Below are 62,995 nucleotides of genomic sequence, written 5' to 3' on the forward strand. Positions count from 1 at the left end.
TATTTTTTTTTTATTTCACTCAATAAAAGCAGAGATTTTTAGGCTTATGCAGAGCAAATTGCTGAGAATGTACAACCAAATAAACAACTAAATAAATGTCAGTTGTATCAAAAGCATGGAATATCAGTTCATTTAACACAAATCAATTTAAATCAATAAAAAGGAAGACACACATGTTACTGTTTTTAGAATATTCAAATACACATCTAACCCTTTAATTTTAATTCAGGTGTAAATGCAATATCCAAGTCCCCGCAGTTTGCTTTAATGTCCTTTATTATTTTAATGTTTATTCTGGTAAACTGTTTTGATGGTTGAGAATAGTTTGTACCATCTCTTAAAAAAACGAGATGTTTCCTTTTCATTTTATTGTTCTCCAATTCGTCATAAACTTCTCAGCACACTATATATAAAAAAGATGGCTGTATGTGATTTACTTTTTTAGAACCTTCTATGCAGTAGCAAGTAAGCAGAAAGAAAAACAACTTTTATATTGAATTGATTTGTATTGCAGTTATATTTAGGTTTTCTTGAAATACTTGATTTTATGGGGACCATCACACTATGCTTGTGAAATACTAACTGAGATTGCCACAATTAAACACAAAATATCATCACTCAGAGCTGCAGCCTGTTCAAAACATCATATGCAGTAGATCAGCGAGATTATGAAACACAGTAAGAGCCTTTTATGACTGGTTGGCCTGTCATTATGCAAATTCAACATTCTAGTTTAAGTACTTCCTCTCATCCTGTCAGAGGAACAGAAGATTTCATTGGGTCATCTTTCATACCATGTTCTCTTTAGCTTTACTGTTGCTGCTGTGTGCTGGGTCATGTAAGTTTTATTGAGACACATTACAATAACACCACACTCCTATCAATTTTACTGTTTATTTAATTTATGTTGTCGTCAACAGGTGTGAAGTGTGAACAGCTGACACAACCAACCTCTTTGACTGTGCAGTCAGGTCAGACTCTGAGCATCAGCTGTCAGGTTTCTTATGGTCTGAGCAGCTATGAAACACACTGGATCCGACAACCTGCAGGAAAAGCTCTGGAATGGATGGGTGTTATTTGGACTAGTGGAGGAAATGCTGATGCCAGCAATGTCCGAGGACGTATAGATATCACCAGAGACACCAATAAGAAGATTGTGTATCTGAGTCTGTCTGCCATCAAACCAGAGGAGTCTGCTGTGTATTACTGTGCCAGAGACACACTGTGGTTAATGTGAGCAGAGAGGCTGTACAAAAACCCATCACTGAACAGAAGATAGGGTTGAAATTAACAAACAATATTTCATGTGGTGGTTGGTGATTTCCTGTTCTCCCTACAGTTTTTCACTTTAGATGTGTATTTGAGAATTTGTAGCAGTTTTATGACACAGGTTATGTTTATGTCTTTATATTTATTGCTTTGTACAATACAACTAAAATAGCAGACAACAAAAAAGGATATAGGAAATATATGCACATACGGCTATACCAGGGGTCAACAACCCGCGGCTGTAGAGCTGCAAGTGACTCTTTAGCCTCCTTATCATGGCTACCTCTGGCTTTGAAAGAAAAACAAAACATGAAAATGAAAAATGGTTCTTTCTTAATTATATTTGTATTTATCTTTTTTTTAGTTATTTTGTTGCAAAGTTATCTTGGAGTTTGGAGAATATCCGCTATAAAAACAAAGTTTCTGCATTTTCTAGCCATCGTCAGAGTACTGCCCCAGATCTGCTTTTGGTCTGTCAGACCTTGACCAGTAACTCTGACATTTCATTCACATCTTCTCTCTCTTCCTGCTGTTACTTCCTTCTAACTTGCCACCATGATTACATCTCAAGTCATCATTTACGTTCTGCACAGTAATATTACAAATATTAACAAACCTCTGTAACTCTTATCTTCTTGTAAAAATGTGTCATAATTTAAGTTTACTGGTGAAACTGTTTGATTTCCTTGATGTTTTGTAAAAAAAAAAGTGTTTGTACGGAAGCGAATATATTATTCAATTTGACATCGAAGTTTAAAACATGCATCACTGAATGTATTTTTCATTGAAGACCTGAATGCAAAGCTTCTACATGATAAAAGCACAGATCACTTTGACATGAGCAATAAAAAGTGCTGATTGTTTAGGCTTTGAACGTTAAGCATGTTTAAAATGAGTAATTTGACAAATAAATGTGTTTTAAATAAATGTGTTTTTGTTTTAATAAAGAAAATACTGTTACTGGTTTATTTGAAAATCTAGTCACAGTAAATGCTGACGGCAACATTAATGTAGTTTTTGATATGACTTCTAAATGATAAATCAGAGTGACCTTTTATTCAGAGGTTGGTATTATTTCATCCCTCACATGATCAAAAATAGATTTAAATAGATTTTCTATATGATTTATGAGTTTCTATATTTTTATCCCTTGTATGAAGAAATGAATTGTCAAACTGTTGAAACGCTGTTTTGAAAAAAAAAACAAAATAAACAAACAAGGCTCTCAATTTAAAGGATTAAAAGACTTGCCCTAAACTTGCTGAGCTACTGAGGAAATTATTCAAATGGCTTCCTGACATCACAGTGTCTTGAAAGCCATTTTAAAACTCAAGTTTTAAAATGAGCTCTACTGTTCAAAGTCTTTTAGTTTTGTCTGTATGCAAAGTGAACTTCCTGTGAGTCGACTGTAAAAGCTGATCTGCTGCTGTTCAATGCAGTTAAAGGAACTATTCATGTTGGTACCTTCACATAGCAACATGTTTGCTCCAATTCTCCTACTGCTGCTGGCTGCTGGATCCTGTGAGTCTGATTGAAGTAGAAGCATTGTTACTATGGCACTCTCATTTATTTCAGTTTTTTAACTGGTTTAATATTTAATATTTTCCCTCTACAGATGTGATCTGTGAGCAGCTGACACAGCCAGGCTCTTTAACTGTGCAACCAGGTCAGACTCTGACCGTCAGCTGTCGGGTCTCTTATTCAGTTAGCAGCTACTACACAGCTTGGATCAGACAGCCTGCAGGGAAAGGACTGGAGTGGATTGGGAGCAAATATACAGGAGATTCATAGTACAAAAATTCACTGGAGAACAAGTTCAGTATTGATTTAGACACTTCCAGTAAAACAGTGACACTGAATGGACAGAATATGCAGCCTGGAGACTCTGCTGTGTATTACTGTGCAAGAGACCCACAGGTGTAAAAACAAGCAACACAGCTGTACAAAAAGCTATCAGGGCCTGAATACTTGTAATTACAACTTATCCACCAGAGGGAGCCCTCTTTGAACAACAGTGACACCAATCTGGTTGCAAGTTCTATGACAAGCGAGAGAAAATGACATTTAGATGAACTTTTTACTGCTACAAAACAAATAAATGAAAAAAGAAAGAACAAAAATCTGAAATCCGTACTTTCAGCAAGGAATGTTATGGTTAGCCGTTTGCCTCTTTATAGTACTGACTTAGTGAGGGGATCCAGTGAAAGGCCACTAGACCATCACAGGCCACCACAAAGATTTCATCTTTAAGGAATAGATCAGAGAACCACATGTGAAAGTAAATTTCAAAGATAATCTCTTGATTTCAATGAATTATGGAGTTTTGTAGAAATATGTATGAAGACAAAACTTTAATATAAAAGTATATTTCATAGTTTCAGCAGCTAGATTATAATAGAGGAATGGAGAGCAATATCAAGAACTTAACCATTAAAGAACTTCTGCTATAACACAGGGAACATAATCATTTGTGTTTTCTTATGACACCGTTGTAAACCAAACTGGTAATATATTCACAAAATCTTCACATCCCCATAAGTTGGCAAAACATGCAATGAATTTGAATTTTGGTGTTACTTTTTTTCAGATGTTCCCCACTTAAACCTGTAGGGGGACGTCTATGCAAACTCTTTCTGCTTTATAAATACACCAAGCACACTGTCGATAACTAGCATTTTATCTGAAGGAGAAACACTGAGACCACTTTACAAATATAACTTGGAAAAATCACTTCTTAATACCAAAGACATGTTAATTTCCTGGAGCTTAGTTTTTGTTTTTACCATTCATGGTAAGTTTTAATGCTTCAATGAAAAAGCTGTCATATTGGGTCCTAGTGAACGCACCCACATGCAAGAACACAACCAGTTGAGCGAATCACAATAATAAAGTTTATTAAATAAAGAGAAGTGGTGGGGAGATCTGGATACGGGGTTGGAACTGCAAGGTCATCAACTGTTAAATGAGAGGACAGATGTGAATAGCAGTCGGTGGCAGAAGGATCATGCAGAGATAGTCGGTGAATCTTACTTGGATAAGGGGTGAAATGGGTTTGATTGTTGCCTGATTGTTGCCTGATTGTTGCCTGAGGTTGCGACGGAAGACTGAGGTCCAGAGCTCGCTAATCCGGCGAGCGGTGCACGTTGGAGGACGGACAGGTAAGAGCGGCTGTAGCGGACGGCTGGCAAACGGAGAGCTCGATTCATCCAGGGGCGAGGGTACTGGCTTCCAACAGGTACTACCTGAGGCGTCAGAGGGGGTAACGGTTCCTCGGAAGGCTGACCGGAGCGGAGATCACTCGGAGACTTGTATCCACAGGCTACACGCTGGGAGACGGCAGAAAACCTGACGAGAGGGAAACACATCGGGAGATCACTCAGGTGAATAACTCAGAGGGCCTAGCTCAGGGAAAGTTTACCATTCTAGGTTAACACTCAGGCACCGGAGTGTTTGCCAGCCGCAGCATAAATACTCCACTTCAGCCCTCTTCAAATTAGCCACAGGTGCGTCAACAGGGTCTGCCACCGCATGTTCCAGGGGCTCAGCCCATCGAGGACCTCTGGTGGATGGTGAGGAAACAGCAGGCAACAAAACAAAACCCAACCCCAAGATTACAAAAAAAAACAAAACAAAACACTGATCCCAACAGTACTCCCCCCTCAACGGTTGCCACCCGGCAACCGCGAAGAGGAAGCCCGGGACGAAACAAAATCTCTTATCAGAGTGGAATCCAAAATAAAGGAGCGGGGGACCCAGGAACGCTCCTCCGGACCGTAGCCCTCCCAGTCGACGAGGTACTGGTAGCCCCGACCTCGCCGACGGGAGGCCACGATCCGACGGACGGAGTAGGCTGGATGACCATCAATAATCCGGGTGGGAGGAGGGGGTTCGGTCGGAGGGCACAACTCACTGGTCAGGACAGGTTTAAGCTGTGAAACGTGGAAGGTTGAGTGTATACGAAGGGATGAGGGAAGACGGAGACGCACTGCTGCTGGATTGATTATGGACAGGATTTCAAAAGGTCCAATGAACTTAGGTGCCAATTTCTTAGCCATGGCCTTGAGAGGGATATCACGGGTGGAGAGCCATACCTTTTGCCCAACAGTATATGCCGGTGCAGCAGAGCGCCTACGATCAGCTATGCGTTTGTTTTGGGCCGCTGTGTTATGGAGGGCTGCGATGGTTTCTCTCCAAATCTTCTGGGAGCGACGGATCTGGTGTTGCACAGAGGTCACCGAGATGTCCTTCTCATCAGAGGAGAGGAGTGGTGGTTGATATCCTAGAGAGACTTCAAAAGGGGAAAAACCTGTCGCAGCAGACACGTGAGAGTTATGGGCGTATTCAACCAAAGGCAAAAATTGGACCCAGTCAACAGGATTGGAAGAAGTGAAACATCTGAGAGTTGCTTCCAGCTCCTGGTTCATACGTTCAGTTTGTCCGTTAGTTTGGGGGTGATGGCCTGATGTGAGGGTTACCTTGGCTTCTAAAGCTGCACAAAACTCTCTCCAAACTTGAGAGATAAACTGAGGACCTCGATCAGACAGGATCTCCTGGGGAATGCCATGAAGGCGAAAGACATGTTTGATGAGGAGATGGGCGGTCTGAGAAGAAGTGGGTAACTTGCGGAGAGGAACTAGATGGCAGGCTTTCGAAAAACGGTCTATTACAGTAAGAATAGTAGTCATACCCTTGGAATTGGGTAGGCCTGTAACAAAATCCATGGCAATATGGGACCATGGGCGCTGGGGTGTAGGCAGTGGTTGGAGGAGTCCTGCCGGGGGCTGATGAGAAGACTTATTACGGGAGCAAACAGGACAGGCAAGTACAAACTCTTTGACATCTTTGTGTATAGATGGCCACCAAAACCTTCGATTTACGAGTGCAATAGTACGACTGATACCTGGATGGGCTGAGAATTTGGATGCATGGATCCACTGGAGAAACCGGGGCTTAATTGCTGCAGGAACAAACAATTTACCTGGTGGGCATGACTCGGGGGGAGGTTCAGACTGTTGAAACTGACGGATCAGGTCTTCAATCTCCCAAGTAACTCCTCCAACCGTGCAACTGGGAGGGAGGAGGGGAGCCGGACCGTCTTCAGCGTCGTCGGGGGTGTGTAACCTGGACAGCGCATCAGGCTTGATGTTCTTTGATCCTGGTCGGTAAGAAATGGACAGATTAAAGCGGGAAAAGAACAATGACCATCTGGACTGTCGGGGGTTGGATCTCTTGGCAGCTTGAAGGTATGACAGATTCTTGTGATCCGTCCAAACTAAGACGGGGTGCTCCGCCCCCTCTAACCAGTGTCGCCATTCCTCAAGAGCCAACTTGATGGCTAACAACTCTCTGTCTCCGACATCATAGTTACGTTCAGGAGGGGTCAACCTGCGTGAGAAGAAGGCACAAGGGTGAGTCTTTCCATCCGTTTCTGACACCTGAGACAGCACTGCTCCAACTCCCGAGTCTGAGGCATCAACCTCTACTATGAACTGTCTCTTGAGGTCAGGCTGAACCAAAACAGGGGCTTTGGAGAACAGCGTCTTAAACTGCATGAAGGCAGACTCAGCTTGGGGAGTCCAAGTAAAGACTGACTTAGTGGAGGTGAGTGCCGTTAGTGGCGCAGCCGTCTGGCTGTAGTTGCGGATGAATCTACGGTAGAAATTAGCGAATCCAAGAAAGCGCTGAAGTTGCTTGCGGGTGTCTGGTCTGGGCCACTCGATAACAGCCTTGATCTTGTCCTCTGAAGGCCTTACCTGTCCGCCCTCAAGCACATAACCCAGGAATGTAACTGACGGACGGTGGAACTCGCACTTCTCTGCTTTTACAAATAGCCTGTTTTCTAGGAGACGCTGAAGAACTAGGCGAACATGTTTCTTATGTTCTTCTAGGGACTTGGAATAAATTAGAATGTCATCAAGATAGACGAAGACAAAATCATTAATGAAATCTCTCAGAACATCATTGACTAAAGCCTGGAAAAAGGCTGGCGCGTTTGACAAGCCAAATGGCATCACTAAATATTCATAGTGGCCTATGGGTGTTTTGAAAGCCGTCTTCCATTCGTCGCCTTCACGTATACGTAGCAGGTGGTAAGCATTTCGGAGATCTAACTTGGAAAAAATGACGGCGCCCTGAACGGGTTCAAAAGCTGAAGACAACAGGGGAAGGGGATACTTGTTTTTAATGGTTATCTGGTTTAGGCCTCTGTAGTCAATGCATGGCCTAAGCGAACCATCTTTCTTGCCTACAAAAAAGAAACCTGCAGCTAGTGGTGAGGAAGATGTCCGAATGATTCCTGCTGCTACAGAGTCGTTGATATATCTTTCCATTGCCTCACGTTCAGGCTTGGAGATGTTATAAAGTCGACTGTTAGGAAGTGGGGCCCCAGGCAACAAATCTATGGCGCAGTCATAAGGACGATGCGGAGGTAGTGTGAGTGCTTTACTTTTGCTAAAGACGGGAGCTAAATCACGGTAGTCATCAGGGACTGCGGAGAGGTCTGGGGAGTCCATCACTTGAGGCTCTGATGCCACAGGACTGGGGGGAACGGCAGCATGGAGGCAGGCTGAATGGCAGTGACTTGCCCAAGCCTCAATGTGGGATTCTGACCAGTTAATGTGTGGGTTGTGTTGGGTTAACCAGTTGAACCCGAGGACTACTGAGGAGCTTGCTGCTGGGAAAACATAAAATGAGATGTGTTCAGTGTGATTACCAGAGATGATTAAACGGACTGGTTTGGTTCTGTGAGTGATTCTGGGCAGAGCCTCTCCGTTGAGAGCTGAAACCCTGAGGGGAACGGCCAGTGGGTCAACTTCAATCCCCATCTGCTTAACAAGGTCAGAATCGATAAGATTCTGCTCGCATCCTGAGTCTATGAACACAGACAAAGGGAGAGATTGGTTATTATAAAACAATGTAGCTGGAATGAGTAGGCGAGATTTCTTTTCTTGATGTTGGTCCGGCAGACTCCTCACCCTTACTGTCGGACCTGCGGGTTTAACCGGAGGGGGCATTTTGCAATGAAATGGGTGGGATCGCCACAATACAAACAGAGACGTGAGGTCATTCTTTTACGCCTTTCTTCGGGTGTCAATCGTGTGTGTCCCACCTGCATAGGCTCCGGATCTGCTGGGGCTGAGGGTCCAGGCTCAACTTGTGGGGCGGAAGGTGTCGCAGAGGTAAAGGTCTTCACTGAGTAGTTCCTTCGAAGTCTCTCGGGTTCTGGCTCGAATTCTGTTGTCCAATTTTATTGTGAGGTTAATAAACTCCTCCAATGACTCTGGCTCATCTAGAGTTGATAATTCATCCTTGACTTGCTCACTCAAAGCATGAAAATATGCACTCTTTAAGGCAGCTGCATTCCAGTTTGTTGCTGCCGCTTTAATCCTAAAGTCAATAGCAAACTCAGAGACACTTCTTGACCCTTGCTTTAGGTTCCATAACTCACGCGAAACTGACGTCTTGTCAATTGATTGACAAAAAACCTGTTTTAATTCAGTCAGAAACTCAGGAAAGGAACAGCCAAAATCAGTGGGGGAAGGAAACCTTGCCTCGGCCCACTCCAGGGCTCTACCGGAAAGCAGTGAGAGGACATAGGCTATCTTAGCATTATCATGCGGAAAACTTTGCGGGGAATGGTTGAAAATTATTGAGCATTGGAGCAGGAAACCACGACACTTGTGAACCTCACCTGAAAATTTCTCTGGTGTAGGTGGATGTATCTCGGAAAATGTGGGCCGGGCTGGCGGAATGGGAGCGGCTGGCGGAGGTGGAGGACTCGGTTCCTGTGAAACAGGGTTCTGCAGAAAGTTTGAAATTTCAGAAAGTTGGCGGTTAGTCTCAGCCTGTCGGGTTCCCAATTCTCGAAGGGCAGCGTCGTGAGACTGAATGAGGGCATGTTGCTCGGACAACGCCCTCCTGATTGCGTCTGCTGGGGTAACTTGTTGGTCCTGAGTGTTCTGTCATATTGGGTCCTAGTGAACGCACCCACATGCAAGAACACAACCAGTTGAGCGAATCACAATAATAAAGTTTATTAAATAAAGAGAAGTGGTGGGGAGATCTGGATACGGGGTTGGAACTGCAAGGTCATCAACTGTTAAATGAGAGGACAGATGTGAATAGCAGTCGGTGGCAGAAGGATCATGCAGAGATAGTCGGTGAATCTTACTTGGATAAGGGGTGAAATGGGTTTGATTGTTGCCTGATTGTTGCCTGATTGTTGCCTGAGGTTGCGACGGAAGACTGAGGTCCAGAGCTCGCTAATCCGGCGAGCGGTGCACGTTGGAGGACGGACAGGTAAGAGCGGCTGTAGCGGACGGCTGGCAAACGGAGAGCTCGATTCATCCAGGGGCGAGGGTACTGGCTTCCAACAGGTACTACCTGAGGCGTCAGAGGGGGTAACGGTTCCTCGGAAGGCTGACCGGAGCGGAGATCACTCGGAGACTTGTATCCACAGGCTACACGCTGGGAGACGGCAGAAAACCTGACGAGAGGGAAACACATCGGGAGATCACTCAGGTGAATAACTCAGAGGGCCTAGCTCAGGGAAAGTTTACCATTCTAGGTTAACACTCAGGCACCGGAGTGTTTGCCAGCCGCAGCATAAATACTCCACTTCAGCCCTCTTCAAATTAGCCACAGGTGCGTCAACAGGGTCTGCCACCGCATGTTCCAGGGGCTCAGCCCATCGAGGACCTCTGGTGGATGGTGAGGAAACAGCAGGCAACAAAACAAAACCCAACCCCAAGATTACAAAAAAAAACAAAACAAAACACTGATCCCAACAAAAGCGTTAGCTGTTAAACAAACAGGGTGCAAAAGTAATGTTTCTGTTTCCCACAGGTGTTTGGAGTGAGATCAAATTGCAGCAGCCTCAATCCTCTGAGGTGAAAAGACCAGGAGACACTGTGAAGATTTCATGTGTCACATCTGGTTACACAATGACGGATAATGGCATGAACTGGATAAGACAGAAACCTGGGAAAGGTTTAGAATGGATTGGGTGGATAAACACATTTACAGTTGTTGCTACCTATGCCAGCTCCTTTCAGAGCCGTTTCAGCTTCACTCAGGATGTTTCCAGCAGCACTCAGTTCCTGCAGATCACCAGTCTCACTGCAGAGGACTCTGCTGTTTACTTCTGTGCAAGACAGCACAGTGACTGAAGACAGTGGAGCAGCTGTACAAAAAGTCCAAGAGGAATGCGATTCCTTTATAATGCATATGATCTGTTTTATCAAACAGTACAGATGCTAACACATTTATGACTTTTTCATTTTCTACATTTCACTCATTCATTGCTTCACCCATGACCCCCACAACCCAATCAAATTTCAAAGCTGTAGTCATTTTTTTCTCCACCTTTACTCACATAATCTTTTCCACCATGAATAGGAAGACAAGAGTTGAGAAAAAAGGAGGACAAAAAATCTAAAATATTTGTTGTAAATGTTACGTTTATTAATGCAGAGAAGCATCATAATTAGTTTTGGATGTTTTTATTTGGGAGTTTTACCGTGTAAACCATCATTTGTGACTCATGCATATGTAGTAAGGGTAATAAACTTATTTTTTTAAATTTAATTCATTATCAGAGATTAACATGCTGAAGAGTGAAAAACTACAATGAATAAAAAAGCACAGAAAATCATGGACAACTATGTGAAGATTTTTTTAAATTAAAAATAATATAAAGTTTGCAGTTGTGTTATGTTGAAGATCAACGGCTAATGTGTCACATTTAAACTGATTCCAACTTATTGTTTTCATCTTGCCTTTACAAATAGAGAGATAATGAATTTGTAACAAATTCAAAATCTGACACATTTTATGTTGTTTACTTCTGCAGGAAACACAGCATAAAACAAGAAACATTCTGAAAGTTGTCCAGTATTTATAAAATGACTCATAAAGTATAATAAAAGTTGATTCATTTTAGATATTTCATCTTTAAATGCAAATCTGTGTTTAATATTTCTCTTTCAGACTTTTCAAAACCTTGTTGCAAATCAAAACAAATTAAAATAATTTCTCTGTAGGAACTCTATGCAAATTCTGTGGTTTTGCTTGTGATACGGATGTAAAGAGTTCAGCTGGAAACCCTGTAAAAGGGGATCAGATCTCATTGTTTCAGCTGCACCAACCATGTTCTCTGTCACTCTGATGCTGCTGCTGTTAGCAGCTGGATCAGGTAAGAATTTCTAGATTTGTGAGAATCACCAGATCATGGTTTGAAACTCACAAAATGTTGTTTTTCCAGGAGTTCGGTCTGAGACTCTGAGACAGTCAGCCTCCGTGTCTGTGCTGCCTGGTGAACGACTGCAGATCACCTGTCAGGTCTCTTATTCTGTTAGCGCATATGTAACAGCCTGGATCAGACAGCCTGCAGGAAAAGGACTGGAGTGGATTAGCAGTGACACAACTATTAAAGATTCATTAACCAACAAGTTCACCGTCAATTTAGATGAATTAAATGACATAGTGACTCTGAATGGAGAGAATATGCAGCCGGACGACTCTGCTGTGTATTACTGTGCCAGAGATCCACAGTGACACAGATCAGCAGCAGACCTGAACAAAAACCCCTCTGTGACTGAACACCTGTTTCCGGAAGCTGAGACCTCTGATGTTCAGGAAAAAATACTGTAATTAAGAAGACTGTAATAAAATATGTGCATCTATATCTATATCTCTGTATCTGAGTAATATATGGCTATCGAACAGTTTTGTCATGCAATAATGAAATCATCTATTTGGAGTGTCTTTATTTAGTTTTATCTCTCAAACAACCTTAGATTTTGGAATTGTGGACAAATGTTGCAGTTTAGAAAATATAGGAGCTTTTTTATTGTGTCCTCTCCAGCATGTTTGTAACCAATATGTTGGTACATGTGCAGAAAATGTGTGAAATTTTAAAAGCTGATTTTACAAATGAATCTTAATTATTTGTAAGATGGAGAGAAGGGTTATGCTTTATGATTTCCTTGTGACGTCAAAGGTTTTGGTTTCATGGGATTTGGCAAAGAAAGTCTAAAAAATGTGCATTTAGGAAACATTATTTACCTCTCACTCACTGCAGTCAAGCTAAGTTTTTATAACATTTTTAGTCAACAATAAAGCAATTAAAAAAATAAACAAATGTGCATGTGGTTCATCATCTAGATTGATTGAATCTGTGATAGGGATCCTACACATGCAAACCTGCCATGGGCGTAGGTTTGGGTAGGGACGGTAGGGACATGTCCCGACCAATATTCACGGGATATGAAAAAGTCCCGACCAATTTTTGCCATATTGGCTCAAAGAACGTGGATCTACGATCTTTGATTAGCAGCAACAGGCGGTGCGCGGAACGGAAGCTTCTTAGTTTGACATTTATTATGAGCCTCCGAGACCGTGTCGGAACGGTGCTGTCGGGGGGATGGGGGGAGGGGGAGTCAGTTGAATCGTCTGACGTTCTTTGATTAGCTGCAAAAGGCGGCGGCTAGCTGGGCACACGCGTCTCCTTCTGAGTCTCGAGACCATGTCGCCACCAAAAAAGAAAAGGACAGACATTAGAAGTTATTTCGCTACGTCGGCTGTAAGTACAGTGAGTGGACCCATAAGTTAGATATCTATCACGCAACGCATTTGTTGTAAAGTCCGGTGTTTAGTAAGGTCAGCACTGAATGTGAGGTAGAATAGGTCTGTTAATTATGTAATATTTTTTCACATAGGATGCTCAGACAGCAGAGCAAGGGGCAGAGCAGAACGATGGAGAGGTGGCTGGAGCTTCAGGGCTCCAGGTGAGGTGTTAGTTCTCAGATATGAAATATACTGTGAAATTATCTCAGTAAATATGGCATTTGAAGTGTTAGTCTTAAATTAAGTTAAGCTAGTGTGAATACAAACCAGGTTACGCTTTGTTTGCTCTATAGGAGGCAGTCAGTGTGAGTGCCAGTGACCAGGGAGTATCCAGAGGATATTTCTTTTGATCTTACTTGTAACGTTTGCTGAATTTTGTAAAGGAAAAAGTAAAGTGTTCTTGAACTGATCTGCTGAGTATGACTGTATCTGGTTGTATACACAAGATGTATGATATGGTTATGGTTGGGGGGAGGGGTTATTAAGCCAATGTGGTTTCCCCCCCCCCTTCTCAAAAATGTTCGGTGCTCTTCGGCATTTCACTGTGCTGCGGGGGGGGGGGGGGGGGTGTCAAGGTCCCCACCAAAACTTAGACCAAACCTACGCCCTTGAAACCTGCCCTCCCTCCAACCTCCTATAAAAAGGCTTCATTTCAGAGCTGAGTTTAGAGGATGTTTGTTAAATCAGCCAACATGTTTCGTGCTGCTCTGTTCCTGTTGCTAGCATCTGCAGGTGAGTTTATTCAATCTTTGAGATCTCTGTCAGCCATAAGTCTCAATAAGCAAGATTTCCTCATTTTTTCTGACTTGGTCAATTCTTCTTTCAGCAGATGTGAAGTGTGAACAGCTGACACAACCAGCCGCTTTGACTGTGCAGCCAGGTCAACCTCTGACCATCAGCTGTCAGGTTTCTTATTCTTTGAGCACCAGCACACACTGGATCAGACAACCTTCAGGAAAAGGCCTGGAGTGGATTGGTTACATGTGCTCTGGATGCACAGGAGCTCGCAAAGATTCTTTAAAGAGCAAGTTCACTATTACAGTACAAGAGTCCAGTAAAACAGTGACTCTGAATGGACAGAATCTGCAGCCTGAAGACTCTGCTGTGTATTACTGTGCCAGAGACTCACAGTGACACAAATAAGCAGGAGAGCTGTACAAAAACCTCTGAGGACCTGAGCACATACATTATAAAACCACCAGAGGAGGCGCTGTAAAACCACTAATGACTCCACTGCAAATTCTTTGTAAAAGTTCATGATCATTTTAATTTCACTTTTTTTATTTTGTTTTCCAATCCATCATAAAAACAATGACTGATGTTTGTGATTTACTGTTTCAAAACCTTCTGTGAAATAGCAGCTCAGCAGAAAATAAAAACTACTTTTGTGTCAAAGTGGTTTTTATGGTTTGTAATAGTCCAGTTATTGGGGGCCCTCACTCCTTGCTAGTGAAATACCAACTAAATTCTCCACAACTAAACACAAAATAGCATCACCCAGAGAGCAGCATGCTGTTCAAAACATCAAATGAAGTAGATCAGCAAGGTTATAAAGTAATGCAAGAGCCATTTGTGACTGGTTAATCTGTCATTATGCAAATTCAACATTCTAGTTTAAGTACTTCCTCTCATCCTGTCAGTCACAGAGGAACAGAAGATTTCATTGGGTCATCTTTCATACCAACATGTTCTCTTTAGCTTTACTGCTGCTGCTGTGTGCTGGGTCATGTAAGTTTTATTGAGACACTCACATTACAATTACACCACAGGCAGTTTATTTAATTAATATTCAAATTATTGATATTACAGTTTATTTAATTTGATTTTATCATCAACAGGTGTGAAGTGTGAACAGCTGACACAACCAGCCTCATTGACTGTGGAGCCAGGTCAGACTCTGAGTATCAGCTGTCAGGTCTCTTATTCTCTAACCAGCTATAGCACACACTGGATCCGACAACCTGCAGGAAAAGGCCTGGAGTGGATGGGTGCTATTTGGACTGGTGGAAGCAATGCTTATGCCAGCAATGTCCAAGGACGTATAGCAATCACTAGAGACACCAGTAAGAAGATTGTGAATCTGAGTCTGTCTACCATGAAACCAGAGGAGTCTGCTGTGTATTACTGTGCCAGGGAGACACTGTGGTTAATATGAGCAGAGAGGCTGTACAAAAACTCCTCACAGAGCAGAAGTTAGAGTTGAAATTAACAAACAATAACTCATGTGGTGGTTGGTGATTTCCTGTTCACCCAACAGTTTTTCACCTCCTGTACATGTGTATTTGAGAATTTGCAGCAGTTTTATATAGCGAGTTATGTTTATGTCCTTCATCTATGTTTATTACTTTCAAAAATACAACTAAAACAGCAGATGACAAATTTCAACAACAAAAACATGTGCATGTAAGACATATATTCACATATGACTACACAGAGAAAATGTCTGCATTTTATAGCCATCGTCAGAGTACTGCCCCAGATCTGCCTTTGGTCTGTCAGAACTTGACCAGTAACTCTGACATTTCATTCACATCTTCTCTCTCTTCCTGCTGTTACTTCCTTCTAACTTGTCACCATGATTACATCTCAAGTCATCATTTACGTTCTGCACAGTAATATTACAAATATTAAAAGACCGCTATAACCTTAATCTTCTTCCTTGTTAAAATGTGTCATAATTTCAACCAACTGGTGAAACTTTTTGATATTCTTGAAATTTTGTGGAGAAGTGAATATGTTTTTCCATTTCTATTTTTCATTGAAGACCTGAATTCAAAGCTTCTTTATGTTAAGATTTTTTTGTAATAAAACACAAATCCCTTTGACGTGAACAATAAAAAGTACTGATTGCTTAGGCTCTGAAAGTTAAGCATGTTTGAAATGAGTGATTTGACAAATAAATGTGCTTATGTTTCAATAAAGAAAATACAGTTACTGTCCAAATGATAACATTTGACTTATTTAAAAATATGGTCACAGTAAATGCTGACGGCAACACAAATTTAGTTTTTGATACAATGATAAATGATAAATCTAATAAATGACAAATGATAATTCTAAATGATAAATCAGTGTGACCTTTTATTCAGAGCTTGGTATTATTTCATCCCTCACATGATCAAAAATAGATTTAAATAGATTTTCTATATGATTTATGAGTTTCTATATTTGTATCCCTTGCGTGAAGAAATTAATTGTCAAACTGTAGAAACGCTGTTTTTAAAAGCCCTAAATAAGCAAACAAGTCTCTGAATTTAAATTAATAAAAGACTTGTCCTAAATGTGCTGAGCTACTAAGGAAATTATCCAAATGGCTTCCTGACATCACAGTGTCTTGAAAGCCAACCTAAACTCATCAAGTTTTAAAATGAGCTCTACTGTTCAAAGTCTTTTAGTTTTGTCTGTATGCAAAGTGAACTTCCTGTGAGTCGACTGTAGAGGCTGATCTTCTGCTGTTCAATGCAGTTAAAGGAACTACCTTCATGTTGATACCTTCACATAGCAACATGTTCGCTCTAACTCTCCTGCTGCTGCTGGCTGCTGGATCCTGTGAGTCTGATCGAAGTAGAAGCAGTGTTACTACGGCACTCTCATTTATTTCATTTTGTTTAACTGGTTTAATATTTAATATTTTCCCTCCACAGATGTGATGTGTGAGCAGCTGACACAGCCAGGCTCTTTAACTGTGCAGCCAGGTCAGACTCTGACCATCAGCTGCCAGGTGTCTTATTCATTTAGCAGCTACTGGACAGCTTGGATCAGACAACCTGCAGGGAAAGGACTGGAGTGGATTGGGAGCAAATATACAGGAGATTCATATTACAAAAATTCACTGGAGAACAAGTTCAGTATTGATTTAGACACTTCCAGTAACACAGTGACTCTGAATGGACAGAATATGCAGCCTGGAGACTCTGCTGTGTATTACTGTGCCAGAGACCCACAGTTATAAAAACAAGGAACAGAGCTGTACAAAAACCTATTAGGGCCTGAACACTTGTAATTACAACCTATCCACCAGAGGGAGCCCTCTTTGAACAACAGTCACACCGATCTGGTTGCAAGTTCTATGACAAGCGAGAGAAAAAGACATGTAGATTATCTTTTTACTGCTACAAAACAAACAAACATAAAAGAAAGAACAAAGAAATATCAGAAATCCATACTTTCAGCAAGGAATGTCATGGTTAGCCTTTAGCCTCTTTATAGTACTGACTTTGTGAGGGGATCCAGTGAAAGGCCACTAGACCATCATAGGCCACCACAAAGATTTCATCTTTAAGGAATAGATCATATTTGTGAAAGCAAATTTCAAAGATAATCCCTTGATTTCAATAAATTAGGGAGTTTTGTAGAAATATGTATGAAGACAAAACTTTAATATAAAAGTATATTTCACATAGTTTCAGCAGCTAGATTATAATAGAGGAATGGAGAGCAATATCAAGAACTTAACCATTAAAGAACTTCTGCTATAACACAGGGAACATAATCATTTGTGTTTTCTTATGACATCGTTGTAAACCAAACTGGTAATATATTCACAAAATCTTCACATCCCCATAAGTTGGCAAAACATGCAATGAATTTGAATTTTGGTGTTACTTTTTTCAGATGTTCCCCACTTAAACCTGTAGGGGGACGTCTATACAAACTCTTTCTGCTTTATAAATACACCAAGCGCACTGTCGATAACTAGCATTTTATCTGAAGGAGAAACACTGAGACCACTTTACAAATATAACTTGGAAAAATCACATCTTAATACGAAAGACATGTTAATTTCCTGGAGCTTAGTTTTTGTTTTTACCATTCATGGTAAGTTTTAATGCTTCAATGAAAAAGCGTTAGCTGTTAAACAAACAGGGTGCAAAAGTAATGTTTCTGTTTCCCACAGGTGTTTGGAGTGAGATCAAATTGCAGCAGCCTCAGTCCTCTGAGGTGAAAAGACCAGGAGACACTGTGAAGATTTCATGTGTCACATCTGGTTATAAAATGACGGTTTACAGCATGCACTGGATAAGACAGAAACCTGGGAAAGATTTAGAATGGATTGGGTGGATAAACACAAACACAGCTGTTGCTACCTATGCCAGCTCCTTTCAGAGCCGTTTCAGCTTCACTCAGGATGTTTCCAGCAGCACTCAGTTCCTGCAGATCACCAGTCTCACTGCAGAGGACTCTGCTGTTTACTTCTGTGCAAGACAGCACAGTGACTGAAGACAGTGGAGCAGCAGTACAAAAAGTCCTAGAGCAATATGATTATTATGTGTCTGGTCTGTTTAATCAAACAGTACAGATGCTAACACATTTATGACTTTTTCATTTTCTACATTTCACTCATTCGTTCCTGCATCCATAAATCCCACAACCCAAAGCTGTAGTCATTTTTTATCCACCTCTACTCATATAATCTTTTCCACCATGAATGGGAAGACAAGAGTTGAGAAAAAAGGAGGACAAAAAGTGTAAAAATACTTGCTGTAAATGTTTTGTTTATTAACGGAGAGATGCAGCATACTTAGTTTTGGGGTTTTTATTTGGCAGTTTTACCATCTACACCATCATTTGCGACTCATGCATATGTAGTAAGGGTGATAAACATCTTTTTCAAATCATGATCATAGATTAAAGTGCTGGAAAGAGCACAACTATTATGCATAAAAAAGCACAGAATAACATGGACGACTATGTGAAATTTTTAAAAATTAAAAATAATATAAAGTTTGAACAAAGTTATGTTCTAGATCGACATCTAATGCGTCATACTGACTCGTACTTACTGTTTTTATCTTGCCTTTCAAAATATAGAGATTACAAATAAATTGTAATAAATTTAAAAGCTGACACGTTTTATGTTGTTTCATTTACGTCTGCAGGAAAATCAGCATAAAGCAAGAAACATCCTGAAAGTTGTCCACTATTTATAAAATGATCAATAAAGTATATTATAAAATAAAATTTTATTCATTTTAGATATTTGCATCGTTAATGCAAATCTGTGTTTAATATTTCTCTTTCAGACTTTTCAAAACCTTGTTGCAAATCAAAACAAATTAAAATTATGTCTCTGTAGGAACTCTATGCAAATTCTGTGGTTTTGCTTGTGATACGGATGTAAAGAGTTCAGCTGGAAACCCTGTAAAAGGGGATCAGATCTCATTGTTTCAGCTGCACCAACCATGTTCTCTGTCACTCTGATGCTGCTGCTGTTAGCAGCTGGATCAGGTAAGAATTTCTAGATTCGTGAGAATCACCAGATCATGGTTTGAAACTCACAAAATGTTGTTTTTCCAGGAGTTCGGTCTGAGACTCTGAGACAGTCAGCCTCTGTGTCTGTGCTGCCTGGTGAACGACTGCAGATCACCTGTCAGGTCTCTTATTCTGTTAGAACATATGGAACAGCCTGGATCAGACAGCCTGCAGGAAAAGGACTGGAGTGGATTGGTTACATGTGCTCTGGATGCACAGGAGCTCGCAAAGATTCTTTAAAGAGCAAGTTCACTATTACAGTACAAGAGTCCAGTAAAACAGTGACTCTGAATGGACAGAATATGCAGCCTGAAGACTCTGCTGTGTATTACTGTGCCAGAGAGTCACAGTGATACAAATAAGCAGCAGAGCTGTACAAAAACTTCTAAGGACCTGAGCACATACATTATAAAACCACCAGAGGAGGCGCTGTAAAACCATTAATGACTTCATTGGACATTCTTTTTCAAAGTCCATGATAATTATTATGGAAAAGTTTTAATTTCTCTTGTTTTATTTGGTTTTCCAATCCATCATAAAATTCTTACCACACTATATAATCAAAGACTGTTGTTTGCGATTTACTGTTTCAAAACCTTCTGTGAAATAACGGGTCAGCATAAAAAAAATAATTTTGTGTCAAATTGGTTTGTATGATTTGTAATAGTCCAGTTTACGGTGATCCTCACTCTTTGCTAATGAATTACCAACTAAAATCTCCACCACTAAACACAAAATAGCATCACTCAGAGAGCTGCATCCTGTTCAAAACGTCATATAAAGTAGATCAGCAAGATTATAAAGTAATGCAAGAGCCATTTATGACTGGTTAACCTGTCATTATGCAACGAACTGCCACAAAATATAAATCAAGATTTTTACTTGTGTGTTGAAAAGGTATATAAAAGTATACCACCAGTGGTGGCATAGCTATCGGATTACCTCCGTACATAACAGTTGTGGTGAAATGGAAGTCATGCGAATAAACATTCATAAATCCTGATTTAAGTTGAATCTTTATTGCATCAAGTATATTCCCAGTAATAATATTGTCATATCAGTTGCTCTGAAACCATTTTAATTACTGAAGAGAAAAATAATTTTTATATTTTGTAGTTGTTGCAAAAACAAAGATTTAGGGATCCTTTAGTCCTCAGATATCTGTAACCGTAAAATGAAATAGTTGAGTGAAAAATGTTTATGTAGATGAAAACTTAACTGAGTCAGTTTCCTCTGCTTCACTGCGACTCCTTGAACAGAATTTAACCAACTCTCAAGTGTTTTCTAAATAATTTGTACTAAAAATGTAGTTTGTGTGGAAGGAGCTGACTTCAGTAAAGTTTTCTCCCTCCAAACACACACACACACACACACACACCGCTCTGTCCTCAGGAACATTAGAATCTCACATTCTTGGAGAATTTAAATCCATTGGTCTAAAGCAAAAACAAAGTCTCTGCAGCTGCTTCAGAAACACAGAGAAGCTCAAAACCTTTCTTGTTTTATTACATATTTAAAGCTGCAGATGGTCAAGATTACGGAAATTCAAAAAGCTGTTTTCATCTAATTAAATTGATACTCAAACAATGTCATGTTTGATGAAAAACTTAATGTAAGAGAAGCTTTATTGTTTAAAAAACTGCAACATAAAGAATAATTTAGTTGTATGAGCTCAAAAAACAAATAGTATGGGGAATCAAATAATTATTATTTGTGATTAAGATTATGAAGCATAATGAAAAAGCACAGCCATATAATGACACATTATGTTGTTGTTGTTTTTTTTCCCCAACCAAAAATTATATTAAAAATAAAATAAGCGCAAAATAAGAGAGACCAGAAACATAAATATAAATTGGGATAATCTGAACTTCTAAAACCAAACAAAAAATAAAAAATAAAATAAAATAAAAATAAATAAATAAATAAAAAGTCAGAAATAGCCAAAGGCCAAGAAACATGATTTATTTTTGAACAATTTCTTGTGTTTATGTTACACATTATAAAATGAAGGTGCTATTTTGCTGCACATCCTGTTGATTCAGTTAATGTGAAACTAAACTTATCGTGACATAATATCAACAACAGCTTGATTCTTGCGAACAAAAAGACCAACTGAAGCCATTAAACTTAGAAAATATTAAAGTTGAGTGTAAAATAATGTTTATTATTTATATTAGAACTGTTAGCTGCAGAAACATATTGAGACAGATTAAAGCTGTTTCTGTCGTTTAGATGTTTATTAAAAGATGAGAGGAAGCAGCAGGTCTGGTTTGGTTTCTCCAGTTCCTGGAAGCTCTGAAGGATTGCTCTCCGTCCCTCAGCAACTCTCTACTTCCTCTCCGACCACTCTGAGGTCTACTTCTTGTCACCTCACCCCGTGTGAAGCAGTGAGCAGCTGTGGTGACGGCAGAGTTTCAGCAGCTGGTTGTCAAACCTTGCTGCTTGTTCATCATGAAGGTCGTGCTGCTGATCACGCTGCTCACAGGTAATCGTCCTGTTCTGATCTAGTTTGTGTTGCTGCAGTTCTGTGTGTTTCTACATGCAGGATTTCCAGGGTTTTTGTTCTTTTTTTTGTTCTGTCTGTGAAATGAACCAGAAATGGAGACGTTTAGCTGATTGTTAATGTTCTGTTTTCAGTGTCAGGAGGTGATGGCAGGAGAGTTGTTGGTCAGACGGGTCAGAATGTGACTCTGCCCTGTAAATATGACATAAAGACTAACGGAGCGGTGTATGTTTGCTGGGGTCGAGGAGAGTTACCGAACAGAAAGTGCAATAATCAGCTCCTCTCTACAGACGGACATAAAGTTGAGACCAGAGCTTCCAGCAGGTATCAGCTACTGGGACGACTGGATGAAGGAGACGTTTCTCTGACCATCCTCAACCTCACAGAGGAAGATGCTGGACGATACGGCTGCAGAGCAGAGATACCTGGATTGTTCAATGATGAAAAGCATCATGTTGACTTGACAGTTGAAAGAAGTGAGAAATTACTCAGATGATCATGAAAATTAGTCTAAAGGCAACATGGGGCAGCTGTTGATCGAAGCTGAAGAAAAGTTAATGAAAACCTTTTTTTGCTTTTTTTTAAACAGGGTGCAAAAGTAATGTTACAGGTGTTTGGAGTGAGATCAAATTGCAGCAGCCTCAATCCTCTGAGGTGAAAAGACCAGGAGACACTGTGAAGATTTCATGTGTCACATCTGGTTACACAATGACGGATAATGACATGAACTGGATAAGACAGAAACCTGGGAAAGATTTAGAATGGATTGGGTGGATAAACACATGTTCAGCTGTTGCTACCTATGCCAGCTCCTTTCAGAGCCGTTTCAGCTTCACTCAGGATGTTTCCAGCAGCACTCAGTTCCTGCAGATCACCAGTCTCACTGCAGAGGACTCTGCTGTTTACTTCTGTGCAAGAGAGCACAGTGACTGAAGACAGTGGAGCAGCTGTACAAAAAAAATCCTAGAGCAATATGATTATAATGTGTCTGGTCTGTTTTATCAAACAGTACAGATGCTAACACTTTTATGATTCTTTTCACTTTCTACATTTCACTCATTCATTACTACATCTATAACCATTGTCTCAAAGCTGTAGTCTGTAAACATTTCTTCTCCACCTCTACGCATTGTCATGATGTGCAGATAATGGAGGTGAGGAAGACGCCAGGAAGCCCAGGCTGTCATTGTAAAAGTTGATTTACTCAGGAACAGACAGTCGCTGAAACAATGAAGTACAACAGGTGGACTTAAATACACAGGGATGGTATAATCAGGGAATGAAACACACCTGGGAAGCAAACAGGGAAGACAGGACAGGGACAGGACTAAACACAGAAAACACAGAAGACAACACTCATTTAATCTTTTCCACCATGAATGGGAAGACAAGACTTGAGAGAACAAGAAGAGAAAAAGATAAAAATATAAAAATACTTGCTGTAAATTTGATGATTATTAATGCAAAGATGCAGCATAATTAGGTTTATTTTTGGCAGTTTTACTGTGTATATCATCATTTGTGACTCATGGATATGTAGCAAGGGTTTAGGAATAAACTCAATGTTTTTAATTCAAATCATGATCATAGATTAAAGTGCTTGAGAGAGCAAAATTGTAATGAACAAAAAAGCATAAAAGCATGGACAGCTATGTAAAGATTTTTTTTTTATTAAAAATAATATAAAGTTTGCACTTATATCTTGTTCTAGATCAACAGCTAATGCGTCACATTTAAACTGACTCCAACTTATTGTTTTTATCTTTCCTTTACAAAGATAGAGATTACAAGAAACTAACAAATTCAAAAGCTGACATGTTTTCTGTTGTTTTGTTTAGAAAATAGCATAAAACAAGAAACATTCTGAAAGCTGTCCACTATTTATATAATGACTAATAAAGTATGTTATAAAATAAAAGTTGCTTCATTTTAGATATTTGTATCTTTAAATGCAAATGTGTGTTTAATATTTATTTTTCAGACTTTTCGAAACCTTGTTGCAAATCAAAACAAATTAAAATAATTTCTCTGTAGGAACTCTATGCAAATTCTGTGGTTTTGCTTGTGATACGGATGTAAAGAGTTCAGCTGGAAACCCTGTAAAAGGGGATCAGATCTCATTGTTTCAGCTGCACCAACCATGTTCTCTGTCACTCTGATGCTGCTGCTGTTAGCAGCTGGATCAGGTAAGAATTTCTAGATTTGTGAGAATCACCAGATCATGGTTTGAAACTCACAAAATGTTGTTTTTCCAGGAGTTCGGTCTGAGACTCTGAGACAGCCAGCCTCTGTGTCTGTGCTGCCTGGTGAACGACTGCAGATCACCTGTCAGGTCTCTTATTCTGTTAGCACATATGTAACAGCCTGGATCAGACAGCCTGCAGGAAAAGGACTGGAGTGGATTAGCAGTGACACAACTATTAAAGATTCATTAACCAGCAAGTTCACCGTCAATTTAGATGAATTAAATGACATAGTGACTCTGAATGGAGAGAATATGCAGCCGGACGACTCTGCTGTGTATTAATGTGCCAGAGATCCACAGTGACACAGATCAGCAGCAGACCTGAACAAAAACACCACTGTGACTGAACACCTGCTTCAGGAAGCTGAAATCTCTGATGTTCAAGAAAAAATACTGTAATAAAAAATGTGCATCTATATCTCTGTATCTGATGACTACTAAATAATATATGGCTATCAAACAGTTTTGTCATGCAATAACGAAATCATCTATTTGGAGTGTCTTTATTTAGTTTTAACTCTCAAACAACCTTAGATTCTGGAATTGTTTATAAATGTTGCAGTTTAGAAAATATAGGGTCTCTTTTACTGTGTCCTCTTCAGCATGTTTGTAACCAATATTTTGGTATACGTGCAGAAAATGTGTCACATTTTAAAGGTTCATTTTACAAATAAATATTAATTATTTGTAAGATGGAGAGAAGGGTCATGCTTTATGATTTCCTTGTGACGTCAAAGGTTTTTGTTTCATGGGATTTGGCAAAGAAAGTCTAAAAAATTGTGCATTTAGGAAACATTATTTACCTCTCACTCACTGCAGTCAAGCTAAATTTTAATAACATTTTCAGTCAACAATAAAGGGTAACACTTTATTTGAAGGGGGTTGAATAAGACTGTCATGACACTGTCATAAACATGACATAACACATGTCATGAACATGAATAAGCCTTCATGAATATTTATGACTGTTGTCATAAAGTGTCATTTGGTAAATTATGACACTTTTAATACAAAGTTGACATTATTCAAAATGTCTTTGTTATGACAACTTGACATTAACCAATAAATCATTACTGTTCAAACTTTACCTTTAATAACATAAAGTTACCTAATTTTTAAAGTGCAATCAGTAATACTTTTATAACAAATTTATATCAGTAATGATTTCTTGGTTAATGTCAAGTTGTCATAAAGACATTTTGAATAATGTCAACTTTGTATTAAAAGTGTCATAATTTACCGAATGACGCTTTATGACAACAGTCATAAATATTCATGAAGGCTTATTCATGTTCATGACAGGTGTTATGTCATGTTTATGACAGTGTCCTGTCAGTCTTATTCAACCCTCTTCAAATAAAGTGTTACCCAATAAAGCAATTAAACAAATAAATAAATGTGCATGTGGTCCATCATCTAGATTTATTTAAACTGTGATAAGGAGTGGATCATACACATGCAAAACTGCCCTCCCTTCAGCCTCCTATATAAAGGCCTCAGTTCAGAGCTGAGTTTAGAGGATGTTTGTTAAATCACCCATCATGTTTCGTGCTGCTTTGTTCCTGTTGCTAGCAGCTGCAGGTGAGTTTCTTCAATCTTTGAGATCTCTGTCAACCATAAGTCTCAACAAACAAGATTGTCCTCATTTTTTTTTTTTTGACTTGGTCAATTCTTCTTTCAGGAGGTGTGAAGTGTGAACAGCTGACACAACCAGCATCTGTGACTCTGCAGCCAGGTCAGCCTCTGACCATCAGCTGTCAGGTCTCTTATGATGTTACCAGCTACTGGACAGCTTGGATCAGACAGCCTGCAGGGAAAGGACTGGAGTGGATTGGAGATGCAAAAGGATCTTCTACAGGTTACAAAGATTCTCTCAGAAACAAGTTCAGCATTTCCACAGACTCCTCCAGTAACACAGTGACTCTGAAGGGACAGAATCTGCAGCCGGAAGATGCTGCTGTGTATTACTGTGCTAGACTCCACAGTGAAGCAAAACATGAACAGACCTGTACAAAAACCCATTCAGTACCTGAACACTTGAAATACTGTAAGCATCCAGAGGAGGCACCATCAGACCATAAATTATTTGCCAGCAATATATTCCATACTTATACCAGTTTTCTACGTCTGTGGTCATAGTAGCCTGGAGAGGATCCATACATGTGCAGGAAGGAATGTGAACTTCCTGAAAAAAAGTCAACCTCAACCAAAACCTTTTTGGAAGAAACCGCCAACAGTTCTTCTGTTTTATGCACTCTATTGTGGCATCAAGAGATTAGGCATAGACATTTTAAATAATCCACATGAGAAAATATTTGTCATTCATGTATAACAGGCTTAAAATCAGTAAAAGCTCAATCTGCAGATGTACATTGGGAGGACCAGATTTTCTGCATTTTTTTAGGGTCACTGGTGACCTATTTTCATTCATATCTGGACAGGATATGTAGGGCCACAGGGTGAAGGGAAAAACATGCAGTAAAAGGCCCAGGCCCAAAAATCAATCATCTTCATCTCTTCATCATGTGCTGTGCCTGCTCTACCACTGAGCCATGCGGTGCCCCTTTTTTAAGCATTGCATAAGGTAGTTCAACATGTTGGTTCAAGAAATTAGCTAAACATGTTAATATAAAACTTACATAGTTCAGAAGGAAAAAATCAAATGCTTTAAATTTATCTTTTACACATTTGTGTAGCTATTTTAAAGGCGTGTTTATTTAAAAACTGTTGTCATACAGGGTTATTTTGAATTTAGCTTTACATCCATTGACATCGATAAAGCAAACTATAGAAGAACAAATAATGTTTGGTTTTTATGGATATTAAACAATTTGAAATTAAAATTAAATTGTGTTCCTTCAATATTTTTAACTAAATCACCACATTTAAAGAAATTCTTTTAATCCTGCCAGGCTTTGGTGCTTAAATAAATGAGGACATTTTCCTAAAAACCGCAGCTGTTGCAACCGTCTCCTGTCTTTCAGTTTCCTCCTCCCCTCTCTGCTGTAAGTTTTTGTATCAGGTTTTCTCACAGTGATATTTGGGGGCACAGAGATATACACCAATACAAAAACCTCAGAGCAAAAACCTGAGTGTAATTCATAATAATGACTATAAATAAGTATAAATTACTGCTTTTCTGCCTCTGTAATATGAGGTAAGAACTCAGTGTTGCCATTTTGGTAAAATGACTGATATTTTTTTCAAATTCACATTAATTAGACTTTAATTCATAGACTATGAGTTATATTTTTGAGTCTATTTTAATTCCATCAGATAACTGATACTTAGCTTCTTTCAGAATTGTTACACAAGAAAATCTATCTAATAAGACTAGACCAATGTTAAAACACTTTTAGGTAATTATTCAGTTTTTTTTGCCATTTTTTTTGGTGCTGCAGGTTTTTGTTCAACCAGTCAATGAAGATGTAGCACTGTGATATTTAGACTACTGGGGTAATGGAACCACAGTCACGGTTCTACCAGGTAAGAGCCTTTAAAACATTATTTAAAGCTATCGTTGTTGTTCATGATAATAATATTCATGTAAAATTTTAACTTAGTCTTAACTTTTGATGCTCCTGTTAATTGACAGTCATGTTAAACGGCTTTGGTGTTATCTGAATAAATTCCATTTGTAGATTTACTATTTTAGTTTTTCAGACAAATCTTAGTAATATTATGTGTCAAACCAGATTATAAAGGACTGCACTAATGTGACAAACTGTCAGAAAAAAAATCTACCCTAACTAATCATATCGTATTTGTATTTTAATCGGATTCAAATGCAGTCTTGATATGTCAACAAAAATTAAATAATAAATGTTCATAATTTTTTGAATTATGAATGGATTATGTGACTCTTAGTGCTTTTGCAGTTAAAATTAGTTATTTATTTATTTTCAATGTCAATAAATAAACTCTTATTTAATATAGTCTCCAGTAAAATTGTTTTTGTTTTTGATTGAATGTTAAATAATCTTAAAGTTTTCATTATTATGAGTTTAAAAGCGTCCAGAGGTTGTTCCCTACTACTGGATCATTTTTCATATTTTTATTTGGGTTCTGTTATCCAGATCAACAAATGTAATCTGTTGAAAAAAATGGATTATAAAAATGTAATTTACCAGAAAATATGAGACTGAAGATTGATTTAGAATCTGAACAAAGCTGGTTCAAACTTCAGAGGAATAGGGAATATGGCAGCGATTCATCCGATATAAATGCTCTGCATTTGAAATCCAGACAGAAGAAAATACAACATGAAGGCAAAAAAAAAAAAAAAATGTGCACACAAATCTAACTTCTTCTCAACTAAATGACATTTTGACAAATGACTAAAGACACAATTTTGATTTGCAAAACAGCAGCATAGTGGCAATTTAGATGCACAAGAAGAACTAAAAATAATTTATGGTCAGGCAACTCATGATGACCAAAAGAAAAATATGGCTATAAAAATCTCTAACAATTGAGAGATTCTCTTAATTAAGGATAGATCAGAAATCTGATGGAGATAAAACCTTGACTTAAACAAAAAAGTGAAAAACAAGAGGACTATATGGAAATAAATTACTCAAATGATTGAGTCTTTTAATCCCCATAAAACATCTAAGTGATTGATTATCATTTATTGTGGATATATGCAGAATATATTTTTTGACTAACTATATAATACTCAAACAAGAAGCTAAATCGGGAACCTGATCTATCAGAGGTCTGTAAGGTCAAAGTTACATTTTGTTACATTGAGGAAGAAGCTTTAGGCAAATTAAATTTGCTTCACTGTCATATATTCTCTAATTTTATCACAATAAAATTGACATTTGATGATAAATCTGTGATGATGATGTTATTTAATTCATTGAAGAGTTTTATGCAAATATTTTTTGGTGGTGATTTTGACACATCATTACTTTTCCTTTAACACTTGTGATAAAATTAACTCTAAAAGTTTAGTCTTTATTGATTGCAAACACTGGGACACAGTGACTGATATTCTTTCTGTTCACACACTTTCGTTTAAGCAGAAAAGCTTTTTTATTATCATTTTTTCTTAACCAAACTAATATAATGGTTTGATGGAAAAGGAGCTGGCTTCATAGTTGTTTAAATGTAAAAGTCTGACACTGATTAATTTTCTACAAATCAATCCGGTAAAAACTGGAGAGGCGTCACTCGTTAATTTTTAACTCAGGACGTAGAAGATGGAGATTTCTGGATGTAAAATGGCTGCAGCCTTAACGTTTGAAATGTGACATATCTTACTTTATTTTTATACATACCCAACTGATGATGGAAACTTTCCATCGCAATAAAATACTTATTTCTCTTGGAAAGTTATACATTTAAACAACTAACTGATACTTTGGCAAAATTTCCCTTTTTTTGCAAAGTTGCTGTTGCAGAAGCATTAGATTTTTAACTTAATATTACATGTTTTAAAGGATTTGGGGGAAAAAATTATCACAGAACATTATAAGGAGCTAATTGATTGCAATATTCAACCTTTTAAAAATACTTTTTTATGACTTATTACTTTTGAATCAGCTTCTTGTTACAGTTAAAGAGTTACAGTTGTTTAAACTGTAGTTTATGCATTGACATGAAGTAGTTAGTCTTGTGCTGATGAAATGTTGTTCCAGTCATTCTTGAGGTCCTGATATGATCTGCTTTTCTTTGTTCATCTGCAGATCCAAATGCTGCCTCTGATCCTCCGTCCCTGTTCGTCCTCAGTCCCCTGCAGACTCCCGGCTACACAGTGAAGCCAGCAAACCAGTCCAGTCCAAATGTCTGTCTGGTCACAAATTTCCATTCAAAGTGGGAAAGTGTGGTTCTGAATTTGAAAAGGGGTCCAGTTGATGTGAACACGACTAATGCTGTTGTGAAGAATAACTCCTACTACTTTGCTGCATTCAGCAACGAAGCCATCTACTCCTGTGGGGTAAACGGGACCTTTGGCAACAATGAAGCTGGTACCAAATTTATAAAGTATAAAGAGTCATGATCTATTTGTTTTTAGAGACATTGAAACTTTCGGTAAATTCTTTTTATGACTTAAAATCTCTCATCAGCAATGCACCTCCCATTTTCAACTAAGCTCCAGTAGTTAATTTGCTACAAAACGTTCTTATGAGAGTGTTTACTGACTTTTTATGTGTCAGAGTTTTCATGGTGTTTGTGTGACTGATGTTCTTTCTGTCTCCAAACAGATGATGAATGTGGCAGGATTTATCCAGGTCAGTCTGATCTCTTCCTGTCTCAGTTTGGTTCCATCGCTGCTGTCAGCTGTTTGTGTTCAATCTGAACTCTGTTTCTCTGTCGTCCAGAAAAAGCCAAGCTGAACTTCTACCTGCTGCTGATGAACGGAGTCCGAGTGGTGTTCACCAAAGCTCTGGCCTTCAGCACCGTCCTCACCATCAGAGGCCTGATCTTCTGAAACTGAGGCTTCAGCTCATGAATATCAAATTGAAATCCATTTTATAAAAAAAAAAAAATATGTGTGATTAAATGGCTCTGAAATAATAAAATTGGCAAATATACACTGAAAATAACAACAACAAAAAAACACCTTTAATTTATGGTAAAATACCGGCAACTCTGGTTGCCAAATATGGATTATACCGTATTTAAAATTATGGGAACCACCGCTGCCAGTATTTTACCATAAATTAGAGATTTTTTTGTTTGGGATAGTGGAAAATAAAATGTATTAACATTTCCTTTGATTTTTTTTTTTAATTTCTAGTGTTTCTGTTAATTTTATGCAAAGTTGTTTCTTGTCTTTTATGGTTTTTCTATATTTCTGTATTTTTTGCTTTCACGAAGGATTTATATGTACAGTAGATTTAGAGTTTTTTCCTTTATGTTTAAAGAATTGGCTGTAAAAATTGAAACACACTTTAATGTATGTGAAAATGTAGTTTTACACGTAGGTTTAATAATAAACCTATAGACATGAAAATAAAGCAGAATATCTAAAAGAAACAAAACAAATATTTGTTTATTTCTGTTAACCATAAATTCAGGAATAACATGGACAACTTTGCTAAAAAAAAAAAAGAGAAAAGAATAACTTATCATTCCAGAAAAGATGGAATTTGTGATCTGTTACTTAATTATTTTTTCTTCAATTTAGTCAAATGTCCTGTATTTTTTGCGGTTAGTCTTTGTTTGACATGATAACGAAGAAATTGTTTTTGGTGTTTGTAAAAAATGAACAATATTCCTGCTTCATTCTGTTCATTTATTTGCAAGATGTACAAATAAACTTTAATGCAGCCTATTTAATAGGCTACATTACTTTATTTACTGTTACTTTATTTATCAAACATCATCTATTATTAACTTGTCATTAATTCTGTTTTTATTGTATTAATGTTTTCCTTTATCATTCAAAGCCGTTTTATCTTCCTTTTTCCACTCACATTTGAATTATTTTCTTACTGATTATGTGATAAACCACCTCCACTCTCAGCCACTTGCTCAGGTTATTTCCAGTAATCTATTGGTGAATTACTGAAATAACGAGGAGAAACAACAGTAAGAAATATACCTCATTTCTCATCTCCTTCTTAGCGCAAAAGTTTGATCGTTTAAAACCACACGTCACCAGGAAGCAGAAATACAGATGAAAATCTGAAAGAAACCAAACAGCAGCTCAGTTTCACATGGAGACGGAAAGGCTGAGGTTAACCTCAGCTCCGCTTGTTTCTTCTCTTCACACAACATGTTGAATCTTTTCACATGTTGACTTCAGTGGCAGCAGTGTTCCTTTGTAATTTGGCATTTAGACAAATATTTTTAATTTTCACGTCGGATTTTAAATCTTCTGAAATCCTCCATTCAGAGTTTTTTTTATATATATACTGCTCAAAAAAATAAAGGGAACATTTCACTTTAATTTTGTGTGTGGCTCCAAATCCAGGCCTCCATTGGTTAATAAATTTGATTTCCATTGATGATTTTTGTGTGATTTTGTTGTCAGCACATTCAACTTTGTACAGAACAAAGTATTCAGTGAGAATATTTCATTCATTCAGATTTAGGATGTGTTATTTGAGTGTTGCCTTTATTTTTTTGAGCAGTGTATATTATTATATAGGAGGTTTGTTCTTTATTCTGTCTCAGAGGTGAGTTACAAAGTTTCCGAGGAATGCTTGTTTTTTTTTGTTGTTTTTTTTTCTTCTTGGAAATCATGGACGACACAATCAAATTTAAAAACACAACAAGAGAACTTTGTAAGGAAGTTTCGATAAAAATGAATATGTGACCTGAGCAGCAGCTTTTAAAGTATATGTGTTCAGATAAAAAAAAAAAAAAAAAAAAAGATGAACAGGAATCATCTGTTTGAAGTATGATCTGACAGAAAATTAAGGTAGATCGTCCTCATGTCATGCAGATCTCAGGTAAAATCAGTTTTAAATAAGAAACTGCATTGGTTCTTCCAAAAACAATTTTAGAAATGCTGTCACCTAGTGGACAAACTTGACAAGCCACTAATGCAAGGTGAAACTTGCTACCTTGCATTAGCTGTAAAGATCAGGGGTTTTAAAGTCAGATTTATAAAATTTAAATTAATTTTCAATCCAAAGTGTTGAGTTGTCAGTTATTATTTTTGTTAAATTGTTTAACTATTTGCTGTCTTTCTTAGCAAAAATCAGAGTCTATGTTTTTACCAGTGCTCGAGAGTTATGGCTCACTTTTTAGACACTTGGATCAGGCAGTGGGTAGAATCACACATGAATGCTTAGTGACTGACAATTAGACCTTTGGTTGCCCTTTGCGTTAACCTTTTCAAAGAAACCAAAAGCTGTTAAATATGAACTTGACCCAATTTTTTGTTGATTGTAACTGTATAAGAAAAGGTACTTTCACCACTAACAGAACTATTTTGTTCAATCTAGTCTGGGAAAAAAAAGCGAGAATTCATTTTCTCAGCCAAAACTCTCTCTTTATCTCTGATTGGACAGTTAAACTTTCTTGTATCTCTTTCTATGCAAACTAAACCTCCAAGCTGTTGGCTATAAAAAAGCGAAACGAAAAAAAAAACTCCCACCAGATCATGAACATGTTGTCTGTAGCTCTGCTGCTCCTGTTGACTGCTGAGTCCTGTAAGTCTCACAGAGACAGAAACACACAGCATGTTCTCAACACCATGTTTGTTTAACACTCTGAAAAGGTAATTCTCTCTACAGGTGTGAAATGTCAGCAGCTGACCCAGCCAGCCTCTGTAACTGTGCAGCCAGGTCAACATCTGACCATCAGCTGTCAGGTCTCTTATTCTCTCAGCAGCTACTGGACAGTCTGGATCAGGCAGCCTGCTGGGAAAGGACTGGAGTGGATCGGAGGAGCAGGCGTAGGATATGCTACTTACTACAAAGAGTCACTAAAAAACAAATTCAGCATCAGTTTAGAGTCTTCCAGTAAAACAGTGACTCTGAATGGACAGAATATGCAGCCTGGAGACTCTGCTGTGTATTACTGTGCCAGAGAGACACAGTGACAAAAACCATCTGCCAACCTGAACACAAACCCCTCAAAGCCGACGCTTATAATTACTTTTGACCAGTGGAGAGACTCTAACAAAATATACATACACAAGACATCTACTTTCTTGTCTGGAAGTGACAAACTTTACATTTTCTTTTTAGGAGAGTTTTACAATAAGTTGTTTCGCTGTAAATCTTTTTTTTTTTTTTTTTTTGCCTTTAGCTCGTTAAAATTTGCTCATAATCTAAAAATAGAAATTGTCTCATAAAATGTAATTCCAATGCAGATGTCATATTTTTACAGAAATCTCTCAGAAATTTTACAGATTATCTTCGGTATTAGAGGGACATCCTTTGGTCACACATTTATTTTAAAGATAAAAGTCAAAAGTATGCCCTGCTGATATTTATGTGTCTTCCTTTGAAGTCTTTCAAAACAGTGATACATCTCTTCCATTTTGAGTTTGTCTTAATCTCATTTTGCATTTATTTATCATAATTTCTGGGTCTTTGACAGGTTCTAACATCCTTAGTGCAATCTCCCATGATAGTAAAGGAAGAAGCCCCATAATCTTCTTGATTTCAGTCAATGTAAAATGCACTGGATTGGACAACCTGCACAAAAAGGATGGCAACAACAATGTGTTGATTTGGGATTTCCTGTTTTTGAGGATCTGGTGACATGATGTTCAACAGACGTAGGATATCATTCTTCTTTTCAACTCCAATTTATCAACCTTTTATTTGTAATTCTACCTTTTTTCAGAATGAAATGAATGGATCTAAATGTGTGCTGATAAGTTATTTGTGCAAAGATAATGTAACACACACAACATGAGTCCTTCTGGAGTCTCTGCTAAAAGATACTCCAATGATACCATTCAAGTGTTCACCTCCTTTGAAGGGGAGGAGCCGATGCAAAAATCTAACTCCTTTCATTTTTCTGTATCTGTTTAAAACCTGATAAAATCGGGGACAACCACAGTGTAGACTTAGCAGAGAAATAAGTGCAACAATGATCAGACTTGAGGTTGTGACTGCTTTTGTCATCCTGGCAGTTATCTGGCCTGGTAAGAACTCAGGGCAGCTTCTTAATTGATAAATCCAACCCTATTCATGTTCAGTAGCTAATTAACTGTCTTTCTGCAGGTACTGATGGACAAACAGTGACTGAGTCTGAATCAGTGGTCAAAAGGCCTGCAGAGTCCCACAGACTGACCTGCACATATTCTGGGTTTAGTGGCACTCCTTGGTTTGCTTGGGTCAGACAGGCAGCTGGAAAAGAACTGGAGTGGGTTTCTGGTATCAGTGACAGTGGTGGCAGCACCTACTATCCTCAGTCATTGAAAGGTCGGGTCACCATCTCCAGAGACAACAGCAGAAGTCAGGTGTATCTGCAGATGAACAGCTTGTCAGCGGAGGACTCTGCTGTTTATTACTGCGCTCGATGGTCCACAGTGACACAGAAACCAGGAACTCTGTACAAAAACGATTCAGCACATGAAAGTTTTTAAGACAAACCCAACACAGAGGGAGCTACAACACCACATTTAGGTATTTGTTGAAACCAGTCTTTAATTGTTTCTTTTCTGCGTATTCAGTCGAACATGTTTAGATAATTCTGATGTTTTCTCTCTTTCTTTGCTTGGTTTTGCTACATTTCTGTTGCTATGAAAATGTCACAAACATGAATTTTGTTTAGGTCATGTTGAGACACATCTCTTAACAGACCAGAGTCAAAAAGATGTTACAACTTATAAAAGGTGAAGAATTATTACTTCTGAAAACATATTAACTCCTGCACATGCTTTTTGTTACACTTTACGACTGTGTCTTCCTTTAACATCACAAGGACATATCTTTTCTGTCCTACCAGTTTCTGTTCTTGTTCTTGGTTTTGCATAACAAGGATGCAAATGAGTGCAGTTTCAGTTTGGTTATTGCAGAGTTTCACTCAAATGTCCAACATTTTTCTTTTATCGATAAATAGCATTTATTTTTTCTGCTTTGGCTGCATTTCTTTCTTTGTCACTATTTTCTACAAATACTGATAATTACGGCTTCTATGCTGACAGTACACATTTGTATTAAAACCCTGATGTTAAAATAAAACCTCATTTAACGTTTAAGAGTAATTTGCTAACTTCAAAATTGGCAAATGAGGGTTTTTGTTGCATAATTGGTAATGGTGTATGACAGATCAAACCTAAATGAACAATCTACAAAAAATCTACAAGAAAAACTTTAATAGCGTTTCACATTAATTTATCTTGTTATAGAGTATGGAAATCAGCCATAGGTGTAGACACAAGCATAGCCTGTAGTCAGGGGAGGGTCTATGCAGTGTTTTTCTTCTAAAAGGATCCCATCAGCAGTTGTTGCATATTTTACATTGGACACAGAGCAAAAAATACAACACATTTTTCTTAAATCATACTGTCAAACTGATTTTTTCCCATAAAATGGAGAAATCAGTCATCTGCACTTTTCTTTTTGTAGTTTTTATTCACGGTGAGACCTCATATATGTATTTTTTTATTCATTCGTGCAATAATTTGTGATTTTATTAGATAATGACGAGACATTTTCTTACAGGAGTCTGGAGTCAGGTCAAACTGGAGCAGTCAGACTCTCAGGTGAAGAGACCTGGAGAGACAGTGAAGATGTCTTGTGTCATTTCTGGGTACAGCCCGACAAGCTATTATAACCACTGGATAAGACAGAGACCAGGGAGAGGACTGGAGTGGATTGGGAGGATGGACAATGGTAGAAATGCTGTCATCTATGGCAGCTCCTTCCAAAGTCGTTTCATCATGACTGAAAATGTCCCCATCAGCACCCAGTACCTGCAGATCAGCAGCCTGACAGCAGAAGATTCTGCTGTTTACTTCTGTGCTCGAGAGACACAGTGACTGAAAGCAGAGGAACAGCTGCACAAAAACATCCACAGATTAAAAACAATGTGATCACAGAGACATCTGGTTTCTGAGAACTGTCAGTGACAAATGAAAATGTAAATATATAAATACCTGGTAGATTTTTCTAATTGTCCTCACAACATTTTACTGACAATTATGTTTCACATTGATATATATATTTTTTAGGTTGTTTTTGTTGCAATCTGCTGAATTGCTTTATCTGACTAACTATGGGGAAAATTCAACAAACTGTTCTTGGGACTGACTGATAAAAACTTACCACAAGATCTACCAGTACATTAATATTTTGCTTTCCTGCATTTAATTAATAAAAGTGGCTCTGCCCGAGTTGCATTAATGCATGAAGGATATGTAGCTCAGATTTAATGTGGCTAAATAAATAGCATTAATGGATATGAAATGAGTAGACAAAAAAAAGTCAAATGGCTTCCTAAATATTTTGAAGAGAAGAGATATTTCCCATGGCAATTAAAAAAAAGAAAGAAAAAGAATAAGAAATAAATCACAAATTCTCAAGACTTTTTCACATTTAATAAATTAAAATCAACAAACAGAATTGAAATCCTGTTATTGAAACTGTAATTGGACATTTGTGAGTGATCACAACATCATCAACCTAGAGGGGCAAAAAAATAAAAACATTAATAAATCAAAAGTATCAAGACTCAATATCTCCAGAATGTGTAAAAAATGAAAAAAATGTAAGACGCTTTTACAATAAAAGGGACTGTGAGATGACTTCGGTTTCATGAGTGAATGAGTAGTATAATTAAAATTTGCTCCCAGGAGGTGTGAATTTAAAGATTTATAAAATCTAATCCTGAAAACATTACTACACTGGATGTGGGACGTGGTTCGTGTAAAAAATCCCCCCAAAAAAGACGACAGAGGATGAAATATTAACAATGAACACTTTAGAGAGGAAAGCTTTCTTTTATAATCAACACAGATTTTAAATGAAAATTGTATAGTGCAGTGGTTTACAACAAGTGAACCATGCTGTAACCAAAATGGATAAAGTCTAAAGTAGGTGTGCATTTTTTTGTTGAGTTCGAGAACAACTTCTGAAATAGGGTTCCCCAGTTTGAAATACTTTTTTAAAGCTTTGATGAAGTCTGCAAAAGACAGGACATTAAAAATAATGATGCTAAATCATGTCAGAACAACCAGCCTGTTACATGACAAGATGCAAAGTTTAAAAGGAAGTGAGGTGTCGTTATAAGTCAGAGGAGCAAAGAACATCCATCAGTTCAGATTCAGCATCAGCCATGTTCTCTCTGTCGCTCATACTGCTGCTCCTGACAACTGGATCATGTGAGGAGCTTTATACAGATTCAAACTATTAATTATTACATCTGAAACGATAACAGTATCAATGACTCACTGTGTTAATGATGAACTTTGTTCCTACAGGTGTGTACTGCATTGATCTGATCCAGCCAGATTCTAAAGTTGTCCAGCCTGGACAGTCACTGACCATCACCTGTCGGCCTTCTGGTTATTCTATGACTGATGATGACTATGCGACAGGATGGATCAGACATCGTGAAGGAAAACCAATGGAATGGATTTTTCACATGTGGGGTGGTGGAGGCTTAACCAAGAATGATGCCCTGAAGAACAAGTTCAGCTACAGCAGAGACACTTCTGCTGGAACAGTAACAATAACAGGACAGAATCTGCAACCTGAAGACGCAGCTGTTTATTACTGTGTGAGAAGACGCACTGTGGTACAAACCACAGGTAACCCTATGCAAAAACTCAGCAGCAAGCAGATACACTCACACATAAGCTTCACATGTGAACATGTCCAATGATTATGAATTTGTGCACTGCAGCTGCCAGTTTGGATGAGATTTCAGTCAAATTTATGTAGCTAACTTTGAGAGAAAAAACAAATATGTAATATTTTGTAGAAATGCCCTTAATGCACAATTATCCAACTGCTTTACAGATTTTATATAATATACTTTCCATAAGTGAATTGTGAAATATCAATATTGATGTTTTTTTATAGCAGAATGATCAATATTGATGCGGCATCTCATCTTTATCTTCATCTTCACTATCATTTTTTAATCTCTACCTAAAAGTCACATCAGCTGAAGTTCTGCACAATCTCTTCTCTTTAAGAGCTGATGCATCCAGTTCTACTTCACACCACCCTGGACATTTTAGCTAACCTGGTGTCAATAGCAGGTTAGCTGCTCAGAGCATAAGTCTGAGTTTGACTTATGCTCAAAAGCCACAGTAGAAAAAAATAAACATAAAAAAAAAATGAAAAAAGTTTGCGAAAAAGGGTAAAAGATTCCAATCCAACTTTATTTATAAAGCACTTTTAAATGACCACAGTGGACCAAAGTGTTATGTAGAAAATAAAAAATTAAAATACAAGAATAGATAAAAAAAAATTAAAGCAAAACATTGAAACATTTTGACAAACACTTTCACTCATTTTCATCTTTACCTTGCTCATTTTGTATTCACCGAGACAAAATAAAATATTGTGTCACACAGATCTTTTCAAAACTATGATTTTAAATAATGACAACATTAAAACCTGTAAGCTGTTACAAAACAATATACTTCAGTCAAAAGAAATCCTAAAGTAAATTTTAGGAATAATGTGTGGTATGTGGTGCTTCATTAGATTTCAGAGAAATGTTTTATCTTTATAAAGTTAAACTGAAAAGTGTGGAGAACTCCTAATGCAAAGATTGAAGATTGTTATGCTAAAACATAATGCTACGTTTAGACAAGAATGGGTTGTTTTGAAATCAAATGTAGACATCATTTGTTCTTGATCCAAGTTTTTTTAGTTAAAGGTCAATTCTTCTATTGGTTCCTGTTAAAACAACACTCTTTCACATGCAAACCTTTCCTCCTCCCATCTGCTATAAAATGTCACAGTATGAAGGTTTGTTAACAGGATGTTTGCTTCATCAGCCAGCATGTTTTGTGCTCCTCTGTTCCTGCTCCTTGCAGCTGCAGGTGAGTTTCATAAACTTTAACCAGTTATTAAGTTATTGAAAGAATAATCCTGAATTATTCTGACATTTATTTCACAGGCTTGAGGTGTGAACAGCTGACACAACCAGCCTCTGTTACTGTGCAACCAGGTCAAAGCCTGACCATCAGCTGTCAGGTCTCTTATTCTGTTAGAAGCTACTGGACAGCTTGGATCAGACAACCTGCAGGCAAATCACTGGAGTGGATTGGAGAAGCATATAGATCTTCTAGAAACTACAAAGGTTCACTCAAAAACAAGTTCAGCATTTCCACTGATTCTTCCAGCAACAGAGTGACTCTGAATGGACAGAATATTCAGCCTGAAGACTCTGCTGTGTATTACTGTGCCAGAGCCTCACAGTGAGACAAAGTGACAGAACTCCTGAACAAAACCCCCTCAAAGTCTGAACATACGTAGTACTTGTCAGCCACCAAAGGTGGAGCCAATAAACCACAAATTATCTGAAACATTTATTTTGTTAACAGGATTTTTTTTTTAGCAAAAACAGTGAAAAAAATAAAAATAAAACAAATAATAAAAAGCTATTACCATTGTTTGCATTGACACACTTAGTTTTCCCCTTGGAGAAATCTATGACTATATGATTCAGTCGTCTTTTCTTAGTTTTGGGTCTGTAACTATAGTAACAGTCACCTCTACGGTAAACAGTTCTGGACACAAGAATGTTAACATGATAAATGACTAAGTTTACATCATATTTACATTTTCCAGATTTGAAATAAAATATGACAAATAAACAGTGTGATGAGTAATTTGTTTTTACTATTTAAATTATTTTTCTGATGGCTAACCACTTTGTTTTTTGGAGTTCCTTTGGGTCAGTCCCTTACCTTCTTCATATTGAATATAAAATTGCAAATGTCTTATTTTCATATTGTGGATAATAGATTAAGTCCATTAGAACAAAGTTGCACCTCTATACATAGCTGATTATTGGAAAATGTAGTTTCATTTCATTTGTATTTTCATTTGTTCTTCTGCATTTTAATTTATTATTGTAAGACATGCTAAAATAAAACCAAAGATAATATCTCTGAAAACTCAGTTTTAGATTCAGCTCCTTGGTAACAAGCATTTGTGAGGAGAGATTAATCTGGAAATCTCAGAGAGAACATTGGGAATTTAAATAAGGTTTTAAACAGCTAAAAGAAAAGAGGGTATTCAAAGTCTTGATGAATCTAGATACACTTTGGCTAGTGAATAAAATATAAAAACATTAATCCTAGATAAAGTCGGCACAATCAACTAGACTCTCAACAATATGCAAATTCAGCTTGTATAAAAGGAAGTGAAGACGCTGCGTTACTGAGAGGAACGAAGAGCTTCCAGCCATTCAGCTTCAGCATCAACCATGTTCTCTCTATCTCTGATGCTGCTGCTGACAGCTGGATCCTGTGAGCACCTTTTTATAGAAAACATATAATTACATCTGATACAATGACATTTACTGTGTGTTAATGATTATGTTTGTTTCTACAGGTGTGTACTGCATTGATCTGATCCAGCAGGACTCTAAAGTTGTGCAGCCTGGACAGTCACTGACCATCACCTGTCGGCCCTCTGGTTATTCTGTGACTGATAATAACTATGCGACAGGATGGATCAGACATCGTGAAGGAAAACCAATGGAATGGATTTTTGATATGTGGGGTGGTGGGACCTTTTACAAGAATGAGGCCCTTGAGAACAAGTTCAGCTACAGCAAAGACTCTTCTGCTGGAACAATAACAATAACAGGACAGAATCTGCAGCCTGAAGACGCAGCTGTTTATTACTGTGTGAGTCGGCGCACTGTGATGCAAAGCACATGCAAGACTGTGCAAAAACTCAGCAGGCAGCAGTCAGACATGGCCTTCATAAACACCCAGCCACACTGAGTGCAGCACAGCCCTCTGCTGACTTTAACAATGCATGTTTGCTGAATTATAGAGTCCCTCCAGAAATGTTTTTTTCTATCACAATCTCTGTTTTTACATTAGAATTATTTGAAACGTAAATTGCAAAAATCTTGAATATCAGGTGTTAAAACCAATCAGTCTACCGATTAAACATTTGGAAAAACAGAGTTGCAAGGAAATCTAGATTCCTGGGGAGCTTCATAGTTTAGTAGCTCTTTGTTTCATGTGTTCCTCACCTTCTCTTCCTGTTACTGTGTGGTAACATTCAATAAAGGCCACTAGCAACAAAAAATGATGGATCCCTGGATTCAATATATCCTATATATCCTTAGCTGGCTTGAAAATCATTTAAACTGAACTGCTTAAGGCAGTGAAAAGGCACAAAGATTATTTAAATAGAGCTGTTTCTAAAAAAAACAATTATTTGAAGGCTAATCACTTCAGTAAATGCCGTTGAAGAAGGAGCAGGGAAAAGTCAAGTTAAAGTTTCCCTCGAGAAGTAGAAAGTAGACAAATATTTGAACGGCACAAACTATTTTTATCACCAGGTAAAAGTTTAACACATTTTAATGTAATTTATTTTAAAAAAATATCTCTGTACAGCAATGTGTATGACCATTGCTTTTAATATTTGCTATGGGACACTTTGATAAAGGATAAAACAAAATGCAAACAGTTAAAATCTTTGAAAATCGTATAGTTTCACCATCTGCATCTTCAGCTCCTATCTGACAGATTTAAATGGCCTTCAGAGAAAAAATATGATCATCTCGGTCAGAACTTTGGAAAATAATGTTTTTTTATCGCTGGACGAATAGAAGGTCTTCAATGTCTTGATATGTCCTGATGCAGATTGTTTTTTGAAGAAATATCAAAACACTGATCATAAACAAAGTCAGTACAAACAATCATGCCCTCAACAATATGCAAATTTAGCTTGTATAAAAGGAAGTGAAGATGCTGCGTTACTGAGAGGAACAAAGAGCTTCCAGCCATTCAGCTTCAGCATCAACCATGTTCTCTCTATCTCTGATGCTGCTGCTGACAGCTGGATCCTGTGAGCACCTTTTTATAGAAAACTTATAATTACATCTGATATAATGACAGCTTCAATGATCCACTGCCTTGACGTTTATCTTTGTTTCTACAGGTGTGTACTGCATTGATCTGATACAGCCAGACTCTGAAGTTGTGCAGCCTGGACAGTCACTGACCATCATCTGTCGGCCCTCTGGTTATTCTGTGACTGATGATGACTATGCAACAGGTTGGATCAGACATCGTGAAGGAAGGTCGATGGATTGGATCTCTCATCAGTGGGGTGGTGGTGCTTTGAGGCAAAACAATGCTTTAAAGAACAAGTTCAGCTACAGCAGAGACATTTCTGCTGGAACAGTAACAATAACAGGACAGAATCTGCAGCCTGAAGACGCAGCTGTTTATTACTGTGTGAGAAGAGACACAGTGGTACAAACCACATGGAAGCCTGAACAAAATCTTAGCAGGCATGACAGGCTCAGACATGAGCTTTAGATCAACCTGACCTGACTGACTTTAGAGCAATCCTGTCCTGACTTTAACAACGCATGTTTGATAAATTATTAACGAGCTCTGAAATTTTACTTGAAAACTTTAAATTATTCAGTTTTCAGTGAGCATAGTTTAAATTTGATAACCAATCCATGTAGAGTGAAGATGTGTGGCAGATTTTCCAACTTTTTTAAAGGTTTTAATCTGATGAGTCATGTTAGATGGAGTTTATTACATTACATATATACCCACCTGCTTCTCTATATCATAATTATATGAAGCTAAGTTAACAGGAATTTATTTTTATGAACATATTTTTTTTTTTTTACGCCAGCTCTTAACATCTTTAAGTGGGTTTCAGCAAAATTATTTATAATTCTGCAGAAAGTATTTTGTAATACTTTTGTAATACTTCAAAGCCACCAAAGGAGGAGCCATCAGACCACAGTTAATATAAACTTTTTACAGAGATAAAAAGAGTTATCTTCATTCTCTTCATGTTTTTATTTTGTATATAAACTTTGGTGTAGTTTTTGGTGAGCAAGTTCCAAAAAATGAAAAAAGCAGTGAAACATTTAAGAAGCAACTTCTCAGTAAAAGGCTATACTGTCTCCAGGATACTGTCACATTCATCTCCTCTCACCATGTAGCACATTTCTGTTAAGCAGAGTTGTTGATGGTTGATGATAAAAATAGGTTCAGACTCTTTGACCTTGTTTTCTAAATGAAATTTTAAATTAATCAAAGTCTGGAAAGAGGACCATTGACCCAGGAGAATTAGCCATAGTAGGAGACTTTGAAGATTTCTTCTGGTTCTTGGGTGACTTTATTCAATTCAATTTAAAAATCCAGTTCAGATTTGGAAATTAAATGTTGTAACTCTTAACCTCTTACACCCTCAGGGGGTATAAATAAATTTAAATCTTAACATTTTGGGCAAAACCTTTATGCGGAATAGTTTTTGAAAGATTAAAGCCTCTTTTAGCGGATAATAAAAAATAAAAAAAAATTTAAAGGCACGTGGAGCCTTTGTTTACAGAGCGAGCCGAGGTCAAGTGGCAGCTGGACCCACCGGTGGGTCCGTCGGGTTCTAACATCCAAGTACCTTCATAGACTTGTTTTGGATGACGATGATGATGTGGGCAGGAAGTAGCAGTCAGTCTTGAAACAAATCTGAAAGGCCTCTAACTAAACACTGTCATCATCATATTATTATTATGTAAACCAATAAAACAGCTAATCTGCACTGCATAAATGCATTTCTGCTCATTTTGATTATTAGATGACAGCTATAAAAGCTAGAAATGAAATCCATCTCACTTTATGTGATAAATATCTCTGAATTTCATTTCTTTAAGTTAATTACAAAAATAAATTTACTTTTTGATGACATTTTAATTTATTGGGATGCACCTGCATGGAATAACTGCGTTTTTTTTCTCAGTTACTTCTGTGAATGTTCACAGTTTGGAGAGACAATGACTATGACTGCTGATGAAATGTTTTAGGACTGAACATGTTTCTATCTGTACTTCAGATTACTACATTGCGCTCTCTCCTGTCTGTCTGCTGGGAAAATAAAAGGGGAGGAGCCACACCAACCCATTCTCTCTTAAAGCTGCACAGTCTGCTCTTTGACTCAGTTTTTGTCTGTAAACCTTCAGAGGTTTATTTGAAATAAACTCCTGACAGCCTTCAATTTATGTTCTAATTACATAATGGAGAAAATGGTCATCTGGAGTTTACTTTCAGTAATTTGGATTAATGGTGAGAATTATATGGGTTTTTGAAAATGTATGTGAGAGTTGAAGATTAACAGACTAAGATCTTTTCTCTTACAGGAGTGTTTAGTGAGATTAAACTGGACCAGTCCCAGACTGAGGGGAAGAGACCTGGAGAGACAGTGAAGATGTCTTGTGTCATGTCTGGTTTTGACATGACCAACTACTACATTCACTGGATCAGACAGAAACCAGGGAGAGCTCTGGAGTGGGTTGGGAGGATGGATGCTGGAAAAAACGCTGCCATCTATGGCAGTTCCTTCCAAAGTCGTTTCATCATGACTGAAAATGTCCCCAGCAGCACCCAGTACCTGCAGATCAGCAGCCTGACAGCAGAAGATTCTGCTGTTTACTTCTGCGCTCGAAGAGACACAGTGACTGAAAGCAGAGGAACAGCTGCACAAAAACATCCACAGACAAAAACTCTTAATGCAGGGATGTCTGGGTTGTCTAACTGTAACAAATGCTATCATTTCCCAGGGGGAGGGAGGATGAACAGATCAGAAAGTAACTGAGGCTCCCCAAAGACCATGAAGACGTGGTGTGAAACTGAAGATACAAGATGGGGATCAATTATTTCAGAAAACCAAACTGATACCAAACTGTGACAGAAGTAGACACTAGGTAGAGTAGTTAAAGGTTAAGACGCATACCAGTTTACAAAAGAGGGACATGTCATTTGGAGGACTTTTAACCTAATTTGTTTTCTTCATATATTAAGTGACTGTTCTCTGATGTGCTCGTATTTATTATATAGAATCTGGAGGTGGATTAAAATCCTGGAAATTCCCACAGATTAAGACACTGAATGAACAACTTGTTACACAATGACCTGCAGGGCCTCTGAATTCACATTCAGTAACTGAGGTCAAAAAAGGTCCATCACAGGGTTGTAAGTGTCAGACATGAAAATGACAAGAATAAAAATAAGTTTGCCGACGAACATATGTATGAACAGACAGTCTGAAGAGTGCAAGTTCAGAAGAAACACAAAATCCCGTTGTTTATCTTTAACCAGATACATTTTAAGTAAATATGTTTCTTGTTGCTGTTTGTTTTCCTTGTTTTTAATTTTCAATTACATAAAAACTTGAACTTAAACAAATCAACACTAAAAATGAGAAATACAACTTGCAAGGAGTGAAAACCTCAGTTATGTTTTTGAAAAACAAGAGTCTATTCAAATTTGCTGACTTTATTGCTAGATTTGAATTATTGATCCTTCAATCATGAAATTACAACTTTGGATTAGTTTATTGAGCTTTTCAGTCAGATAATATTTCAGGTCTGTTTGCACTATGAGAATAAACTGTTGTTTTTCTATTCTTCCTTCTGTTTCCTAATACATTTGGAAATATACTATGGATCAGCCCCTTACCGCCCAGAAATGGTTAAAAGCAAAACAGATTGTTTTGTTTCTTCATTTAACATTTTTATGTTAAGCTTTCATTAAGGATTGTTATATGATAAAGTATAAAAAACGGTCTGATATAATATTTATTTTCAAGTGATCTGACATATGAATGAAAATTTACCTAAATATTCTTACATTTCGTTGCAGACCTTTTTGTACTCCTGCAGGTTGTCTGTGCTCTATATGAGAGACAAAATATGAAACTGAATAAAAACAAAATATGTTCAACAATATGCAAAGTATGTTCATTTAAAAAGAAGGGATGGGTCTGTGTCAGTCAGTAGAGGAAGGAACTCCATCAGTTCAGCTTCAGCATCAACCATGTTCTCTGTAGCTCTGATGCTGCTGCTGACAGCTGGATCAAGTGAGAAGCTTTGGGTCGATTCAAACTAATAATTACTCTGGATTTGCTAAAAATCAGATGAATTATGACAATGGTTGTATTTCCATCTTTTCATAGGTGTCCTCAGTATTGATCTGATCCAGCCAGACTCCAAGGTTGTCCAGCCTGGACAGTCTTTAACCATCGTCTGTCGGCCGTCTGGTTATTCTGTGACAGATGGCTATGCAACAGGTTGGATCAGACAGCGTGAAGGAAAACCACTGGAATGGATTTTTCATATGTGGGGACATACTGGCAACCTTTACCAAAATGATGCCCTGAAGAACAAGTTCAGCTACAGCAGAGACACTTCTGCTGGAACAGTAACAATAACAGGACAGAATCTGCAGCCTGAAGACGCAGCTGTTTATTACTGTGTGAGATGAGACACAGTGACATAAACCACATTGAAGCCTGAACAAAAACCAACCAACCATCAGGATGATGTCACTGAAAGCCTGCTGTGCATGCATGTGAATAGAAACACTTTGATATGTCCAATTAGACTCGTTGAGTAACTAAGCACATTTATCACTTATAAAGAACGCACTGAAATTATGATCTAGTCAAAGTCCCCAAACTCCGTTCAGCCCCATTTCTTTTTTTTTATTTGAAATTGAATTTAGTGAATTGTGAGTTTTAGCCTGCATGTACATCTTATTTGCTTTGACCTCCTCTCTAACCGACAGCAATAATCAAGAGATTTATTCAGGCTTTTTTATTTCTATGTAATAATTATTTTCTGTATGTTCAGCTGATCCTAATAAATTACTCAAAATACATTTTTTAAACCAATTAATCACCAAAAATCAGATTTTTTCTCAAATAACCAAATTTTCTTGAGAAGTGATCAAAAATGATGGAAATTGAATAGTTTATTCAAAGTGCTTTATCATCTGACACTATGATGAACTTGACTTTCTATCTCATTTGCTTAATGGGTAAATGCAATAGAGGGGGAGGAGCCATGCCAACCCTTCCTCTCTTAAAACTGCACATTCAGTCAGTTAACACATATTTTTCGTCTCCATATCTTCCATCTCAAATGGAGAAAACAGTCATCTGGAGTTTGCTTTTAATAGTTTGGATTCATGGTGAGAATGATCTGTGTCTTTAAACATTAATGTGAGAGTTTAAGAATTATTGACTAAAAACTTTGATCTTGCAGGAGTCTTTAGTGAGATTAAAATGGACCAGACTCCATCTGAGGGGAAGAGACCTGGAGAGACAGTGAAGATGTCTTGTGTCATGTCTGGTTTTGACATGACAGAATACTTCATTCACTGGATCAGACAGAAACCAGGGAGAGCTCTGGAGTGGATTGGGAGGATGAACGCTGGAAGCAATCGCCCCACCTATGGCAGCTCCTTCCAAAGTCGTTTCATCATGACTGAAAATGTCCCCAGCAGCACCCAGTACCTGCAGATCAGCAGCCTGACAGCAGAAGATTCTGCTGTTTACTTCTGCGCTCGAGAGACACAGTGACTGAAAGCAGAGGAACAGCTGCACAAAAACATCCACAGACAAAAACCTTTAATGTGGTGATGTTTGCATTGTCTAACGGTAAATGCTATGTTAATAAAATTTCACATTAAATTGTATTTTCTTTAATAAAAAAATTGGCATAGACACGTTATATCCACAGATTGTACAAAAATGGAAGCAAAAATACAAAACAGGCTGAATTTAATCGAGTCCCTAAATGTGGTATTTGATATATTTTTATTTATTTTTTGCCAATTTGTCTGTTATGTTACAAACACCAGACTAATTTATTGAACTGAGTTTACTGAACAGCCATGGATTGAATTATTAAATGGTCAGAAATATGTGAAATGAGTATCAAAAAAAATAAAAAAATAAAAAAATCATATGAAAGATTGAGTTTACACCTGGAAACAAACATAAAAGCAGTACAAATGAAAGATTGTGTAGAAGAAAAAAAAACATTGTTGAACATCAATTTAAGAAAAATATGGACTTGTTGGAAAGCAAAATCTAAAAACATGGATAGAAGTGGTTTTGTACTGATTAAAACAACAAAATGGTTTATGAAGCTGTGAAATAATGAATCTACACTGTTATCAATTGGGGTGAAGCAACAAGTTAACAGTTTAGGAGAGAATAAGATGTAACTTCAGATTCTACCATTTGCATGTCTGGACAGAGAGATCCAGAGATTAAACAGAGCCTCCAGAGACCACAAAGATGTTGAGTAATAAGAAGGAGCTGAGCTCAATCATTTTCCAAAGAAATATGATACAAAACTATATCACATATATCACTATATCAGTAGTCAAAAATGATTGGATAAAGTGCTTTATAATTCAGTCCATTTACCATTTTACCATCACAAATTGGATCAGATATGAAAAGATAGACTTCCTTTAGAGCACTTTATGGCAGGTCACTCAGCAACTGAGGTCAGAAAATTACTGAGGGTTGAAAATGTCAGGAATTACAACAAAGAAATTATATACCAGCCAACAAATTGACTTAATAGTAGGAAATCTGAAGAGTCCTGTTCAAACAGATCCATAAAACTTCTCCATGACAATTCTTTGTTTTTAAACACTAGAGGGCGTTCATTTTAAAGTTAGATTTATAATATTTGGTATTTTGACAATAAAATTACAACTTTGGTTCAACTCATAATTGATGTAAAAGTAAATTTTTTGCTCTGCAGATTTTCTGTGCTCTATGATGCTGAGACAAAATAATAAACTCAGTGAAAAGAAAATGTATTGAACAATATGCAAAGTATGTTCATTTAAAAAGAAGGGATGGGTCTGTGTCAGTCAGTAGAGGAAGGAACTCCATCAGTTCAGCTTCAGCATCAACCATGTTCTCTGTAGCTCTGATGCTGCTGCTGACAGCTGGATCAAGTGAGAAGCTTTGGGTCGATTCAAACTAATAATTACTCTGGATTTGCTAAAAATAAGATGAATTGTGACAATGGTTGTATTTCCATCTTTTCATAGGTGTCCTCAGTATTGATCTGATCCAGCCAGACTCCAAGGTTGTCCAGCCTGGACAGTCTTTAACCATCGTCTGTCGGCCGTCTGGTTATTCTGTGACAGATAACAGCTATGCAACAGGTTGGATCAGACAACGCGAAGGAAAACTGCTGGAGTGGATTTTTCATATGTGGGGTAATGGGAACTTTGACAAGAATGATGCCTTGAAGGACAAGTTCAGCTACAGCAGAGACACTTCTGCTGGAACAGTAACAATAACAGGACAGAATCTGCAGCCTGAAGACGCAGCTGTTTATTACTGCGTAAGAAGAGACACAGTGACACAAACCACATGGAAGCCTGAACAAAAACCAGCCAACCATCAGGATGATGTCACTGAACACATTTATCACTTGTAAAAAACGAACTGAAATCATGATCTACTCAAAATCCCTGAACCCCGTTCAGCCCCATTTTTTTTCTTTGAAATTTAATTTAGTGAATTGTGAGTTTTAGCCTGCATGTAGATCTTATTTGCTTTGACCTTCTCTCTAACCGATAGCAATAATAAAGAGATTTATTCTGGCTTTTTTCTTTCTATGAAATAATTATTTGCAGTATTTTCAGCTGATCCTAATAAATTACTCAAAAGACATTTTTTAAAACCAGTTAATCACCAAAAATTTGCTTTATCTCATGTAGCCAAATGTTCTTGAGAAGTCACCAAACACGCTGAAAATTTGAAGTTTATTCAAAGTATTTTATCATCTGACACTATGATGAACTTCACTTTCTATCTTATTTGTTTAATGGGTAAATGCAATAGAGGGGGAGGAGCCATGCCAACCCTTCCTCTCTTAAAACTGCACATTCAGTCAGTTAACACATACTTTTCGTCTCCATGTATTTCGTCTCAAATGGAGAAAACAGTCATCTGGAGTTTTCTTTTAATAATTTGGATTCATGGTGAGATTGATCTGTTTCTTTAAACATTAATGTGAGAGTTTAAGAATTATTGACTAAAAACTTTGATCTTGCAGGAGTCTTTAGTGAGATTAAAATGGACCAGACTCTATCTGAGGGGAAGAGACCTGGAGAGACAGTGAAGATGTCTTGTGTCATGTCTGGTTTTGACATGACAGAATACTTCATTCACTGGATCAGACAGAAACCAGGGAGAGCTCTGGAGTGGATTGGGAGGATGAATGCTGGAAGCAATCGCCCCACCTATGGCAGCTCCTTCCAAAGTCGTTTCATCATGACTGAAAATGTCCCCAGCAGCACCCAGTACCTGCAGATCAGCAGCCTGACAGCAGAAGATTCTGCTGTTTACTTCTGCGCTCGAGAGACACAGTGACTGAAAGCAGAGGAACAGCTGCACAAAAACATCCACAGACAAAAACCTTTAATGTGGTGATGTTTGCATTATCTAACGGTAAATGCTATGTTAATAAAATTTCACATTAAATTGTATTTTCTTTAATAAAAAAATTGGCATAGACACATTATATCCACAGATTGTACAAAAATGGAAGCAAAAATACAAAACAGGCTGAATTTAATCGAGTCTCTAAATGTGGTATTTGATATATTTTTATTTATTTTTTGCCAATTTGTCTGTTATGTTACAAACACCAGACTAATTTATTGAACTGAGTTTACTGAACCGCCATGGATTGAATTATTAAATGGTCAGAAATATGTGAAATGAGTATCAAAAAAAAAAAATCATATGAAAGATTGAGTTTACACCTGGAAACAAAAATAAAAGCAGTACAAATGAAAGATTGTGTAGAAGAAAAAAAAAACATTGTTGAACATCAATTTAAGAAAAATATGGACTTGTTGGAAAGTAAAATCTAAAAACATGGATAGAAGTGGTTTTGTACTGATTAAAACAACAAAATGGTTTATGAAGCTGTGAAATAATGAATCTACACTGTTATCAATTGGGGTGAAGCAACAAGTTAACAGTTTAGGAGAGAATAAGATGTAACTTCAGATTCTACCATTTGCATGTCTGGACGGAGAGATCTGGAGATTAAACAGAGCCTCCAGAGACCACAAAGATGTTGAGTAATAAGAAGGAGCTGAGCTCAATCATTTTCCAAAGAAATGTGATACAAAACTATATCACATATATCACTATATCAGTAGTCAAAAATGATTGGATAAAGTGCTTTATAATTCAGTCCATTTACCATTTTACCATCACAAATTGGATCAGATATGAAAAGATAGACTTCCTTTAGAGCACTTTATGGCAGGTCACTCAGCAACTGAGGTCAGAAAATTACTGAGGGTTGAAAATGTCAGGAATTACAACAAAGAAATTATATACCAGCCAACAAATTGACTTAATAGTAGGAAATCTGAAGAGTTCTGTTCAAACAGATCCATAAAACTTCTCCATGACAATTCTTTGTTTTTAAACACTAGAGGGCGCTCATTTTAAAGTTAGATTTAAAATATTTGGTACTTTGACAATAAAATTACAACTTTGGTTCAACTCATTATTGATGTAAAAGTAAATTTTTTGCTCTGCAGATTTTCTGTGCTCTATGATGCTGAGACAAAATAATAAACTCATTGAAAAGAAAATGTATTCAACAATATGCAAAGTATGTTCATTTAAAACGAAGGGATGGGTCTGTGTCAGTCAGTAGAGGAAGGAACTCCATCAGTTCAGCTTCAGCATCAACCATGTTCTCTGTAGCTCTGTTGCTGCTGCTGACAGCTGGATCAAGTGAGAAGCTTTGGGTCGATTCAAACTAATAATTACTCTGGATTTGCTAAAAATAAGATGAATTGTGACAATGGTTGTATTTCCATCTTTTCATAGGTGTCCTCAGTATTGATCTGATCCAGCCAGACTCCAAGGTTGTCCAGCCTGGACAGTCTTTAACCATCGTCTGTCGGCCGTCTGGTTATTCTGTGACAGATAACAGCTATGCAACAGGTTGGATCAGACAGCGTGAAGGAAAACTGCTGGAGTGGATTTTTCATCAGTGGGGTGGTGGGAACTTTTACAAGAATGATGCCTTGAAGAACAAGTTCAGCTACAGCAGAGACACTTCTGCTGGAACAGTAACAATAACAGGACAGAATCTGCAGCCTGAGGATGCAGCTGTTTATTACTGTGTGAGACGAGACACAGTGACACAAACCACATGGAAGCCTGAACAAAAACCAGCCAACCATCAGGATGATGTCACTGAAAGCCTGCTGTGCATGCATGTGAATAGACACACTTTGATATGTCCAATTAGACTCGTTGAGTAACTAAGCACATTTATCACTTACAAAAAACGCATTGAAATTATGATCTACTCAAAGTCCCCGAACGCCATTCAGCTGTTTTTTTTTTATTTGAAATTGAATTTAGTGAATTGTGAGTTTTAGCCTGCATGTACATCTTATTTGTTTTGACCTCCTCTCTAACCGACAGCAATAATCAAGAGATTTATTCAGGCTTTTTTATTTCTATGAAATAATTATTTGCAGTATTTTCAGCTGGTTCTAATAAATTACTCAAAAGACATTTTTTAAAACCAATTAATCACCAAAAATTTCCTTTATCTCATGTAGCCAAATGTTCTTGAGAAGTCACCAAACATGCTGGAAAATTTGAAGTTTATTCGAAGTATTTTATCATCTGACACTATGATGAACTTGACTTTCTATCTTATTTGCTTAATGGGTAAATGCAATAGAGTGGGAGGAGCCATGCCAACCCTTCCTCTCTTAAAACTGCACATTCAGTCAGTTAACACACATTTTTCGTCTCCATATCTTTCGTCTCAAATGGAGAAAACAGTCATCTGGAGTTTGCTTTTAATAGTTTGGATTCATGGTGAGAATGACCTGTGTCTTTAAACATTAATGTGAGAGTTTAAGAATTATTGACTAAAAACTTTGATCTTGCAGGAGTCTTTAGTGAGATTAAAATGGACCAGACTCCATCTGAGGGGAAGAGACCTGGAGAGACAGTGAAGATGTCTTGTGTCATGTCTGGTTTTGACATGACAGAATACTTCATTCACTGGATCAGACAGAAACCAGGGAGAGCTCTGGAGTGGATTGGGAGGATGGATGCTGGAGAAAACGATGCCATCTATGGCAGCTCCTTCCAAAGTCGTTTCATCATGACTGAAAATGTCCCCAGCAGCACCCAGTACCTGCAGATCAGCAGCCTGACAGCAGAAGATTCTGCTGTTTACTTCTGCGCTCGAGAGACACAGTGACTGAAAGCAGAGGAACAGCTGCACAAAAACATCCACAGACAAAAACCTTTAATGTGGTGATGTTTGCATTGTCTAACAGTAAATGCTAATCATGTTAATAATATTTCACATTAAATTGTATTTTCTTTAATTAAAAATTGAGAGTCACTTTCTATCCACATATTGTACAAAAATGGAAGCAAAAAGAAAAAATAGGCTGAATTTCATTGATTCCCTAAACGAGACATTAGATTTTTTATTTTTTTATTTTTTGCCAATTTGTCTGTTATGTTACAAACAACAGACTAAACTGACTTTATTGAACCAGTTTGAATTGAATTATTAAATGGTCAGAGATACGTGGCATGAGTATAAAAAAACATATTCATATGAAGAGGTTAAGTTGGTATCTGGAAACAACAAGCAGTCCAAATAAAAGATTGTATATATAAAAAAACATTGTTGAACATGAAAAAAAGTTATTAAATCAAATCATTCACCTCCTCCACACCCCCTCCCAAAAAACAAACAAACAAACAAAAATCTATACTTGTAAAGCAAAATCGAAAGAAAATGGTGTACAGAAGAGGTTTTATACTGATCCACACAAGAAAATGGTTTATGAAGCTATGAAATAATGAATCTAAACTGTTATCAATTGGGGTGAAGCAACAAGTTAACAGTTTAATTGGATCAGATATGAAAAGATAGCTTCCTTTAGAGCACTATATGGCAAGTCACCCAGCAACTGAGGTCAGAAAACTAATGAAGGTAGTACATTTCAGGAATGACAACACAGAAATTTTATTCCAGCCATCAAATTAATTTAATAGTACACAATCTGAAGAGTCCTGTTCAAACAGATCCTTAAAACTCATCCATGACAATTTTCAGTTTGAAACACTAGAGGGGGCTCAGTGTTGCTGATTTTAAAGTTAAATATTTGATACTTTGATCATCAAATTACAACTTTGGTTCAATTCATTATTGATGTAAAAGCAAAGTTTCGCTCTTCAGATTTTCTGTGCTCTATGATGCTGAGACAAAATAATAAACTCAGCTAAAAGAAAATGTATTCAACAACATGCAAAGTATGTTCATTTAAAAAGAAGAGGGGAGTCTGTGTCAGTCAGTAGAGGAAGGAACTCCATCAGTTCAGCTTCAGCATCAACCATGTTCTCTGTAGCTCTGATGTTGCTGCTGACAGCTGGATCAAGTGAGAAGCTTTGGGTCGATTCAAACTAATAACTGCACTAGATTCATTAAAATTTAGATGAATTATGACATCAATTCTGTTTCCTTTTTTTCTCAGGTGTCTTGAGCATCGATCTGATTCAGCCAGACTCCCAGATTGTCCAGCCTGGACAGCCTTTGAACATCATCTGTCGGCCCTCCGGTTATTCTTTGACTGCTGTATTTGCAACAGGTTGGATCAGACAGCGTGATGGAAAACCACTGGAATGGATTTTTCATATGTGGGGACATAATGGTGACTTTTACCAAAATGATGCCTTGAAGAACAAGTTCAGCTACAGCAGAGACACTTCTGCTGGAATAGTAACAATAACAGGACAGAATCTGCAGCCTGAGGATGCAGCTGTTTATTACTGTGTGAGAAGAGACACAGTGACACGAACCACATGGAAGCCTGAACAAAAACCAACCAACCATCAGGATGCAATTACAGAAAGCCTTTTCTGTGTTTGGATAAAGAGACGGTGGCATTTCTAATAAGTCTCTAATAACTAAACAATTTGACTAACATTCACAAAGAACCCACTAAAATCGAGTGTTAAGTTCAAAACTGATTTATATATTTATTGAGCTTAGAGAGTTGTGACTTTCAGCTTGCTTGTAAATTTCCTTAGTTTTTTTTCCTCCTCTGTTTCTTACAGTAGCCTACAATAAAGATATTTATGAGGCTTTTGTTTTGTTTCCAAAATAATAATCAGCTCCATCTTTGACATGTTGGTCCTAATAAATTAGTTGAAGGAAGTTATCCAACTAATCTAAACAACCTGGGTGAGGCAATAGGAATTACTGGAAATGTACTTTATAATATAGCAAAATTAAAAAAAGTCTGTCCTCTGACACAGTGTGGAATCACATGTCTTTCCAACAGCATTAGCCCCAGAATTCAGTTCAATTCAATTCAAAATAATGATTAAGAATTGGATTCAGGATAGACCGTCCATGCCTGAGTCTGTACTGGACGTCTCTGCTCTAACCAAGTAACAGTCTGATGCTACGTTCATTGTCAGCTTCAGCACTCACTCTTTAGGGGATCTTGCCACATTCTGTACACCTTCTGACACTGCAGCTCAAATCTATTAGCAGTTTCTGCCTCCAGTGTACAAACAGGTTGAACTTATGTCTGCCTCAAATCTTCCTCGTTCTACTTAAACAATCTGAACAGATAAGATAAAACCACAAAAACAGAAACCATCTAGTGTCTGTTGTTTTATCTTTATTTGTGCTGCATATCTTGCATTGATTTTATACACGTGTATAGGAGACATGAATGATGACTTAATGGTAAACTTTAAAAAAGTATTACTGAGCAACATGCAGATTGTTATAGAGAGAATAAATTTAGCAGCAAACTATGACATAATAATGACACATTATGACATTTAGAGATGTGTTTCTATTTCATAAAGAAAAAGCTTTAAAAAAGCACAGAAATGACCCAACCTCTTTTTTTATTGGTGAAAAAATAAACAATGAGTTGACATACAGTTTTTTTTTATTGTCTCAGCACATTAATTGTCCATTTTTGCTAAAATGGGAATGTTTTAAACATAGAGCTTAAAAACTAATAAATATGTTTTAAATTATTGCTAATTGAACCAAAAATATGAATAAAGCCTGCAAGTTTTGTAGCTGTCACATTTCTTTGACTTCTGTTTTTATCCTCCCACCTCAGGGTGGTGTAGGTTTTTGCATTAGGGTTTTTTACTGTGATATTACGGGGTGGCACACAGATACACACCAATACAAAAACCTCAGAATACAAACCTGAGACAGAAATCCTCTCATATGCAGAGAAAATAAAGACAAAACATCTCCAGCATTTGCAGAACATGAGGTAAATATACTGTTTATCTATTGGAAGCTTAGAAGTTTAACAATTATCCGTTTAAATTAATAAAGCAGCGAAAGTAATTCAGAGTCCATTTCAGTTTTAAAGTCTGATTGAGAGTTGGCACAAAGTTTATTTCAAAGCAAACACTTATGGAGATCAGACTCCTCAGTGAATGTTAATCTGTTCCAGTAAAGTGTGGTAAACAAATGGATCTGGTTTTAGTTGGTGTTTCTGTGGTGCTGCAGGTTTTTGTTATAGGACTCAGTGAAGATGCATCACTGTGATGCTTTTGACTACTGGGGAGATGGAACCACAGTCACTGTTCGTCCAGGTGAGACTTTTTACAATATTATCTAAACCCTGCTTTCTTGCTGTGTTTTAAAGTTATTTTGGTAATATGAAGTGTTGTTTTTTTGGTTTCGGTGGTTATAGTACGTTAAAAACACGCTGAATAAACCACCTGAAGAGATTTGACATTATAGAGGAGATAATTTTACAATGTTCCTAATTTATGTGTTTGTTTGTTTTTTAATTTATTTAAAATAATATTCCATGAATTTTGTTCGTATTTTTTTTGTTCAGTTTTAATTGTCCCTCTGATCAGCAAAATTGTTTAAAGAGTTTAGGCTTTAGCTTGATATTATCACTTGGAATGTGAGATAAAAGGAATTAAACAGGGTAGAAAAATAAAGTATTATAATCGCTTCTTCCAAAGACCCAAAATGTCTTCCACAGTGTCACTCACATTAAAGCATGAAAGCATTGAAGTAACATGAAACCTAACAACTGCGTAATAAAATAATTGAAAACAAAAAGAAATGACAACTACTGCAATAATAAATCGAATCAAAATTGATCAGTTTAATTGTGAAAACTAATCATAATACAAAAAAATAATTGTTTTAGAGATAAGAAAAAAGACAAAGTACTTAAGCGTTATAGCACAAGTATTTCATACCATTAACAGTTGAGGTGAAATGGAAAACATGAAAATAAACATTCATAAATCCTGATTTAAATTGAAACTTTACTGCATCAAGTATATTTCCCGTATTAAAATTGTCCTATCAGTTGAAGCCATTTTAATTACTGAAGAGAAACAGAGTTTTAATATGTTGTAGTTTTGCAAAAACAAAGATTTAGAGATCCTTTAGTCCTCAGATATCTGTAACCGTAAAATAGAAAATTTGAGTGAAAAATGTTTCTGTAGATGAAAACTTAACTGAGTCAGTTTCCTCTGCTTCACCGCGGCTCCTTGAACAGAATTTAACCAACTCTCAAGTGTTGTCTAAATAATTTGTACTAAAAATGTAGTTTGTGTGGAAGGAGCTGACTTCAGCAAAGTTTTCTCCCTGCAAACACACACACACACCGCTCCGTCCTCAGGAACATTAGAATCTCACATTCTTGGAGAATTTAAATCCATTGGTCTAAAGCAAAAACAAAGTATCTGCAGCTGCTTCAAACACACAGAGAAGCTCAAAAACTTTCCTTGTTTTATTGCATATTTAAAGCTGCAGATGGGCAACATTACGGAAATTAAAAAAGCTCCTTTCATCTAATTAAATTTGTACTCAAACAATATCATGTTTGATAAAAAACTTAATGTAAGAGAAGCTTTATTGTTTAAAAAACTGCAACATAAAGAATACTGAGTTCTATGAGCTCAAAAAACAGTAAGGGAATCAAATAATTGTCATTATTTGTGATTAAGATTATGAGGTATAATAAAATAGCACAATCATACAACGACACAACCAAAACTTATGTTAAAAATAAAATGAAGTCAAAATAAGAGAGAAGATTGACCTAAGAGGAAACATAAATATATACTTCTAAAATCAGACAAAAAATGGAAAATTAAAAAAATAAATAAATAAAAAATCAGAAACAACAAAAGGTCAAGAAACTTAATTTATTTTTGAACAATTGCTTGTGTTTATGTTACACATTTTAACTGTTTAAATGTAGTTTAATTTATACACAACAGAATTTTTAATTTACATAATTTATTAAAATAATGACTGGAATTAATAACCCAAAAGCATGGCTATAAAGACAATGGTACTGACATAATATCACTGCCTATTAATAAAGTAATAATAGTTTGTAATAAAAAATGTTAGACTTATGGGGATTTATATAAAATATATTTAATTTATGTGTTATAAAGATCTGATAAAAGTAGAATTTTTAAAATGGTCTTAAAAGTACAAGCTAAGTAAAGCATAAATGTATTTAAATTTGTGAAGTAAGAGGAATATTTAATTACAAATATAATATGTTTCTGGCCCCATAAGGCAATTCAATGGTGAAATGTAGAGAAAACAAGAGAGTTTTTGAAAACTATTTTTAAGTTTAAAATTCTTAAGTTATGATTTTAAACAAAGACATAATTATATGAACGTTTTGGAGAAAAAAAATTATCATGTTTATCTTACTTGACAAATTTCTGTTCATATTTTTTGCTACATTTATTAAAATCATGATTTGCTTTTTCTTTGTTGGAACAGATGGTCCCTCTCAGACTCCGTCCCTGTTCGTCCTCAGTCCTCTGTCGAATCCTGACTCCCCCCTGAAGTCAGCAGATGAACTCGGTCCAAACGTCTGTCTGGCCACAGGTTTCCGTCCAAAGGGGGGAGAGGTGGTTGTGAATCAGAAAGGGGGTCCGGTCAACGTGAGCACTGATGATGCAGTTCTGTCAAAGGACGGGACCTACAACTATGCTGCATTCAGTAATGAAACCATTTACTCCTGTGGGATGAACGGGACCTTCGGCAACAACGAAGCTGGTACTAAACAAATAAAACTGTCTATGTTTGATCAAAATGAAATTTTCAACTGCTGAAATAATGTTCATGTAATTAATTTACCACCTGTCCTTTCTGTGTCCAAACAGATGATGAATGTGGCAGCATTTATCCAGGTCAGTCTGATCTCTTCCTGTCTCAGTTTGGTTCCATCGCTGCTGTCAGCTGTTTGTGTTCGAGTCTGAACTCTGTTTCTCTGTCGTCCAGAAAAAGCCAAGCTGAACTTCTACCTGCTGCTGATGAACGGAGTCCGAGTGGTGTTCACCAAAGCTCTGGCCTTCAGCACCGTCCTCACCATCAGAGGCCTGATCTTCTGAGAAAAAAATTATATACCACACAAACTTCAAGTCAATAAGATTTAAAGTTTGAAACTTTGCTGTCAGATTTTTCCTCCTAATTGTGTAAATGTGAAGAGTGACATATTTATCACTGAAAGCATTTAGTCAAGTTTATTTTTAGCCAAGTTTAAAAAGGCAGTTCAATGTGCTTTGCATCATGAAAACATAATACAGAAACCGATTATGAAATAAGCAGTAAACATTACATGATGGCAAATGGTGTCATCAAAATCATTAAGCAAATATACATTATAAGACAATCAAACAAAAAAACTCTCCCTAAAACCTTTTGTCAATTAAATATACATTTGTATTCAGGCAGCTCTCGTCTCAAATGAAATGTGCTTAGATCTTGTTGCAATCCATGAAAGATTTGCAGATTTAAAATGTTGCATGAAAACATTTTCTAAGAAGTTTTAAAATATGCTTTGTATTTTATGCTTTAAAGCCTGGAAGTATCTTATTAATTTCTATTAAATTGTCAAGTTATGTTATTTCATTAAATATGTTCCTGTTTTTTGTTGGCTTGGTTCTTTTTTCATGTCTGCTCAATCCTGTTTTGGTATTTTTAGACATCATATCTTTTAGCATGAGTTTGATGAAGCTCAGGTTCTTTTATTACAGTTCACGTCTTGTTTTTCGGTGCAACAGTTTCATCAGTTGAAACCACATTTCGACAGGAAGTTTAAGCAGGAGATGCAAATCTGACTGGAACCAAACAGCAGCTCGGTTTCCCATCAACGAAGTGCGATTTGGTTAACCTCACTTCTGGCGCTGGTTCTGCCTTTCGCACAAGCTTTTTACATTCGTAGAAAAAAAGTATTTTTTTAATCAGCAGTAAGCGCAAAGTCTTTTTCAATCATGAAATGAATTATGCTGTACTTTTTTATGCTACTAAAAAAACAGCACAGAACTGACGAGAGATTTTGTCAGAATTTTTATTGTGAATACAATTCCTGAGCGTTGGGCTGATTTAGTTCTTTGGATTACACTTTTAATGCAAAAATGCATAAGCTTTATAATAAGCTCACTTAATGAGGGAATTTTATGTCGTGACATAAAAGCTTATTTGTCTTAATTAAGGAAGATGTGAGTCCGTGGATTTTTCTCTGGGGAAATTATTAGAAGAATGAGGACAGGTCAAATATGCTCTAACAAGGATGCGGTTTCTTGGAGGAAAAAGGCAGTGCAATAAAAGTTAGACTTAGTTTATCACAAAACAATGATGTGTCAACAATATTACAATAGTAAGTTTGCCCATAAGATTATAAATCTACAAATTGATAACGTATTACGTGATTATTAGGACACTGCTCTGAACAGTATGTTTCTCATACTCCCTGGTAGATCAGCTGTAAGTGAAAGAGTAAACCATGGTGTGTGTCAGGATGTGTGTGTGCTTCACACAAACACAACTGCTTCTAGTTGTTAACTAGATTTCCATGATGAAAATTGTAATAAATGGGTTAGTTTTAGGATTAATGCTGTCAGAATTAATGTATTAATGTATCAAAGGTATTTGTAAAAGGACAATATCTCAGAAACACATTACAGAGTTGCTGTACCCGTACTTTGCAGCTAAACAAAAGAGCATAATGAGGCTGGAAAACAAAACATATCCAATTTTGCCACTGTAAAATATGGTGGGAACTTTTTTACATAAAGCAGCACACAGAGAAAAGTCTTCTGCTTTCCCTATGACCGGATTCAGAGAAGCCCAGGATTCACCAGAGAGGGCGCCGTAACACCACTAATGATTCATAAGACGTCTGAAATTAAGTCAGTTCTCCTCAATATGTGGCTGCAGCTATTTTATGTACCGTTATGCATAATTTGTTCAAGGTGCCATTGTTTAAAATGGTGAAACAAGAACAATATAAACAACAGCAGGGTATCAGATCATAGCAATGAAAAACTCAATTATAAAAATAATTTAACAATATGGACTGACTGCAGGTTATCTGAAATAGATAACAGCAAAAAGCTCTTACAGACAGATAGATCATTACATTAGAGGAAAGAAAAATAGACAAAAAGTCTTCATTTTTTTAGAATAATTTCATTATCATTATCAGAGGATCCAGCACTGCTCTGGTCCTGCTGCAGGTTTCCATCAATGTAATTTATGCTCTGATGTGTCTCTTCACTGTTATCTTCCAAATGTCCTTTTTTTTTTGGTTTCCAAACAAAATGTACCTGGAACAGGAGTTACATGTTATGAAATTATCCTCTGTATACACCATTATTTAGGCTTGAAGTAACATCAGTATATTTTTAATATTTTTTTCTGCTATCATCCAGAAATAGGTGGGGAGTGTGTGTTTTCTTTTCAGCTATTGCCTGGAAATATGTGTGTTTGTATATTTAGTGCAGAAATATATATAAAAAACAAAAACTATATCAGTTGCATTTGAACATACTGAATTCAAAACACCTTTGTTCACTGAAAAGATTATATCCATGAATAAAAACTAAACAGACAGTGTGGCAGAATAAAGACCGTTATCAGTGAGATACTGCAGAAAAATGTAACTCTGAAAAGTTTCTGAGGAGGAGTCAATGCAAAACACACCTAACACCTGTATTTATCACCAGGAAAGGCCTGAAGACATGCACACACAGTTTAACATGATGGGCTGTTGGACAGGAACACTGCTCTTAACTGTCTTCATGACCGGTGAATTTATATACATCCTAAATATATGATCTTTTTAATTGTTCCACCAGATTGATGTTTTTTTTTTATTTTTATTTTGACAGGTGTTACTGGACAGACTCTGACAGAGTCTGAACCAGTGACTAAAAGACCAGGAGAATCCCACAGACTGACCTGTACAGGCTCTGGATTCACATTCAGCAGCTACCCCATGAACTGGGTCAGACAGGCTCCTGGGAAAGGACTTGAATGGATCGCTTTTGTGCACACAGGCAGTTCCCATTTCTTTTACTCCCTGTCTGTCCAAGGCAGATTCACCATTTCCAGAGACGACTCCAGCAGTAAAGTCTTTCTGCAGATGAACAATCTGAGGACTGAGGACACAGCAGTTTACTACTGTGCAAGACACACACAATCATGTACACAGACAGGAGAGTCATACAAAAACTAGTTCCTCTATTTCACATCAACACTGGGGACAGTCTGATCTTTTTACATCTGAATTAACATTGTAGACATGTTAAGGTATCTACAATTGCAAAGCAAGTTAAAAATAATTGACT

General features: G+C 37.2%; 2 protein-coding genes and 3 long non-coding RNA genes across 5 annotated transcripts; 3 read left to right on the forward strand and 2 right to left on the reverse strand.

Moving 5' to 3' along the window:
- Positions 1-4,146: 4,146 nt before the first annotated feature.
- On the reverse strand, positions 4,147-5,108 carry LOC148157993 (uncharacterized). The gene is made up of 2 exons (XR_015764019.1): positions 4,300-5,108; positions 4,147-4,224 (listed from the first exon to the last, which is right to left on the reverse strand). It is a non-coding gene; the product is annotated as an uncharacterized LOC148157993 (long non-coding RNA).
- Positions 5,109-9,286: 4,178 nt separating this feature from the next.
- Positions 9,287-10,056, reverse strand: LOC148157994 (uncharacterized). Its single transcript, XR_015764021.1, has 2 exons — positions 9,440-10,056; positions 9,287-9,364 (listed from the first exon to the last, which is right to left on the reverse strand). It is a non-coding gene; the product is annotated as an uncharacterized LOC148157994 (long non-coding RNA).
- Positions 10,057-25,438: 15,382 nt separating this feature from the next.
- Positions 25,439-31,515, forward strand: LOC106934344 (uncharacterized). Its single transcript, XM_088007880.1, has 5 exons — positions 25,439-25,478; positions 25,579-25,905; positions 29,591-29,872; positions 30,110-30,136; positions 30,227-31,515. Exons 1-5 carry the CDS (start codon positions 25,439-25,441, stop codon positions 30,334-30,336), a joined length of 786 nt encoding a protein of 261 aa, XP_087864006.1. The 3' UTR covers positions 30,337-31,515.
- A 12,895-nt stretch (positions 31,516-44,410) lies between these two features.
- On the forward strand, positions 44,411-60,292 carry LOC106934343 (Ig heavy chain Mem5-like). Its single transcript, XM_088008274.1, has 6 exons — positions 44,411-44,553; positions 44,628-44,941; positions 56,899-56,959; positions 59,142-59,420; positions 59,528-59,554; positions 59,646-60,292. Exons 1-6 carry the CDS (start codon positions 44,505-44,507, stop codon positions 59,753-59,755), a joined length of 840 nt encoding a protein of 279 aa, XP_087864400.1. The 5' UTR covers positions 44,411-44,504; the 3' UTR covers positions 59,756-60,292.
- LOC106934351 (uncharacterized) lies at positions 49,180-55,048 on the forward strand. Its single transcript, XR_015764092.1, has 2 exons — positions 49,180-49,248; positions 54,856-55,048. It is a non-coding gene; the product is annotated as an uncharacterized LOC106934351 (long non-coding RNA).
- Positions 60,293-62,995: the final 2,703 nt, after the last annotated feature.

This window comes from Poecilia mexicana, unplaced genomic scaffold, assembly GCF_051168715.1.
Source record: "Poecilia mexicana isolate PSO_F unplaced genomic scaffold, ASM5116871v1 scaffold_8, whole genome shotgun sequence".
NCBI classification, from domain to species: domain Eukaryota; kingdom Metazoa; phylum Chordata; class Actinopteri; order Cyprinodontiformes; family Poeciliidae; genus Poecilia; species Poecilia mexicana.

Coding starts and splice junctions, on each gene's coding strand:
- LOC106934344 (XM_088007880.1), top strand. CDS start 25,439: ATGTTTCGTGCTGCTTTGTTCCTGTTGCTAGCAGCTGCAG. Junction 25,906..29,590: donor AGCAAAACATGAACAGACCT/GTACAAAAACCC, acceptor GTTCATCTGCAG/ATCCAAATGCTGCCTCTGAT. Junction 30,137..30,226: donor ATGTGGCAGGATTTATCCAG/GTCAGTCTGATC, acceptor TCTGTCGTCCAG/AAAAAGCCAAGCTGAACTTC.
- LOC106934343 (XM_088008274.1), top strand. CDS start 44,505: ATGGAGAAAATGGTCATCTGGAGTTTACTTTCAGTAATTTGGATTAAT. Junction 44,554..44,627: donor TTCAGTAATTTGGATTAATG/GTGAGAATTATA, acceptor TTTCTCTTACAG/GAGTGTTTAGTGAGATTAAA. Junction 56,960..59,141: donor CACAGTCACTGTTCGTCCAG/GTGAGACTTTTT, acceptor TTGTTGGAACAG/ATGGTCCCTCTCAGACTCCG.